The sequence below is a fragment of the Mercenaria mercenaria genome, chromosome 16 (genome assembly GCF_021730395.1).
Source record: "Mercenaria mercenaria strain notata chromosome 16, MADL_Memer_1, whole genome shotgun sequence".
NCBI classification, from domain to species: domain Eukaryota; kingdom Metazoa; phylum Mollusca; class Bivalvia; order Venerida; family Veneridae; genus Mercenaria; species Mercenaria mercenaria.
The window spans coordinates 41,464,951-41,537,039 of NC_069376.1; the positions used below are offsets into that span (position 1 = coordinate 41,464,951).

The 72,089-nt window shown below is 33.1% G+C and overlaps 3 protein-coding genes and 1 long non-coding RNA gene across 9 annotated transcripts; 2 read left to right on the forward strand and 2 right to left on the reverse strand.

Moving 5' to 3' along the window:
- Window positions 1–10,722: 10,722 nt before the first annotated feature.
- Window positions 10,723–30,716, forward strand: LOC128549656 (uncharacterized). Of its 6 annotated transcripts, none has more exons than XM_053526805.1 (9): window positions 10,723–10,888; window positions 15,278–15,934; window positions 16,381–16,449; window positions 16,536–16,931; window positions 17,522–17,779; window positions 18,681–18,725; window positions 19,289–19,348; window positions 20,027–20,071; window positions 27,543–30,716. In XM_053526805.1, the coding sequence occupies exons 2-9, from the start codon at window positions 15,292–15,294 to the stop codon at window positions 28,103–28,105; spliced, it is 2,079 nt and encodes a 692-aa protein (XP_053382780.1). In that variant the 5' UTR covers window positions 10,723–10,888; window positions 15,278–15,291; the 3' UTR covers window positions 28,106–30,716. The 6 variants fall into 6 exon arrangements, with proteins under 6 accessions (XP_053382780.1, XP_053382782.1, XP_053382781.1 ...); XM_053526807.1 differs by having other exon boundaries at window positions 19,289–19,333; XM_053526806.1 differs by having other exon boundaries at window positions 17,525–17,779.
- A 9,818-nt stretch (window positions 30,717–40,534) lies between these two features.
- LOC123539955 (fibrinogen-like protein A) lies at window positions 40,535–41,627 on the reverse strand. The gene is made up of 2 exons (XM_053527542.1): window positions 41,485–41,627; window positions 40,535–41,218 (listed from the first exon to the last, which is right to left on the reverse strand). Exons 1-2 carry the CDS (start codon window positions 41,512–41,514, stop codon window positions 40,700–40,702), a joined length of 549 nt encoding a protein of 182 aa, XP_053383517.1. The 5' UTR covers window positions 41,515–41,627; the 3' UTR covers window positions 40,535–40,699.
- A 3,438-nt stretch (window positions 41,628–45,065) lies between these two features.
- Window positions 45,066–59,775, forward strand: LOC128549657 (uncharacterized). The gene is made up of 7 exons (XM_053526811.1): window positions 45,066–45,236; window positions 47,950–48,604; window positions 49,447–49,515; window positions 49,608–50,002; window positions 50,589–50,849; window positions 53,409–53,453; window positions 54,294–59,775. Exons 4-7 carry the CDS (start codon window positions 49,804–49,806, stop codon window positions 54,350–54,352), a joined length of 564 nt encoding a protein of 187 aa, XP_053382786.1. The 5' UTR covers window positions 45,066–45,236; window positions 47,950–48,604; window positions 49,447–49,515; window positions 49,608–49,803; the 3' UTR covers window positions 54,353–59,775.
- Window positions 59,776–66,996: 7,221 nt separating this feature from the next.
- Window positions 66,997–70,117, reverse strand: LOC128549749 (uncharacterized). The gene is made up of 3 exons (XR_008367909.1): window positions 70,073–70,117; window positions 68,169–68,446; window positions 66,997–67,105 (listed from the first exon to the last, which is right to left on the reverse strand). It is a non-coding gene; the product is annotated as an uncharacterized LOC128549749 (long non-coding RNA).
- Between the last annotated feature and the right edge of the window lie 1,972 nt (window positions 70,118–72,089).

The following is a 72,089-nucleotide window of genomic DNA, read 5'->3' on the forward strand; positions in this document are numbered from 1 at the left end:
CTCTTGACCTGTTCATGTGTTCTGCACATTGTCTCATTGCCACCTACCTACATGCCGAGCTTGCATGCTTACTCAGTTATGGTCCGGACACAAAATATGGTCGACAGTTTTGATATTTTAGCTCAACTTTGACTACAGATACGCTTTAAGCGCTCTGCATATTATCTCATCGCTCTCTACCTATATGCAAAATTTAAAGTCAATACCTCTAATGGTTATAAAGTTATGCTCCGAACTCGAATGATAACGGACGTACGGACGTCCGGTCGGACGATATGACAGACGAACAGATGCACGTGCCATCAAAAATTACGTCACGTTTTTTCTGAAACGGGCGTATAAACATGAAATAAACAACGAAAGACAAATATCATACATTAACGCTTTTGTATTTAATTGCACAATTTACGCATATTTTTACGGACCGAAAATCGATAGGTTCTTTAAGTGATCAAATTTCCATGTGTATTATGAATCACTATCTTAATTGCTCTATTCAACAAATCACGACATTTACACGTTCGGTTTTTACATTTACATGTTATGGTTTAATAAATCTTTGGAGGCGATATTGACGGCTGTTTATATCATGGCGCCACGACCTTAAAAAGTGGAATAATGGAAGAAATCAGTGTGCAAATTTAACAAACGGATATTCGTGCAAAGATGGCTGTGGTGAGATACGCAGTTGACATTGTTTTCGGCTGACAAGAAAGTAACTAAATATGTTTCCGTCCTAGATAAATATATAGCTTGATAGTGACTTTTTGATATCGATTTTCATAATACCACATAATAGGTCTATTAGACACCTACCAATTAACATTATGATTATGTATAGTGTTTGTCCAAATATTATGAACCATCACAGGTATATTATTCAGCGTGTGAAGTTGTGTACCTGACTTTTGTTAAGAGATATCACTCATGCAGACCAGAATAATGGGCTTTGACTTAGTAAAAATATGCATAAAATACATAAAAGATATGTCGCACATACCTCAAAAGTATTTAACTTAGAATCATAAAACATCATAGGAATATAATTCAACATGTGAAGTTGTGCACCTGGGATTTTGTTCCGTATTTCTGTCAAACCAGAGTTATGGCCCTTGATTGTCAATAATTTGGATAAATGGGATATAAGTTTGTGTCGCATTAATTTTAAAAAAGTTTTTTACTTAGAGTTATATAAACTTTTATATAGCATGTGAAGTTGTGCAGGTATGGTGTTTGTGTGTGTATGTGTGTGTGTGTGTGTGTGTGTGTGTGTTCGGGTTTAACGTCTTTTCAACAATTTTTCAATCATATAAACGACGGTGTCTACTTGTAGCAGTGAGCACACTGCCCAACTTTATAGTGTGCCTCACTGGAATATCACGCCGTAGACACGTGGCATGATACCCCACCTAGTCACATTATACTGACACCGGGCTGACCAGTCCTAGCACTATCCTCTTAATGCTTACGTCTTTGGTATGACGCGGCCTGGTATCGAACCCACGACCTCCCTCACTCGAAGCGGACGCTCTACCACTAGGCTACCGAGGCGGTGATACAAGTAAGTAAATAAGTAATTAAGTAATAAGTAAATTTTATTATAGTGACATTGTGTATAAATGTTGCAGCCAGTTGTCATTATAAATTTAATTTAAATCATACTTCTTACATTCCTTAGTCATTACAAAGAAATATTTTTATGATACTTCACTAGAAATTATAAACTGTTACCATGTAGGTCTTGTCAAAAGGCAAAACATTTTTGTACAAGATACAATAGCATTGTACGACAATGGTACCTATTGAAGATCTTATAGTATTTACGTAGCAATTAGTCATTTAAAAAGAACTATTGCATTCAAACATTATGCAGTCAGTAGTCATTATAAACTATTTCATACTATTTGCACTCCATAATCATTACACAGAACTATATCTTATCATACTATTGGCATTGCCAGCTGTTATAAGTCGTAACCATGTAAATCTCGTCAGAAAGTAATGCACGCTTTCTTTTTCGAGTTCATTAAGTTCTAGCAGGGTTGCCACTTAGTTGAGAAATGAATTTCCCTGACCTTTTCCTGACTTTCCTGACTAAACTATACTTTCACTAACCAATACCATCATATTGTTTGGTCTCCTCCTCCTCTACAGCTGTTCAATCCACCATTTAAAATTTATTTTGTCTCAGTTATAACAAACTTTCATTAACAAAATTGATTCAAACACATTTAAACTCTGTTTAAACACAATTACACAAAACGTGTTTGGAAATACCTATACTGGTTCGAGTCGTAAATTCGGCCAGGTCGTAAATATTCGGCCGCCCACATTAAAGCTTTTTTTCGAGCCAGATGCTTGAGAACGCATCTGTGTCATTACAAGCACTTGCGTTAGTGACAAAGACGGCAATAAACAACAAGCTGAGGTGAGTAGAAAAAAGTTGTAATTCCCTAAAGTTGTTTACTCTAAATAGCAAATATTTTGTCTCGCGGGTCGCGTGACGTCATTGCACGCGCTCCTTTATTCTGAGGCCCGGCTAGGGTTAATTCAAATCTAAACTTTATAACACAAAAAGAAAATGCGCTAACTAGCATAAAACGCGTTAAAACCAAGAAAATGAATATACTGTCCCTCAACGTCATTGAATTTCAATGTCTACGTTGTTTTTTTCCCGTTGACGATATTTCCTTTTTAATTATCCGTTTTGGGGCCGTTATACGTAAATGCTTTACCACGGAGCGCGCATATATAAAAAGGTGTTATAATAGCACGTGAGCGAGAGATTCTCTTTACTCTCCTATTGAAACACCACCGAAAAGTGATAAGAACAGCAGTTTTATGCTAGAATGTGTGAGAAACAGTGACGTAAAAATTAAACTACGTCATGCTGGTGTGAGAAGGATGACAGGCGCTTTTAAATCTCTGTTGGCAAATATTTCCAACGAGGTATGCTATTGAAAACTGATTGCAGTTTGTTGAAAAAAGAACAATTTGGGCTGTAGCATCGATTTATTTCCAAGAAAATGTTGAAAATACATCCAACTTTATGTTTAAAAAAGTGGCCGAATATTACAACCTCTAGAAGGTAAAATGCGGAGGCTAACCCTTTCTGTTATTTTAAGCGCGGTTGTATTGTTTACCATACTGTAAACGGCCATTAATGACAACAATCAATGTTGCTTGTATCAAAGCACATATTGTAAAAATTTTTGTACAAATCAATTGTAAAACGAAAGAAATATTTATGAAAAACCGCAAAAAGTGGCCGAATTTACGACTCGAACCAGTACATACTGCCTGCTTGAAAACTGCCATGGTCACTGACCATTTTAAAAATCGACCCAGAATTACTTTTCCTCTGATTTTTCACTAACCATTATCAAGATTTCCCTGGCAATTCACAGCCCTTGAAAAAAATCATTTCCCCTGACTTTTCAAGGTAAGTGGCAACATTGTTTATTTCAAACATGTTACAACAAAACTATTTCTGTAACAGTTTAAAAAATTTCAAATTACTATTATAAAAAGGGATTGTAGCTGTTAATAGAACTAGGTAATAATGTAAAATACAAGAACTTTTCATGGTTTGTAAATATTTTAAGTTTATTGTAATGACATGAGATATTATGTGAGTATTAAGATACCTGTACATCTTCAAAGCAAATTACACTTTGTACCACAGTTCAAATGTATAAACATACGCTATTTTTAATCCACGTCAGTACTCTCTTCCGTTTCCTTAGTATCTGGTTGAGGCAGAGGTTCCATAACAGTCTGTCTAGCCGATAATCCTTTGTAATAATCATAAAATTCAGTAGGAATTACACCTTGCTTAGTCCTTTTTCTTTGCACTTGATATTGGGCGCTTCCCTTTGTATAAAGGTTGAATATGCTCCTTCCAAGAATCCTTTCCTTTCTAAAATTCTTCTGCCTCATCAAAATTGTACTTAAAATAGCACATCTTTGTCTTAAGACTTTACAAAACGCATATACTTCATTTGTTTCCATTTTGGCTTTAAGTCACATTCAGTCTTGGAAATTGCTTTTGTTCTTGCTGATTTGAAGTCATAGAGTTTGATGCACAGAAACACTGCAAACACTGGAATCAGGTACGCCAGTGCTTGCAGTTGGCAACGGTGAGGTTACAAACTGTACACTGCAAACTACTGCGAGTCACAACATTAATACATGCTTCATAATGGTCCAGAATATTTGGGATAATTGAAATATATGCTAATCCTTTTTCATTATCATTGTCATTTACCTTTAAAGTTGGCCCAACAATAATCTTTTGTTGATCCGGTTTGCTGGTGTATATCATATATGAACAGGTAGCATTGTTCGCAAGTACCAATGGCAAGATCCGCTACTTTGCTTGGCGAGTATCCATCATTCTTAATATTTTCAATTTCAAACAAATATTCAGCAACAATATTTTCTTCTTTTTTCGGGACCATACTTGTCTATAAGAAACCCCATATATTCCACTGTATTTTCTTCCAAGTGGGTACACAATTATTTTCTTAGCTGATTTTGATATAAGATTTGAATAGCATGCTGCTTGGAAAAAAAATTCTATGGACAGGAGCATTATCCCATTTAAGTCCTTCACCATTTAAGAATCGGCCTAAAATCCTTCGGTTGCAGCTATAAATGTTTGTCTCATTATTTCTTTATTATAGCTCAACGTTTTCAAGTGCTCTACGTCTGCCTCTCTGTAACACTGATGCTGAATACTTGATACTTCTTTGCGCTGTTTCCTGGTTGTGTGCGATAATTTCTTCGACGTTAATTTCCTTCCATGTTTTCTTTACCAGCTTTTCCTTTTATAACGCTTTTTATTGAATCTGGCAACTGGAAATAATATTCTGTGTCTTTAGAATATAAATCTTTCGGTTTCGGCATATAAGTCTTGTCTCTGTCGCTGTTATCGTGTTGAAAGTATCTGCCCGCATACACATACTTAGTGGAATGTTTTCGTGGCTCCCCTTTGTTTTTGCTGCCGGAATCCTAAGATAGTACACGATCTGTTTTTTTTCCTACTTGTGTGGGTGCGTTTATGTGCTTGTGAGTCTAAAACGGTGCCCTACTGTTTTCTTTGTGTTGCTTGTTCGTTTTTCTATGTTATTTAGTTGTGTGTTGTTGTGTGTTAAATCTTTGGTACATGAGTGTTTGTGCTATTGTGGTTTACGTTGTAGTAATGACTGTTATTAAGGAACGTGACTTTCCCTTTGCTTATGCGTCCTTGTTCAACTTTCACCTTCGTGTTCCTTTCCCCCGCCCACCCCAATTTTGCCCCATACCATTTCCTTCCCCTTCTTCTAAATTTAGCATTGATTAATATGTACTTGTTGGATGTTTGAAGCAAACCGCCTGAAATATTTTTCTATTACAGCTTCTTTTTGTTTTGGGCCTACTTTGCAAATGCATGGCTCTGGGGCTGTGTTTTTAATACTCTGTGCTTCTGAGAAATCTACCCTTACATATTATCTTTTTTTCAGAACTGGTTATAAACTTTTTTCTTGTTAGTTTACGCTTTCGAATATTTCGTTTCCTACCGGCCATTTCCCTAATAGTTTAAATTCATGTTTGACTTATTGTCATTACACATGAAATACGCTGTGTGTTCAGGTTTCTTTGTTAAAATCCTTAATTATATATTCACTTCAAATATCTTGTGTTTCACTGTAACATTAATTTTTTCAACATTCAAAATGTCGTTCTCTGTTACATTTTCTATGATTGCCACCTGCTCAAAATATCTGGCGTTTCACTGCTACAGACTTTTTCTTGTATTAATACTTCAAGATGTGTTGCATAGCTGAAGAATTCATTATCATCGTCTGTCCACATCAGATAATATAAAGCATAAAACATTTTAGTTTTTTTTTAAAATATTATATGACATTTTAAGGTTACTTTTTTTATTAATAACTGTCAAAGTACTACAAAAACAACTCATTTACAGAGCGGCAAATGCATTAAGTGAATGTCTTTTAAAATCTAATTGTATAGTACATTTTTGTAAATAAAATTTACCATCTCTTCATCTACAAATTGTGCTATTTATTAAAATGGATTTCATTTATTTTAGTATTTCGTCTACAATATGTATGTAATTTTATATTTGTAATATAAATATATGAAATATAAAACATACCTTTTCTTTTCCCTGGTATATTTTACAACATTTTGCACCCTTATTAACCACAAAATGACCAGATATATCATTTTTGAAAACAAAACACACACCCCTAAAATTTGACATACCATGTTATCAACACCAATTTGCACCTTCTGAGTTCAAAAGACAGCTTTTAAAATGTATCATTGGTAATTGAGACAATCTGGTATTTAAAAATTGCAGATATTGTCCTTTATCTCACAAAACCAAAAACAATTAGCCCTAGATATCACAGTTTGGCAGATGAAACGTGGCAATATTTTACTAGTAAACATTTTGCATCTCCAGATGCTAGGTTCTGGCATATTGAGGAAATAAATATTGTCCTTTCACGTGAATGCCATAGGATATTACTACCAAATGATATGTTCTGATTTAAATGCATATACAATATACTAAAATGTTAGTTGTATGGGTAAATGATACAGTCTGGCATGATATTTTGCCACATAAACTGAGAAAATTCATAGTATCTTTATCTGCTTGGTTCTGGTCGAAAAAAAAGAGCTATAGTTTGAGATACGGCATTTGATCTCTGATCAATAACTTAAAAAATAATAAAGATCTAGCGCTCAATTTTGACACAGTACGTATTTCAGATGTCAAACACAGAAAATACGAAAACCCAAATTTCAGAAAATTTAGTAGATACCACCTTCTGGTTTTCAACAGACGAGGTATGTACTGGTACAGAATCCAGGAACACTGGTCAGGTTAACTGCCCGCCGTTACATGACTGAAATACTGTTCAGAAACGACGTTGTTAAACCTAAAACAAACAAACAAAAACCACTTAATGTTCAGTCTTTGCGAACCAAATCAAATTAACGTTTTTAACTCTGAAATTCAAATTGTAAACAGATTATGAGAAAACGTAATGTTTGTTAAGGTATTAGATCACTAATAGTGAACCTCCTTTTTGAAGAGTATTCATTTCCTACTATAAACCTACTTTTACTGCAGTTCTCAGGGAGCGTAGGTTGAAGCCCTACTGGGACCAATTTCCGCCCCCCCCCTTATTTTCCTTTTCTTCTAGTAAGTTTTTACTTCTTTCAAGACTTATTATTGATTTCTTGTACAAAAATGGAAAATGATGAATCTTATAAACGATTTCTTGGTGTTCAAAGTGAATTTACTACTTAAACAGAAAGGGTAGAGTTACACATCTTTAAAACTGTTGAGTAACACGCGGTGAAAGTTCTCTTTTTTGCTTTCACTCTTAGATTATATATTCTGGAAGAAATTTAGGTAGGTTTTACGTCTGCCCTAAGGTTACTTTTAAATGGAGAAAGCAAAATTCAAAACAGAAACACAGCATTCGACCTTATTGTTTCAATGTTGAAGTATGAATTCTGTCTCATTAAATCCGTTTACTTGAGGCACCACCGAAAAAATGATATTGAAATTTTTATTTTGTGTTTTATAATTGTTTACCAATAGTTCGTTTCTTTTATTAAAATTAATGGTAAAATGAGTTCTCTGCAAACGTTTTGGATAGTGGCTATCACTTTGAAATTTGTCTCTACTTGAGCTTGAGGAGATACCATAAGTTACACAAAATTTATAAAAAAACAGTACGGTAAAAGTTGTTTAAAAATTATAAATAGTGCAAAACACGGTTACCTTTCAGAATATACCAAGCAAAGGCCATTTTGTAAACACTACTATTAGTGATCTAATACCTTAGTGGGTCCTATATATCTTGTGAAAGTGACAATGTGTCGGAATATAATACACATACACACATACAATATTACTACATAACTAAAACATGCATGCACAACAAACTGCAAATAATTATACTTAATAAAAAAATATCCCTAATGCTTAAATTCATGATGCAGATTTTACAGTTTTTGCTTATCGAATAATAGTACATTGTTAAATTGATTAATGCCAGTCTTGTTGAAATTGTTCCAAATCAATTGTTCAGCGTTGTTGGAATTTTAAAAGTACGTTCTAATTAAAAGATAGAACAATAGCGATATAATTCGTCAAAATATATACAAAACTGCAATAATAGCTCGGGTTTCTGTTACGCATACTCACGTTTGTATATACATAAGGAGACACCAACTGCGAAAAATACTCACAAATGGCAAAATTCGTTTTAAAAGATTCTGGCTTTAACATGACACGCAGAACATATATGCAGAATCCAATAATCAAACAAATTTTAATTGTTGATGCCTGTCTAAAAGTTTTAAGGACACTGCATCATATATTCATATAACCTTTAAAATGAAGTGTTGATCAAAGAATTAAACCTGTTATTGTTATTTGTTTTGAGAAAAAGGCTTCAATTACAGAAATGTTAATTCGTTATGCAAAAAAAAAAAAATATTCTTTTATATCAAACACATAAAATGTATAGACAGTCAACCCATATGAATGAAGTATTTCGACATTTCTAACTGCCGTATAAATTCAACACATGTGAACAGAAAATGCTGGCATAACTATCTTTATCTGTGAAATGAAAAGTGCTTTTTAGTCTGGCAGTTTTAAGAAAATGTTTTTTTTCAGCATTATTACCTACCACATAGCATTGAATTCACCCAAGATCAAAAACATGATTCTCTATTTATTTACTTCAAAATTAAACATTAGAAATTGTACGTAATAGATCTAAACTTACCGCTAAACCGATTCGACAGTGAAGAATGTTTTGACAATATTTCACAGGCCCTGTATAGTAACTTCATTTGTTGTCCAAATTCTGAACGTCACCGGCCTTAACCACTGAACCCATCTGGCAGCGATGCACCTCTCATGGTCATAAGCTTAATACACAGATATTTTTTATTGCAATACAAAAACAAACATTTTAGTCACAGTGGCTCATTATTACTAAGGCCTATAAGATCATGTCTTGTTCTCATTTTGTCCTGTGATTAATTTCGAGTGCATAAATCCGTATAAGCAACAGAGTATGTGTATGTGCGTTCGGCTTTAGCGTCTTTTTCACCAACCTTTCATTCATATTATCGACGGTGCCTACATACAGCAGTGAGCAGAATGCCCAACTTTATAATTATAATGCTGTCCTTTTGGAATATACTGCCTTAAACACATTACATGATACCCCATCCAGTCATATTATACTTGTATTGTCTTGAATTTTATATACGGACCTGGCATTCATGAATATTTCGTATATTTCCATAAATTAGTTTTCGGTCTGCGAACCTCTGTAGCGATTTAGACAATTCAAGCAACTGACGTCAGTACATAATAAAAATTAAATCATAAAATAAATACTACAAAAACATGAAATAATATAATTATGTTACATAGAACAATGTTAGAATAAAAACAATAGCGATGAAATTACATTCCATTGAAAAAAAGATAGTCTGAACCGAAATCGTGCGTAGAAGTCGGAGAGCTTACCACTACGCGAGCGTGCCGTTGGTTAGCTATATTTAATGTTATTCTAGTTGCTGTAGATATTTTCAACGTAAATACACCGTAAAATGAAGAAATAAAAGCCCAAGCATATTTGCTTGATTAAGGAGTATGTCAATACTTACGGACAGCAAGTGATCGCATATCCATGTGTTTTGTTTGTTTATAACGCCATTTTTCAGCAGTATTTCAGGCGGACAGTTAACCTAACCAGTGTTCCTGGATTATGTACCAGTCCAAACATGTTTCTGCAAGTATCTGCAAACTTCCCCACATGAATCAAAAGTGGAGGACAGATGATACCAGACACAATGCCTTTTATCGAATCGTCACGGAGAACATACGTCCCGCCCGGGGATCGAACTCACAGCCCAGCGATCCGTAAATATGTACTCTCCCTATTGAGCTAAGCGGGCGGGCTAATTTCCATGTGTATCATGAATCACTATTTTAATTGTCCTGTTCAGCCAACTAAAACATTTACATTTTTAATCAATACTTCATGGTTAATATATTTTCGGTGGCCATATTGGCGACCGTTTTGATTTCCTGGTTAGCCCATGGCATCAAACGGATCCGAAGATCCTCATCAACAAATTCGTTTACATGTATGACTAAGCAAGCTCTAGTCAATCCGTCTTTACAAAAAATACATGAATATCTGAACACATGAATATCTGAATAAATGTTAGCTGCTTAGAGACAGCCGAGCTTAAAAGTACGGCCTGCCATGAGACATAAACCACCAACTTTAATGTCTAGGCTCATACTATTAGTCTGTATAATTTCGATTTTTGTCCTGTCATTTGCAGATATTACATTACATGTTCCTTTGGGTTGGCAATATGAGTAATTTGTCCTTTAAAAACAGATATTTAACCTGTATTATCGTGAAAAAACAAGTGAATCGGCAGGCGGGAAAGGTCATGTGAAGAAGTGTGTAATACATTCGCTCTACTCTTTTGTGACAATTTCTAAAACTGTCTTTTCAAAAAGTACTTCTCGCACTGGTATCAAAACAATTGACGGAACATTGTAATTTACTATCCCCTATACAACCGTTTGCGGAGGTTAACCAGGTATCCGCATAATAAACTTTCTACTTTCGTTGTAAAAGAAAATGGCGGACAAGTACACAGCGATTGTTGAGTTTACACTGTTTGTTTTCAAATGTAAACCGATTCACAAATATCGCGCCACCGCGACCTTATAATGACGGAAGAAATTAGTGAACTTATTAAACAAAAAGACTTTGGTGCAAAAATGGCTTTGACGAGATACATAAGCTGACGTGTAAGTATATTTTTTTTGTCATAGATAAATATAGCTCGACAGTGATCTTTTTACTACTTTGTTTTTATTTGAAATTACTCGAAGTGAAAAATAAACACACAGAGCCTCCTCTATATGTTTGATAATCACCTTCCAAACAATTCTAGCATAACAACAAATATAACAAAATAAAGTGATCATAAGTTAAATAATTAATACCTATTTCCATGTCAAAAAATAAGTAACCTCCTCAACGGGACCGGGTACGCACAGAGGCTCCTGTCCAGCTGGTTTGAAGGTTAAAGAACTTAACTGTCTTGCCAACAATTCTCAACAACAAAGAAATAAATATGACAAAATAAAGTTATCGGTTAAATAATTAAAACCTATTTCAATCTTAATACGCAGTAACCTCTTCAACAAGACAGGGTAGGCACAGAGGCTCCTGTCAAGTTGGTTTGAAGGTTCAGTTCCACTTACATATAATATTAGAACAAAATTGGTTGTAATGGCCGCTCTAATTAAACTTGATAGGGTAAGCGCGAGGGCTCCTACCAAGTTGATGAAAAGTTCACTCGACGGGAAGGAGACGAAGCCTGACATGCCAGTCAGTCCGAATAGTCAAAAATCATACCTTAACGGAAAATATGAAACTACAACGCAAAAATTCAACAACTTAAACTAACTAATGCAGTTCAGGTCTTATGACGACGCGTGAGCTGGATAAATCGGGCTTAAAATAAAGTTAAGTCAAAAAACGTTTGAACTGATATCGTGGCAATGAAATTCCAATACCCTACTTTTATTATAATAACATTAAATCATTTAAAAACTTATTAAAACCGCAATAATCTACAGTTCATTTTAGAACTACATATTCTGTACACGACCGATAAATAGGTCACGCCACACCTATCCTATTTATGTAAACTACACGCCGCCTCGTTGAATATGCCATGTCAATAAAGTTCTAAGTACAGTGAACTCGCCTATTCGGAATGACTCATTTCCAAGCTTTTAAGCAGCCGTCGCGCATACGTCAAGAAAAACCGTAAACTATGTTCTAGTTTTATATCTAATGCATTAAACTAATAACTTATAGCTTGTAAATGTTCAAATTATTCTTACATAATCCATATTTGCAACATTGTCCAAGTGCTATATTTTTTCTTATGTGGAAATCTGATGAATGTAAGCAAAATGTAAGCAAAAAAGGAAGATTCAAGAAGCGCTTACGTTTCAGTTTTTAAACGAAAAGAAACCAAAGGGAGATTAATAAGAAAGAAATTTACGTTCTTTCTAGTCGTATATGCCGCATTAAAAACAACTTGACCATTAAGATGCCTAAAGAGGAAATATAGAAGGCATACATTGTACGTATTCCGAATCATGTTGTTAAAAGACTGCAGAAAAAATGTCGATTTAATTTGTCCAAAATATTAATTTATGTTATTATTTTTACCCATGGCCGGATGTTCAAGAAAAAGGCGGACGTATTATTATACCATGTGACTACTTTATTCACACGAAGGACAAGACCGCCCACATGACTGCTTTAAAACAGCATATTTCAATATTGCCAGAGAAGGATGTCATGCCTATCGTTTCAGTCATTTAATTGGCCTTAAGGTAGTTCTGCACGTTTGGATCGGAACTTTTTTAACAATGTAGAATTTGATTAAACTCCAATTTTTCAAAACTTCAGAATATACCTAGAAAATTCAGCAAATAAAAAAGATAGGGTCGTGTGCTTGATTTTTTGCTATACTGATTTGAAAAATTTAGACCTCAGGCAATATTTTATATTGGGAGTCTATGGGAAAATCATAAGTTTCATAACATTTTCGCAAATAGAAATTTTTCTACAATGTAGATTTAAATGAAACTTCTCACAGTTGTTAATAGACACATGGCCTATAATTTGTTGAAATAAAATGTATAGGTCCGTATGCTTATTTTTGAGATATTTGACCATGATTAAAGGGAATCGGACACGTTGATTTTAAGACACTACTAACGTACTATATGTTTTAATATCATATTTTGACGCTAGAAATATAGCAACAGTGTCATTGTAATAAATTTACGCACAGGTTTCGATTTATTCATAAACTGATTTTCATTTCCGTACGCTGAACCAAGGGTTTATTCTACGTTTTCCGGATAAATGACGTTACGCCATCACTTCCAGTTTTTCAAACGTGCGGAACTACCTTAAATGCGATTATTTCTATTCCTAACATAAAATAATTTCAGTTTTCAATTCACGATGGTAGTTTTATGTTGTTGTGGGTAGTAATAAGAAAACCATTTCAGTTCATAATATTATGTTGTGACTCGGAATAGGCGAGTATGACCCGGATTACGCGCAATTCCAGTCTGATCAAATAGAGAAATGTGTTACACACAATGTTTTGTTTCGGATTGCATCGGAAGTAGGAAATTGATTGATTAGAAGGCAATAAAGCAATTGTATTTGATACGCTTTAGGTTTCTGCAGCTGGTAGAAGTTACTAAAATTTGACAATGAAAGAACAAAAGATATTGTAAATAAAAATGAAACTCCGTATTAATAGCCCTATCACGTAATCTGAAACAGGTAAGCCTTACAATGGGTTTACAACCATGTCAGATTTATAACTACAGGTAATCTATTTCTTATTCCTTGCTAATAAATAAACAATGAAACCCTCAACTTAAACAGAATCCTAATTTAATCCCAGTCTTTACATCATTCTACAGATAATTTCAGAAATGGCCTCTAGTAGTTCTTTTAATTAGAGTAAAAATTATATGGAATTCTAAAATATTGCTGATTACATTAAAGAAAGAGGAAATAAAACAGAGTTTTTGAAAAAGGATACAATTATTTTTATCAAAAGATATGTACACGATTCGCTTTTTTGTAAAACAGACAATAAATTCCTTCTTAAAGCAAAAAGTTGTCGAAGTCTGAAGAGAAAATAAATTATCACATACACTGTCTAAAAATTTTTTGACGTTCTTGACGGACAATGCAGCTGTATTGCTGGGAAAATGAAAGAAATGTGTACTTTCATTTAAACAATTGAAACTTAATTAAATTTGTGTGTTATTTATTCCAGATAGTGCTAGTACATGTGGTATGTAAACACACTGGCTGGGAAACTCTCTGTTTATCTGTTTCAGATCACGTGATAAATTTTGTCGATATAATGTATATGCATATCATCAAATTACGTGTTTAAATTTAGTTCTCCGGCGAGCTGATGCTGTGCATGTTCTACCATGTGATGTTAAACGTACACAAGCATTGACTGCACACTGTTTACCTGGGTTAAACCTGAACGTGCGAATTGATAAAAGCGTTTATTTAATTGTAATATCTAAATTCGAATCTTTGTAAAAAATACAGTTGAAAGAAGTCTGAGTGCCAGTAATTAAAATATTATGCAATTAATAGGAAAACACTTCATTCTTTTGTAAATACTACTACCGCATGATAATATAAACAACAGAATATGTTTATATTATTGTTTGACTGTTTTGGTTCTCATTCATCGTTGAACTCAAATAGTTTGTCATGATAGAAGTTAAGTGCATTCAAAAATGCATTTTCAATATTGAAAAGTTTTAATGAAGAAAAATCATAATTATCAAACATGTTCTCTTTTGAGTTATCGTGCGGAATATATACATAGGCCTTTAACCATTCTTTAATAAAATAACAATACCACCTGGGTATGGTTGATTCTGTACATAAGGCTTTCTGTCATATGCAACACCTCTCACACACCATAGCACCGGCTTAAGCTAATTCTTATTATCAAAATCAAGGGGTAGTGTCAATGATCCTATTAAGGACCAGAAATATATTAAAGTTCATGTACGTAGTGTCTTTAAAAGGACGTAAAAGATACTGGCAAAAAGTAAGAGCTGCGTTAGAAGATTTGTCAAGTGTCTGTAATATGCAACACCCCTCACACATCGTAACACCGGCTTAAGCGGATATCCATTATCAAAATCAAGGGGTAGTGTCAATGATCCTAAGGACCAGAAATATACTAACATTTAAGTACGTAGGGACTTTAAAAAATATTGGCAAAAAAATAAGAGTCGCGTTTAGAAGTGTATATGGAGATTTTTAAAGTGAACTTGTACATGTAAGATATTTCTTATCAGAATTAGACATACATATGACATGAATTTTGTCAATGAAACAAGACTGTATGCAGAGACATGTGCAAATAATACTGTTATATTATCATAAATAACTGTTATAAATAATACAACATGTTTATAATAACAATCTTTTCTTATACAAATATAATCAAAGCCTTTAACGGACTGAATGTAATGTGAAAAGTTTTGCGCAGTAACACTCATCACTTTAGTTGTAATTGTATGTTTTTCTATTTGTTTATTTTTCAGAAAAGTCTTTTAAAATGGCTACCACAGAAAATGAATATTATCTCAGAACCATACTGTTGCTTGCTGAAGGTGGATCCTATATTTCAAAACAAATATTATACAAAGAACTTCCTGGTGACCTAAACAAACTACTCAAACATTTTGAACATAAGTTAAAGCACGAGTTGCACGATAAACAAATAGAGAAATTATTTCCACGAAATGGAAACACTTTTGTTGACACATGGGACCTTCAAATGCTAATTATAGTAGTATTAAGACTGTTTCATAAATCCCTTAAGTATGAAGATAAAAGAAATTTACAATATATAAAAATGTTGCGGAATGAAGTTCAAGCACACAGTTCTTCAGTAACACTGGACGATGTTCAGTATGAGAATATTAAGGACCATCTTACTGATGCTTTGACCAGTTTAGCTTCGGGCTTTGGAGAAAATGTGCAACAGGAATGCAGATCATTTATCAACAAGTACACGTCTGGGCCTCTCGATGTAATGTCCGCTAGAGAGTGTCTGAAGCAATTACAGAATAATGACGTATTGTTTAAACAAGTGTTGGAGAAGATCGAAAGTTCTAACAATGACATATGTACGCACTTAAATGCCTCACAGAAGAGTCTGTCGGACGATGTTAAGAATGTCAGTCAACAGATGAAAGGTAAAGACACTCTAATATGCAAGTTATTTCTGTAAAAATTATCTGGCAATTTATTTACTTGTGCTCGCTGTTAATCACCAGTGTTATGCGGTACGGTTAAGTTTTTGATAACTAATTAAAGACGCATGTACGATAACAATTTGTAAAATAAATACACATGGTAGATGTGAAAATAAATTAGAAGTATATTAACCCTAATAACATTAATATTCCCCGCCGACGTGGGTTCAAACCTTACTCGGGGCTTTGAATTATTCATGTAAGAAAGCCACCCAGCTGGATGGTTCGACTCGGGTGTCCTTTCTTGACGACATAATGCACGGAGGGGCACCTGGTGTCTTCCTCCATTATCAAAAACCTATGACCCTAATTGTGTCGATGTGACATTAACATCCCCTACCCAAAAATAAAATAAATAAATTGATATGATACTTTCTCATTTTCAGATCTTGAAAATACTTTGATTGAGAAACTGCAAAGACTTGATGCAGGAATTTACAGGAAGAAAGTCAAAGGTAATTAATTATATTTTGTGTAACACGTAAAACAGCTTCATTCACATAATAATACAATTTATTAACATTTAAAATTTGCGTTTCAGTTGGTATGCATGTGGAGTTATCGCTAGGTGGCCCAACAGAAGAGTGGATCCTTCTGATGGAGAGAACATTGAATGATGTCTTTAATGAAGCATATAAAACGTCTGGAGGAAAATTTGAAGATATCAAGAAAATAGTAGATGAATTACTCGAAGATATCAAACAAAACACAACAATCAATTTCAAAGGCTCAAAAATGATGTGCATCATTCTTATGTTTGAATGCTTTACATACTCTGGGCTATTGGATTTGCTCCAGTATCTAACAAGTCAGAAATACCAACGTCGGCTTAGTGCTTTAACAGAAACATTGTCGACGCATTTCAAGGTTGATATTCCAGTAACGGCTACTTCTACAATCTCACCTGAATGCTTGCAACATGCGTACGACGATTTAGGTAAGTAGATGTTAGGTTAAAGTTTGCCTGTATATCAAATTCATTTTAATTATTTAGTAACACAAAAATAATTCAATTAAATTGTAATTAAAACAATTGTATATACCCGGTAGTTTATGCTTTCAATTTATTTATTCAATTTTTTATTTCTTTGATATTGTCTTCATTTTGTCTTTTAATAGTTTCGAGAACTGACTTTTCTTTTTGTCTTATTGTCAGATTAAGTTAGTTTGTATACATACAGAAAATATTTGGTTTTAATGCCAAAACTACCCTTAAAACTATCATTTAAAGCTACATTTTAGATATATATTCTTGAGGAGATGGTTGTATTTAGCTTTCTTGAAATTTTGAATTTGTTTTCAAAAATTAATATTTGATATAAGATATCTCGTGCGGCATTTAGTAGGTTTTGATGGTGTAAATAAACACATAAGAAGTAACGCGATTTTATCTGAAAACTACGTTTTATTATGTGTAATTTTGATATCTTTACCGTAAATCAAATTTAATCTGAAAAAATGTATTGATTAGACTTCCCTTTCAAAAAGACTTTAGAGAATGTTTACAAAATGACCCAAATTCTACAGCAGAGCACGAAAGGGAACAACAGGAGACTGAAAATTGTCACAGTCATCCGAGTGATGAATCCAAGAAGTCGTTAAAGCTGTCGATGGAATGTTCATCTGTAGAAGACTTGGTATATCTCTGGGAAATGTTTCAACAGGGTGGTGCTTCACATTATCTTGACAGAATAGCTGATAAGCTTTCTGCATATTCTGGAAAGAAAATAACGTTGTCATCATCTTTGAATCTGGAAGAATTCAAAGAAGCACTGGAAGATACACGTGAGTTTAGACGTGATAACATTTCTAAGTCAAGAATAAATTATCAGATTTCGAACAATCCTTGAGTGTCATATTTAATATAACTTTGATTTTATAAATGTCATTGAGGGCGAGAAGTTCCTGTTACATTTGATGTGCCCCAAGGATCTGTCTTGGGGTCTCTCCTCTTTCTTTTATATATTAATGACTTACCTGATATGTAAAATCCCAGATCCGACTTTTTGCTGATGACATCTGAGTCAGGTGGGGGTAAAAAACTAGGTCACTTTGTCAAATCAAAGGAAAAGCTAGTTAACACTCTAGAGGCCACATTTATGACTGTATCGTCATGAAACTTGGATAAAATGTTAATCTTGAAGATTTTTAGGTCATGTTCAAATCTAGGTCGAGTGGAGTCAGAAACTAGGTTACCAGGTCAAATCAAAGGAAAAGCTTGTTAACACTCTAGAGGCCACATTTATGACTATATCTTAATGAAACTTGGTCAAAATGTTAACATTGATGCTCTTTAAGACAAGTTAAAATCTGGGTCAGTTGGGGTCAAAATTTGCACACCGATCTTAAAACTGACTTCAGTATCCATGATTGTGACTTACTGACCTAATTTCTTCAGGTGAGCGGTATAGGGTCTTCAGGGCCCTCTTGTTTATATCGTAAAGTAGGACGGTGAAACAGTCAGTTCACCATTATAGGTCAAATACAATATTCTATAGCCATCATCAAACAGCATATAATTCATGTCCATTTGTGAGCTTGACTGGTTACATCCCTACTGTCTTTCTTTTATACTCTTTAATATTTACATGCTATCAACGTATAAACGTATGTAGTCTGCGTTGTCTGTTCATCTACTTAATTGTCTGTTACGTTTGCTTTACATTGAATATATTTATCTTTGTAGTTGGGAGTGCTGTTGATGCTGAAGGTGGAAGGAGCAAAATCACTGGTAAATAAATAATATTTAAGTACATGTCGACATTTGACTTTATTAACCGGAGTCGTGTTGAAATGTAACTTCGTCGCTCTAAACATTTAGTGAGCATTAATATAGAATAATGCAATTTCCTAACATATAAATCTTCTAAGCGACTAATACACACGTGAAAATCAGTTTCAGATATATGTACATATATATGTGCAATATCCTACCGGGGCCATTAAAAGAAAAAAAATATATTGTTATATAAATACAATTATTAAAGACACTTGATTTGCTTCTCCTGTCATAATGTATTTTAAAGTAATTTTCATGAAAGTGACAAGCGTAAGTAGATTCAATGTACTCACCAGAGTCCTTTAGATCATAAGTCTGTACAACGGAATAGTTTATCATTACATATTGATTACAGTTCTGGTGCCACCGTCGAGGAGATAATTATTCTCGTATTCTCAACCATTTATGAAGATGACTATTTACGTCACTAATGTCTTTATTATATTGTTTTTGCTTTACATGGTGTGAGCGTATAAACTAACGCTGTCATTATGTTTGTCTATCTTTTTTGCCAGTTGAAAGTCTTAAAGGTGCTGATGTTAGAAAACGCCAAATAACAGGTAAACAAGTTACATGTAAGTGCATATCGACATTTGAATCACGTTCAGCCTTTCAGTATTTATAGGCAGAGGCTCAGGACCTTTTGTGACCCATAAAATACATGGAGAAAACGTTGTTACACATGACTCTTTGGCGTTCCTATTGAATGATTACTGTTACTTTATGAAGCTATAAATATAGTTTATTAAGGATGTACGAGCGTTTACTTTAGGATATCAGCCAATTTGAAAAAAATGTTTTAAAATATTTCTTCTTGACAAAATTCATGTCGAAAATAAATGCTAAATCATCAAAATATGGCTAAAATTGTACAATTTAACCAAACTGATTTCCTTGGGGTAAATCTATTATATATTAAAGTTGATCTGGTTTGTTTCTGATATTTTTCTGACCAATATATAAAATCATAAGCTGCAACTCAAGTACAAGTTTTCATCATAGCTCTTTATATTATCTAGTACGTACACATTGAAACAAAAAGAGCTGAAAATTGTAGAAATTCACCAGTTTTTATAGGTTTCTTCTAAATATATCTCTTAGATGCACGGTGATCCAAACTGTCTTTCTTATACCGTTATGCGCTTTAATATTTACATGCTATCAACGTATAAACTAATGCAGTCTGCGTTTCCTTTTTATCAACTTAATTGTCCGTAACGTTTGCCTTACGATGAGTATATTTCTCTTTGTAGTTGGGAGTGCGGCTGATGCTAAAGGTGGAAGAAGCAAAACCATTGGTAAACAAATCACATTTAAGTACATGTCGACATTTGTCTTTATTACCAGACGTCGTGATGAAATGTATTTAACTTCGTCGCTCTAAACGTTAAGTGAGCAATGATATAGGATAATGTAATTACTTAACATAAAAATCTTCAAATGAGACTAATACATACATGAAAATCAGGTTCAAATATATTTACATATAGATCTACATAGGCAAATGTACCAAATTATCAAATCTTTTTTGGAGGTAGGGTGACCACAAATATTGTTTTGCTGCCAAATATTAACTTTGAGTGAGGAAAAAGCGCAATAGAAATATAGGTGACTGGTAACACTGCTGTGTTACTTATATACTCTTTGATATTTACATGTTATCAACGTATAAACTGATGCAGTCTGTGTTGTCTGTTTATCTATTTAAGTGTCTGTAATGTTTACCTTTCATTAAATATATTTCTGTACTGCGTGTTAGCAGGGCGAAAACACGACGCATTCTACGCGAAAACGTCGTTTAGAGGGCGTCGACACGTTAAAATTATATGTCGAGTTTTCTTGTTGGCAGGTATTAATATGTCGTGTTGGCTCCCTTTATTTGCTGTTCTTTCGTGTTGTCGTAACTTCGCCCCGCCGACACGAAAACATTATTTATCGAATTTTCGTGTTTTCACCCCACCAACACGAAAACACGACAGATTATGATTTATCGGGTGTTCGTGTTTTCGTGTGTTTGCCCCGCCGACACGAAAACACGACATTTCTTATTTGTTGAGTTTTCGTTTTGGCAACTTCTGTTAGACATGCGCACAACAATTACCGAACTGAACACAACAGTATGCAACAATATGTCAAAACAACTAGTATAAGTTATGGAACAAGGATTGACCTATATTATTTGTATATTTCGGCCGAATACCATTTTGTTACAAAACAAAATATCAAGACGAACGTCGAATATCAAACTGATTACTTATGTCTTTTTACTCCTCACCTACAATTTATGTAGTTTTGACAGCTTCTTTTTTGTTTTGATAACTCTGCACAGTATTACAATTTTTGTTTTGTTTTGATAACTCTGCACAGTATTACAGCGGAGATGAAAGTGGCGGGTTAGCTGTTAGCTAATATTATATAAACATATGGAGGATATAAACATTATTATGATATTGCAGCATATATATTCGATATACCTGATATAAATCCCATAATGACAATGTAGATTTGCAATCGTCATATTACATGTGTAATCAGCGAAGAAGTATTGTGCTCTGCTGCATGTCTAGTGTTTTATAAGAACAATATCATGTTAAAAAAATCAAAGCCCTTATATAACGGATAAGTCCATCTTCACCGAGACCCTCGCGTTTACGTAATTACTTTTCTGATTATACTGGCTCGGTTCCAGGGCCGGGCCCCGAGGGATTCGGGCGTGAGTACCCCCACGCTCACCGAACCCAGTCGGCCGGCTGAGAAGTGACCTGTACTCATCAAAATTGCAACCATCCATTTTGGGGAAAAAATAATATTTTCTCTATTTAGACCCGAAATTGCATTAGAGGCCACCATTTTATAACTATATTTAAAACAAATTCGATACCATCTGAACCCAAAAGAGGAGGGCATTACCCTATTCCGTACATCACATTTTAGACTCAAAACATGCAGCAGGGGCCACAATGTCATACCTTTATTTTAAAAATTACAAGGGAGATACCCTGTGAGGAGGGGGTTAACTCCTCCCTTACCTCAAACTTTGGACTAAAAATGCAGCAGGGGCCACCATTTTATACCTATATTTCAAACATTTCCAGGCGGATACGTCCTGACCCACCTAAGAGGAGGGGTTACCCTCTTCTGTACCTACCCCACTCGGCTCTCAGATGCCGCCTTTATCCTTTACTGGTGCCCTCCTCACGATCCCCAGCCCCAAATGAAATATTTCAAGATCCGGCCTGTTAAATTTACACATCGTATTCTTAAAACGATACATGAACATCTGACATATCATTGTCCTGTTTTATAATCTCAGATCTCCTAATGCAGCTTTAGTGAATACAAATAAATTCTGAATTAAGGGTTCAATCAAGAAGAAAGAAAAATGCTTCTCAAACCCTCTTCCACTGGCTTCAGAATAAGTATGTATACATTGTATAAGAGATGATTGGAAAGTATTTGTCGTGTTTGTGTCGGCTGGATGAAAACACGAGAACTCGAAAAATAAGGTATTTATCTTTTTTGTGCTGGCGGGGCGAAAACACGAGAACTCGACAAGTAGGCGGGGCAAAAAAAAAAATAATCTGCATACAGAAAGCTCAATAATTATTCTTAAAGGTGATTACATTTCTTCTCCTGTCATAATGGTATTTAAGTATGTTTCATAAATGTTTTGTTGAGATAATGTTCATGAAATTGAAAAGTAAACGTGGAATCCATGAAAGCGTTCATACTCATCCAGGTTTTTAATATACTAGTATGGAACATTCAGTTCACCAAGACATCTTGAATTCCATGATTTATAGACACCATAAAACAGCATATAATATAAATCCATTTGTAAAGATGACTTGTCTTTTTTTCATGATCTTTGATATTAACATGGTGTCAAATTATGACTAACGTGTTCTGCTTTGTCTGTTTATCTATTTAATTGTCTGTTAATTGCCTTATTTGCGATAGAGCATGTGACTGCTACATCATACATGTGAACATCCCCCCGTCAGACAATATATCTTTGGGGGAAAAGTTATTGCCGTTAGATCAGCCTAATCAAAGTTTCATTTGCACGTTCCTGTAATATTCTGTTTTTGTCAAATTAAAGCAAATTGTCATAACAATAGTTGTATAGTTTAATTTCATTAGCATATACTAGTAACGTACAGTCACTAAGTTAGAAGCAAAATCAATCAGTCCTACCAAGAAAAGTGCTCTAATATCTAATGCTGGGCATTTTGCTGAAATAAAACAAATATGATAGACAAGGCCATATTGAATGTCAGTACTTAAACTACAGTTTTCAGACCATGAACATTATTTATTTACCATTTGTAAGGCTATGTCACTACCAATTAAGCAATCCAATGTAAGAATGACGCTGTCCTGTCAAACAAAACTAGCCAGTACAACTTGTGAATACCGGTGAATCAAGCTTTTAAATACAAACAATTAAAAACTGTTAATGTAATAATAGTCGAGCTGCGGTTACCGATTGCCTACCTGCTTGGTGCCTGGCATTCAAACATTAATCGGGAAGTAATGATGTTCAATATATGTAGGTGTTTCATAAGCCAACTTGGCTGGCCCTTTCAATAGGGTTAACACTATAATAAACAAACGCTTTACATTTAGGTTACTTTTATTTCTGTGGTATTGATGAAATGGGACAATGAACTGTGATACATTGATCCATATCACGGAATGTAGCGCGCACGGCCTAGCTCAGTATATAAAATATAGTATAAATTTTCCTATGGGCTTCCTTGCCGACTGATTGAAACAAATGATTTTAAACATGATTGATGAAATATAAAATAATTACCGCTAATCAATCTATCTCAATTTAACTGATGACGAGCACTCAAAATTCGTGGATGGGATCTTGTAGTATGGTGATTCACAACAAACAATGCCTGAGGTGAATACCATACATAAGATTTTACCTAAATACAATCAGATATCAAGTTCCTATCGTCTTGGCCCTTAAACAAAACGCAATGTTTCGAGTAAAGACTCAGACTCTGATAGGAGGTCAAGAACCCTAATAGTATTTGGTAATATATTTTCCTATTTGTCTTATTTGTTTTCTCTAGGCAGCTGTGCAGATTCTTTAATACATTTACTTTGACGTTGTTGACTCTTCGGTAGCCAGGCAGGTTCTGATCTCTTCTTGGCGCTGTCCTGGTATTTATAAGCTTTTATCCAACTGTAATTAATGAGCGCCCAATGATTATGACAAAATTAAGCTCCTTAGTACAATGATCATGGAAGTGCGTAATTTGTCCTTAATTTATGTATTTTCCGTAATTATAGCCTTAAACTATCGTAATTAACGTGTCAGTAGATAGAACTTTCTTTTCTAGGAATTCATGAAAGATTAATGCTTATTTCATTTAGTCTATCATCTAAAATATTGAATTACAACGGCTCATCGGTGGGTGCGAATATGATTGGGTTTAACTATTTTAGGTACGAATTATCAGGTATGCGACAACTAGATCATATCAACACATATCATGGAGTGCTTTAATTTTTGAAATATAACTGAACGTCGTTGTTTTCTGGCGTCTGATCTGCGAGCAGCCTAGCAATTTATTTACCTCTTATACCACTGATAAATGTTGTTTTCTTTAGGTTATTATCCCTAATAAAACCTTACACATAAAACATGTGTCTCTTCACATTTCAAATAATGTTTTGGCGAATGCAGTATAGGAAATGACGTCACATGACATTGCCATGGGGACTGACAATCATTTTTTGTCCAAAAATAAATACTATTTTTACATATCAACACATCAACTAAGTTGCCATTTCTTCATGTTATAAAAGTTTCATCCATTTTTTGGTGAAATGTGAAGAAATGAGAGCAGTTTTCCGGGTATTTATCGAATTTTATAATTTTTTTATGAGATGCTCTTTCATGTAACAATTTCGGATTTAGCACAGTATTGTACATGAACATACAGAATTCAGGCGCCTTATGTTGACAGGGCCTTTGATGCACACCAAGCGACAGCTTGTTGTCTGATTGTATTAATGAAACATGCATTTGTTGTCAAGGATTGTACACTTTTAAATTTGTGGCAGTCACGGATAGAAGTAATTTCCCTAAGTTTCTGTTTTAATCTGTCACTCTTAGATTTGAAGTCAATATTTTGGTTTTCATGTAAGCTTAGAGTGAGGCTTTGTCTTCACAGGTTGACATGGGCTTTCTGTGCACGATGCAAAATAATTGTTCGAGAAACTTTGACCAGCTTCTTTGATTTCACAGCATCATTCTCAGTTCTTGATTTTTTTTCTTCTTAACTTGAGCATAACCTTGATCAAATACATGCGAAAGAGCCCTTCGGTACTCTTCTTTAAAACAAAACATGTCAAGTAGCCGATGTCAATGAGGCTCACAAGCATCTGTTCATGCAAAGAGTAGATCTATAGCATGCATTCCTACATCGTATACTACACCTCTTGAATATTCTTAAAAGGTTGGGCACATAAGGGGCCAGGTTTAATATCTAATTCGTAGGATTTTAAGTCAAGATAAATGAGGCTGACCAGAGGTATCTTTGGTAAATTGGAACCCTTCTGGAAGTTCTTGCCTCAAGCACCAGTCTCCTGCCAATAGCTCCTCAAGAGCACGTACAACCTAGAAAAAGCTGTCGATGACGATTTTATTTGTCAAATGTGGTGAAATGCTCTGAACTGCCTTATACAAGTTAAATGATATTATCTACCATCTCGTGCTTGTGACATGTACCTTATTTCAGATACTAGCTCACTTGGTTAAGTGATATATATCACTAAATAGTTAATATATGTTGTCCATGAAAGCAAATTTAGTATTTTCAAACTTACTCTTCTTTTTTACACGGTTAGTGTTGCATAATCAATAATTATCAGATGTACATTTGTATTATGCAGATATTGTAACGGTGGGTGCAGTTATGAATGTTGTTTCATTTGATCCTAATAGCCTGTTGCTGTTTTAGATATATTCTTGCATTTCTAAGTCCATAACCGAAATGGGCATTGTCGTACTGGTGTCATAGGAACCACAATGCTATATCGAAAATAAGTTAAAGGAGCTTCATATTCTCCAAATAGCGTACCATCTGTAAAAAAGGTTTCATGAAGAAGTCTTTGAAATTTGTACTTTTGAAGTTATTGAAGAATTCACCATTTGTGAATGATGGACGGACAAACAGACGGATGAACAGATGTACAAACGGAGAAAATAAAATAACAGGCATGTTCTCATTTTTTCCTTCTGTCTATGTACGATATACCAAGATTCAGTCTCTTAGTTTCGAAGAAATCAAAGGATGACACGAATTGTCATATTCTTGGACTGTTGCCTTAGCAACAATATTTTTTTGCCAAATAATAATTTAAATATCGTTGGCATTCTTCACATTTCCATCTATCCATGCATCACGTTTCATGAAAAAATCTGGTGTACTGATAAAGTTACCGCAGTATCTCACTTTGAATGGCTGACGGGCTGACAGGCATAAGGGGCAACCCATAAGTCCCCTCCGGCTAAACACTGGTTGGGATTAACAACAATTTTTAATATTCTGTCATGGAGGGAATACAAGTAATATAATACAATACAAACTACACATAGCAAAAAAACCCCAAAGACTTTAAATATGTAAAAAATGACAACGTTTTCGCTGTGATAAGATTAAACTGAGTTTTAAAGGCTATATTTTAGCCGTTACCATGGAAACAAAAAGAATGTAACATCATTTGATTTGTTATTTTGTACTTTTGATTCAAATTTAAGATTTTCTTATCACATGCATTTAAATTGTGGGGCATTTTGTGGATGATGTAAATATAATGACCCTTCATTAGAATTTTGTACGGTAGATATTGAGGTTTTGCTACTTTTAAAACTTGAAAGATATTATCTGGGTCCCATGAAAAAAATGTTTCATTGCTTTGATAAAAATCTGTGCCAAATTTGGTGCTTTTCCTATTTTCTGATGTATTTTGGTATTCCCTGTTGCAAATTAATCAGAATATAAAAGGGAGTGCATTTGTAAAGAACAGTAACTCTAGCATACCCAGTTTTTTTAATTATCTTCCTTTATTTATGAAATATTTGTCCGTTGTATTACTTGAAAAGTATATGCATGGTTGATTCAATACTTCACACATTTAGTGAAAGGAAGTGCATAACTAAGAACCATAACACTAGCTGCCTCATATTTTATTTTTCTCCTTTTGTATTAATAGCTTTGTCCAGAGCATCTCTCCTGAACTACTTTCTTCAAACTTTAATTTTTTATAGAACACATTGAGGGGGAGTGCAGTAACGAAGAACCTATACCAAAACGCTATATAACCCTGTTTTTCAGCTGACCCCTTTTTTGATATTTGCTTCGGGGAGCATCCATCGGTGTTACCGATTGCCTTGTTTAAAACATGCTGAAATTATGATACAACATTTCATATGATCGCCACATATGATCACTTCGTGTTAAAAGGCTGAATATATTGACTTACTGTTGACAGAGCTAAAGAGAGGTAGGCCCTGATCCCAAGCGCCTGCGTTATTCATAATACTAGTATAATGGAATTTCTGAATACCTGTATCCCCTTATGAATTCACTGGTCTTTTATAACCATTTAGACGAAAATAAATCAACAAAGATAGTATTCCATCGTCTGCCATTCACAGCCTAGCATCTCAGTTTGAATTTAAACACGAGCAAAATTGTAACTTTCTTTAAAGGAAATTTGACGGATTTCCATCTTTTTCAGAAATGCGAGGTGAAAAGGATGCGCTACACAAACCACGTAAAATGTATTTCTGCTTTTACGGAAACCACTTTCCATTGTCAGAGGGCTACATATCGTCTGGTGAAGTTATCGGAAATTTAAATCTATTAGAGGCTGGTGAACGTGCCATTGAAAAGGTGTATGTTTACAAATATCCTCTTACACCACTTTCGTTTTTAGACTTCTTGTTGTACCATATCTTAATCGTTCTTAAAACAGAGACACGATTTTGGTCAATAGAGAGATCTGTAAATGGAATAACAATTCAAACGAGTACAGACATTGGAGATCTACTAAGACTGTACAGGGCTACGAAAAGGAGCTTTGGCGAAACATTAGAGACAGATGCAAGAGGATATAGAAGTGTGAGTGAACTGATAACTTGGCTGAAATTTACTGGTGAACTGGACAAAAACTTCAATCCTCTGACAAGAAATTGTACAACCTTTGCAAATGCTGTATTTGAGTATGTTAGTGGCGGTCTGTTATTACCACAAAATTTGCGCCCGTTTGTGAGCAGTTTTGCAGCTCGGTCGACTGAATAAATACGATCTTGTTTCGTTTCCAAAAGACAGTCCATTTTTTTGCCTTTTGACATTTGGTACCTAGCAGAGACTATGACGATATAATGGCACTCTACGGACACCTTTGATTTTCTCTCTCTTAATTTATATGTTACTCGTAAACATTAAAGGGGAAGAGTGTCATGGTATAACTTTTGAGAATGTGTTTAAACGACTAACTCCGGCTGGTCAATTATTCTAAAACTCTTTACTTTAACATTAGACTATCAGGTTGAATACTTAATATTTGAGGGTGGCACAAAATTACTTAAAAAAACTTGTTATTGGCGAATGTCGTTGGGCAGGCGTGCGGGCGGGCGGGCCGCGTCAAATTTTGCTTTCCGCTCAATTACTTGATTCTGGAGTCGCCAATTTACCTGAAATGTGGTATGTAGGTATCTTGCATAAAGACGAAAATTTAAATTGCATTTAAGGTCACTAGGGAAAAGGTCAAGGTCACTGCTGCTAGAAATAGAAAAATCGGTTTCAACTCAGTAACTTTAGCTTATATTGATGTAATGAAATAAAACTTGGCCTATATGTAGCATAAAGAAAAAACCAGGTTGGAGTCGTTAATGTGGTCAGTGGGTCAAGTTCAAGGTCATTATATCTTAATTAGTCTTTAGACTTGTCTCCTTTAGAGATTCTATTTTTGTGATAAAAAGGTCATTTTAATGCAATTTTGGTAAAGGTCAATGTCACAGTTACTAAAAATAGATTTTTTTTCACCGTGTGATCACCAAAGAGGTGGTTTCAGGTTTATAATTTTAATTTGGACTGACTTACTGTCACCAAACTTCGCGTACAACAAGCTTATCTGAAGAATTAGCCGTGGAAGATATTCGGGGTCACTGATACTAAAAATAGAAGAATAGCTTCTACTAAATATCTTTAGTTTGTATACATCTATTGTCTGTAGTTTTTATCAAACAAAAATTTGGAATGAATCTGGGAGTCACTTTGGTCAAGGTCATTGTAAATGAAAATAGAAAAATGGTTTCTGTTCAATACCTCTGGTTTAGAATGAGATAACTTAATTAGTCTCCTGAGTCTGAAAGCTCCTCTGTTGCACGGTGGTCTAGAATATTTGGCTGAAGAGATCCTTTGTGCTGTTGAGTTCAAATCCCTCTGACCGCCTTTTCTTATTTAAAATGTCACTGTTATGCCATTTGGTCAAGATCAAGATCATATTTAAAATAAAAAGTAGATTTGTTTTGACTTTGATCGTCGAAAAGCTGGTTTCCAGTTTCTAGAACTTTAGTTAGGATTGACTGATTGTTGACAAACTTAATGCATGGCAAGTTTATATTAAAAACTAGTTTTGAATTGTATATTGGGTCACTATTACCAGAAATAAAAAGCTATTTATGCTCAATATCTTTAGTTACACCTATTGTAAGAAAACTTTGTGTTTTTGTGTTTAGGTATCAAAGAATCATGAATTACATATTGCAATGAAACATCTACTTTTCTCATATCTGTACTTTTGAATTTTTTAAACAGCACCTGTTGATGTGTTCTATGGTATTAATGCATAAAGTGTTTCCGTCTTTTATGTCCTCAATGCAAAAAATGCGTTTCGTCTGCAAAACCTTAGATTCAAAGCAATGTAGTGTAAAAACCACAGACGTGTAGTGTCTTTGCATGTCCTGATAATAATTACTTGCTTACATGTTGTCGAGTAGGAATATTACATTTTAATGTCCTTGTTAATGAAAGGTCCAAATATTGTTTAATGAATAATACAAGCAAATATTTATTTTTTCGAAGGTATAGTCCCATTTTTCTAAAAGTGACCAATCCTCGATTCAGTAAACAACTCTACCTTCAGCTTTTCGGAGATTGTAAAGTAGTGAATAAATAGATAAAGTCTAAACTCGGTATCACCAATTCCAATGGATCGAGCAGTTTACTTCGAGATAACCGAAATTTGACTTAAAATTATATTGCATGCACGTGATTTTGAAACGGAACTTGAAAATGTCTTCGAGATAGCCGGAACTATCATGATATTGAGTTTCAATTGTAATTGATATAAATGCAATTTTATTTTCCTTTAGTTAATGTATAGGTAAAGTAATAATAGTATTATTATTATCATTATTATTAATAAAAATGATTACTATAAATTCATGTTTTGTATAAAATACACTGGATTATAGGTGAATGGAAGTCAAATGTTCTATAGAATGGTCAGTATGAATCCTGACTCCTAAGCATTTCAATCAACTATTAGTAAATCGTAAATAAAATTCAGTCTGATAAAATCTTGAAAAAATATTTACAATATTTCTAAAGTCGCTGAAAAGTTGATCTTACAAGAATTACAGAATATAAAATAGTTTCTTTAATATAAAGATGTATACTCAGATGTGTAGAATATTCCTGAACTTATTTGCAAGTATGAAAAAAATTAAGATAACTTTTGTAATCACAAAATATTTATATTGTTTTATTGTTATTTTGTTTATTGTTCTTTTGATGTATGCTTTCTTATGAGCTTTTACTTTACTAATGTTATTTATAGATATGAGAAAAATCTTTTTTGCAACGATAATTTATATTTTAGTGTGAATAAAAAGCTTAAAATGTGTTTACAAAGTTTTATTTTATATCCAGTTAACAATCGCTTTAATGCAATTTCGAAGCTGCTCGACTTTCTTTTTAATTCTTGATCTTTTCCTTTTGACTGACTGGTCACTATACTATACAAACGATGTAAGAATTCTGAGACCCGCTGCTAAGATCTAGGCTTATAATTTATTTCTTACCGCGTCTCATATTGTGATAATATTTACAAGGGAGTGAAGTTTCCATTCAGTACGACACTAGCTGGTATACTGATGGTAGCGTGGCTCAGTCATTTACTGCGTTCGCTAGTTGATAATAAATCAATAAATCAAAATCGTTAGGGTTACATGTCGAACAAACAGAATAAGGTCTCCTGAAACATCAGTACGGAACAATATGGCAGCCATGTTTTATTCATCTTGGAAAACTTTCTTTCTGATATACTTATAAATAATATTGAAATACACTCCTACCAGGGTAATATAAAAATCATCCTCTTGAATAAATCAGAACAGGTTTCCACATTTTTAAACATTTGGCTCAGATAACTACATGTCCAAATCACTGAAAATTGCATTTCTAGAGTCAGTCAGTCAAAGAGACTATAATCTCTGAATTTACACTTTTCAAAGTCACTTTCATCGTAGAAATAAATCACATGCAATTGTAAGTTGAATACAATGAAAAGACTTAGGTCGGGACCAACAGGCAATGTTTCATGTAAAATAGCTTGCCTATATTTACCTTGTACCTTTAGAGAGAAGACTTGTAACAAAAGTCTGATCCGGCTTGTGCACATTTGAAAATGGAACATTATTCAGTTGTTCAGGTAAGAGATTCATCTCTGATAAACAGAATCAATCATGCCACTATCATTTTGCATTCATTGCATCGAATGATTCTGCTTAAGGATAATGCATTTTCTTTATTTAATTCTATAAAAATGTCCTTTGAAATAATAGAACACTAACATGCAAAAAGGTTTGAGTCATGAGAGGTTATATAATCTTATTAGAACTGTATTTAGATAAAAAGATAAATGTGCTCCAAAACCTCGCTTTGGTGTAGATTTTTTCATGCAAATTTGAGAAAGCCATCCTGCTGGCTGAGAAAGTTTGGTTTTTCTGCGAAGGTATCCGCCTATGCCTCAATATTGTCCGAGAAAGAACTTCCGCCACCATCAAAAACTGGAAAGGCCGCAATATTATACCTCAGTTGAGTTGGCGTGACTCTACTCCCAGCAGAAGCTATAGCGGTCAAGGATCATGTAGCAACTTAACCATTTTCAGACATTTTCTGATTTTAGCTCTTGCGTTACCTACAATGGAAATAATATTACAAAATTTTGTAAAAGTAGTGCAAGCGGTCCAGTAGCTCTGTAAGTAGAGCGTCTTAATAAATTTAGCCGCTAAGTGTTCCGGTCTTGCTGCTGATTATTTCAGCTGACGAGATCATTTAAAAAATAGCGCTTTTGGTAGCCCGCTAGAATGGTGTTTTGGGGCCCGCAGTACATGTTACAGTCTTTTATCTTTCATCTGACGTATGTAATTTATAATAAAAATCCAAATTGCTATATCTTATGGCGAAAATGAGGAAATGTAAGCATACGTTTTGGTTCGGTATTGCATGATGGTATTATTAGGTGATGCAAATTCCCGAGACGGTAACGTGCGTATATAGTTATTCGTTTATGTTGTCTGCATATAACGAGGCAATTTTGTATGTCTTCCGGTTCCGTTTTATGTACAGTCCGCAGACTGGTTGTCTGCATGAGTAACAGAGCACCCCAAATCAGCAACAGAAACTCGTAATCCGTGCCAACATGTTTCTTATTTGAAAATGTATATGCAACTGAAAAAAAAACAGTAAGGAAGTGTAAAAGGCCGTCAAGTTTCTGCGCGCAGTGCAAAAAATGGAAAATCCGAAAGCCAGTCCGAGAACTCGGCGAATGACGTGAACATGACACCGGCTTCCCTAAGTTTTGCAAAGCATGATATTCGCTGTAACAGATATGATGACACTAAACGAAAACTTGCTATTTCAAATGAATAGGTTCTCGCGAATTTTTACTTTTCTTTTGAGTAGTGAATAGTTTCTTTGTAATAGGATATATAAACGATAAATCCTCATTCTAGCTTTCGAGGAAAAGCAAAGCTGGTGTCAGTGTATAAAAGTCTGTAGATCAATCGAAACAAATAGCATGACCTTTGCATATACGGTGCATATATTCTCCACTTCCACTGTTTTTCTAAATATTGATTACTAATATTTCTATTTCAGAAACCCTTACTTTGGTTAAACAAGATATCCATCATAAGTCCTTACCTGACCTTGACTGTCTGACATTAAATTTATATATGAAACACTGTATTATGAATAGTAACATTTGCCCTTAGTATGAGAAACATTAATGCGGAAATGCGCAAAGATATGACCAAGAAATCACGACATACAATCTCTGTGACCTTAAAGATATCACCTGAAATATGTCAAGACACACTGATATCAATTACATGCAGTACAATGTTAAAACAATCCAGCAAAACAAAACTCTCACCTGGAATAGACAAGATATACCAGCAAGTACTCAGTCAGAGTGTAAAATGAAAATTACAGTATTAAAGATAAGAATGGCATCTGTCATTAAAATATTTAAAAATACATCGCTGTACCATATTGTTCTTTAATAAACTCCACTCCAGTCCAGTCAAATCCAATTCAGTTTTAGTTTATAACGCTCTGAAACCAACCTCTGACCTGTTCAGCAACAGTTACAAGAACTATTTGTAAGTCTGACATTACCTTTAAGTCCAGTCAAATATATATCAAGAGTTTACATCTATTTATTCTTCCAATATGTAAAGCACTGCGAATAGTCATACAGTCATAAACAAAATTCATGAGATAGGATTTATATTGTTTTTATAAAGCCTATTCGAACTAACTTTTGAGAGGTTCATTCAAGATAAATTCTAAGCAAGTCAACGATTTTGTATTTTAAGCTCTAGCAAGACAGACCAACAGAAAACCAACTGAAAATTGTTGAAAACAGTACATGCAATAAAATCTACAAGAAGATCCTTTGGCAGCATAGGACGCAACCAAGCGAAATGCTTCTGTTCAAGTCTGGCGGACATCCACCATGTGTTTTATGAAAAGAAGTGGTAGTTTTTGCAAGTATTGCCTTTGGAAATAGCCAAATGGACCATGTATGCAACATTGAGAAAAGAGAATATAAGGATGCTACATAACAATTTGGTGATGATCCATCAAGCTAAGAAAAGATCAGATAAGAATTATTTTGAGTCGGCAAGACAATTACAAGTAATGCTGTGATGAGCCTTTTTAACCGACTATATAACAAGTGTAGGTTAACAAAAATAAATAAGCTACAAATAAGAAAGGACAATTTACACCAAAAAATCTATGAGAAACATGCTAATCCTACCAACTTTGGTTTAAAACCGCTTAAATGAAGAATTGGTTACAAGCTGACCAGGAATATAAGGCAAAGGTGCCATATTAAAAACTTATCTTAAAAAATCAGAATATCACTCAAATCAGATTTGAAATGACCTGATTAGCATCTTTTTCATAAAGTAATTCAAAGGGCAAATAAAAAGTTACAAAATTTATATATTATGGTTAAATGTATTTAAGCTTAGTGAGTGAGTGAGTTGGGTTTTATGGCGAATCGACACAAAATGGTCATATATCGCCTAGTATTTAAGCTTAAGAATAAGAATTAGACAAATAAACACACTGGCGCCAGACCAGAAAGAAAATGCCTATGTACATGTTATGCTCTACCCCTAGGTATTCTATAAGAACCATGGTCATGAGGGGGAAAGTATACTAACCCGTTTTTTCAATCGCGCATTTCATACCTAAAACACGCAGTTCGGTAAATGTGTACTATGGATATCAAACAAGTGGTAATTATCTTCTATTGTGTACCGGTCACATTTCTTCAATACATCTTATCTTAGAAAAACAACGCGTAGTTTATTGTTATTTCAACGTTACACAAAAACTTGCTTAAACTTCCCTGGTGAAGTTCCGTTCTAGATTACAAAACCATTCTGATTGGCTGTTGTGAAAATGTATGTCAATCGTCATTTTACTACACGTGTTCGCTAAAATGTGAAAATGCAGCATAAATGTGCAAAATGAATAAAATAAACAGAACAGATGCAGACCAATGTACGAGTTCAAATTGAACATCATAAACAAGATGAATTTCATTCATCATTTCGAGTTTTAGTGTAAAATTGTGACTTTTTTATAATTCTGTTTTTGTTTGTTTACATTTTGCCAAACATGTGCACACTGCCGTGACCTCTAGACCGGATGTTCATTACGGAAGTTCACGCAAGCTTTTTCTGTAACGTTGACGAAAGCATAAAATATGTTGATAATCTCAGCAATATGGAATATTGAGACAATGTGACTGGTGCACGATGGAAGATAAATTATCGCTTGTACAATATACTATGTACCCACATTCACCGAACTGCGCGTTTAAGTTGAGAAATGTACGATTGAAACGGGTTAGTATATTTTCCCCTTCATGACCATGGTTCTTATAGAATACCTAGGGGTATGGTATAACATGTACAGAGGCATTTTCTTTGTGTAAGTGTATAAACACAATCATATAAGCTCTATGATTAGACTTTTCAACAGATAGGCAGGGTTGCTAGCATAAAGGAACTTCACACCTGGGGCAAATAGGACACTGTTACATGTTAGACTGGTTCTATCAAAGGTATATGATTATAATAAAGATAAGATTAAGTTCAACATGAACTAACGCAAGGTATAACATCTAAATGCAAATGAGCATGAGTAAATTAGACTCAAACATTTAGCTAAAGCAAATTCTGGAAGACAAAATTAAACTGCATACAGCAAACACAACAGCAGTAAACAGACTTACAAAAGCAAAATCAAAATCAAAGCTTGTATGTAAGTCATCAGAACAAAGAACAAAAGCAAACTTCAGCTTGAGAATACACTATGCAAAACATGCACTTAACTTTATGCTGTGCCTGTGTTATCAACCCTCCCCCCCACCCCCCTACCCCCCAGGAACAGGAGGAACATTTACAAACTGAGCCATTCCATGACTGTATAAGATGTTTAAACTGCCCAAAGTTTGTACAGGATCTATAATCATCCGGGAGACATTTCCATAACATAAGAGCAGCATACATGTATCTGTAAGAGTGCTTACCGTAAGTTGTAGAGTTAACTCTAGGTACCTGTAAAACATTAGAATATCTAAAGTTTATTGAAAAAATCCTTTTCACAACTAATTCAGAGAGAACCACGGGAGCAAGACCATGTAGGATTTTGAATGTTTCAATAGGTATTATACGCATTCTTCTTATATGTAAGGAAGGCAATTTTACTTTATGCTATAAATCAGAATAGGAGGATAAATAGTTATCGTAAACAAATCTCAGTGCCCTTTCTTGCAGGTTTTCCATTTTCGTAGTACTGTTTTCAGAGCAAAAATGCCAAGCCATTGGGCAAAAATTAAAATTCGATTAAATAAAAGTGTAGAAATTGGTCAATTTGTTGAGCTTATTTAAATTTTTACCTATTCTTTTAAGGATGTTTAATTGTTTACCAGCTTTCTTGCAAATGTTACCAATTTAGTTTATAGTCAATAATTATACCTAGGAGCTTAACTGTATCTTCACAGGTTATGTTGCTATTGCAAATTTGGAAAACAGGATTTTTAAGGAAGGATTTCTTGCCAACTGCTATAGCTTGGAATTTGTCTGGTTTAGCTTGCATTTTGTTTCACTCTGAACCAGGCAATAAGGACATTACTTTCTTTTGTATGACTTGAATAACTTCACTGAAATTTGGAAAACGAAATGACAGAGTATTGTCATCAGCATAATTATACAGAGTGCTGTTATGAATAAAAAATATCATTTATAAAAACATTAGATAAAAGGGGCCAAGGATGGAGCCTCGTGGAACCCCTTTGCTTATACTTGCCCATGAACAAACACTATTTCTAACTTTAATTTGTTGTTTACGATTTGAAAGGTAAGACTGAAGAAGGTTTGAGGCGGGCTCTGATAATCCATATTCAGTTATTGAAAGATCATTTCAAAGGAAATTATCAAAAATATGTTCAAAATGGACAGTGAACTGTTTAGATAATACTGTTTCAAAAATCTTTGATGGGATAGATGAAATACTTACTGGTCTATAGTTATTATTGTGTAGAGCATCATTTTTCTTATACCTGTTTTAATTTGTCTGGGAAGGAACTAGTGGAAATAAAAAAAATTACCGAGTTTGTGATAGATTCAGTAAGAGCTTATTTGCCAAATTTTAAAAATTTATAGAAATTTTGTCAGCTCCAGTAGCTTTTTTATTGTTAAATTTGTCTTTGGTTTCACTGGTATGCTAAAAATTAAAGCTATCTGGTTTATATTTTCTTTCTTTGATTTTGTTTAGACGTGAATGGTTTTTCGGGTCAAATATAAAATCCTTACCAATATCTTCAGTCATATTTGTGAAAAAAAATCATTAAAAAGTTCTGAAACTTCCAAATGATCTGAAAGCATTTTTTCATTTTCATTCAATATTATTTTAGGCTTTTCAGACAAGCATTTTTAGACATATAAAGTTTAACTGTGCTCCAAAAATCAGCAGATTTTCTACCACCTATTCATCTCTCTACTGAAAATATTTATTAACAGATTTAACAGATTGTTATTTTTAGTTTGTTTACAGGGTTCCTATATTTGCTATACTTTTCCCAATTTCTGGAAGTTCTAAATTTTAAATACTTATTATAATACATTTTTTATCATAAATAGCTTTTCTAAGCTCTCTATTCATATATGGTAACTGATTTGATTTACGGTACATCTGTTTGGTGGGGACATGCATATCAATTTATTCAGAAACTAGATTCAAAATCATTATATATAATATCTATGTTATCATTAGATTCCAGTATATATGATGGCTCTGGTCCGATAATAGTTGAAAGGTCATTGTTGAAAGATTCAATATCAAAATTTCTAAAGCTTCTATACTAAATTTTCTGTTTCTCATTCTTTAGGAGTAGAGTTAGTAATGACAGTGCAAAAAAAAATGTGGCAATTTCTTATTCCAGTTGCAAAATTTAAGGTATTCATACAAAGCTTTTTGTTGTTAGTGATAATAACATCAAGTAATGATGGAGTACTATTTTTCATACAACATGTAGCAGATGTAATCAGGTTTCTAAAGTCAAAGAGTTCAGTAAAATCTACTAAAGGTTTTGCTTTAACACTATTTTAAAGATCATAGTTTAAATCTCCAATCAATATAAAATTATCAAATTTGGATATTAAAATATTGTCTACTTTAGCACTAGGATGTCAAAGAACATGTTCCACTTTAAAGTTTGGTGGTCTGTAAACACAAGTTAATAATCCATTTAGTTTTGTTTAGAATTACCTCTTAGCAGATGTTTTCTAAATGTTCTATTTCTAAGTTGTTTTTCCGGAAGGCTGGAATCTCAGACTTGGTGAAAGCAGCTATTCCTCCACAATAAAAGTAGATCAACCAGTTTGTCTGATGGCAGTTCATGAATGTCAAAAAATATTTCTTAAACTGTTTATATTTAAATAAGCTGTTATAAATTTATTTGGATGTTTGTTTCTCACAGAACGGATTTCTTCAAATGTGGAGAAGGATATATTTAGAGATAACTGTTCATCAGTGTCAGTGTTGTTGCTAAATACATAAAAAAGAACTTGTAAACTGGAAAGGTGAGCAAGTTTGGCATATCCCTGGTTGTCGCTGTTTCCAAGTTGGATACAATCGGCAGGAGTAATGTTAGCACATTTTATGTGCCCTGGGTTTAGCTTTATATAAGAAGCTGTTTAAAGGATCTAAAAGAAACAAAGCATATCCGGTTCAATAAATCTGAGAGAAAACCATCTAAGGATGCTATATACCAAGTTTGCCTGAAATTCATCAATTGGTTCTTGAAAAGAAGTTGTTAAAACTTTTCTAGTTATAGCTTTTGTTGGCCCAAAAGAAGCAAAGCACAACTTTTGACAAAAAGAAACTGAGATAGGACCATTTAAAATGCTATAGTTTATAATTATGTCTTCATGAAAAACAGTTTTGAAAACGATTTTCTCTTTCTAGCTTTTGCGTACCCTACAATGGTCAAGCAGAACCATTCGAAAAACATTAAGGGAGGTCCGTCCAAGTATGCCACAGACTAAGATTGGTGAAGATTTATCAAAGGAGTTTCCATTTTACCTATACAGCCCCCTAAATCGTTTTAACAAATTTCAGGCAGGTCAATACAAGGACGCTACAGTAGACCTATCAAGTTAGCCATGAGAAGAAGTATTTGAAGGTTTTCTATCTTTAGCTCTGACTGCTCCATAAAGGTAGAAGATAAAAAACAAATTGTTTGAACATTTTCCGCCTATAAACCGTTGGTCTGATTTTAAACCTTTCTAGAACCAACCGTAACCAAGATTATTGAAATAATACAATGTGTAAAACTTGACCACCATATTTACAAATGTTCTCTTCTCAAAAACTACTTCCGGTTTCTAAAGAATCGCAGACGTATTGCTTGGGTTAGGAACGCCAGACACGACTTTGTTTGTTAATTGTCATACAGCTGACAGTGGTAAGTTTTCGTTCGGCAATGCTTACTTGTCATTTGGCAGCTCTAACTTGCCATACGGGAGTGCTAACTTTTCATTGAGATGTTGACACTTAACGTTCGGCTACGATTACTTCTCATTCAGCTGTGATTACTTCTCCTTCGGCAGTGCTAACTTGTCATTACGCAGTATTGTCATTCGGAAATGGTGACTTGTCATTTATTAGTGGTAACTCGTCATTTAGCAGTGCTAATTTGTCATTTTGCGATGCTAATAAAGCATTCGGCTGTGCTAATTTGTCATTCGGCTGTGGTAACTTGTCATTCGTCCTATTATGATGCCAATATGCGCATGTACAGCTTGATTTTATACCTCTGATAAAGATAAAGTGATCCCCTACCCGAATAACCTCATCTTGTAATGTTTGTCCATTATAGCTATATACATCAGCTTGCTTGATATTTAACATTGGTAGCTATTTTGTGTTTAGTTTTTTTTTCACAAGTGACATGGCGGTCGTTTGAGCATGAGAAACAAATTGTATCTTCTTTATACTTAATTCACTGTACATTTGTATTCCTAACATGAAACACAACAGGCTAAGTTATGTTAGATAAGGTAAACGAATTTGAATTCTCCAAGAGAGGTATCTGAAAATTTTAAGATTGATGTTGAGCAAACATTTGTCGATTTTGCATTATAACTGAAAAAATGGACGCCTCATTTTATATATCTTGATTGCCCATGGCTAGCTTAGCTAATATTTATATTTTGCGATAAGTTGTTATAATGACATGGTGTGAATACCTAAAGTTTCCATTGTTCAATTATAGACGTTTAAGACAGAAAACACGTGGTATTCATTCCATCGTCTTCCATTCTAATACATTAATTGTTGCTTAACTCCTTGAGGCCGATATCGTAATATACCTGCTGCGGCGGGATAAGAATTACCACCTTACGTCGAAGAACATTATCTAACCATAATCATAATCACACTCGCATACAATCAGTTGAAATCATGCGAGAAACATTAACTTGGGTGTAAATTAAATATACTTACAAAATATTCGAAGTTTGAACAAATATTTTTTATATTCAATTTCGTCTGTAGCTTTTATCCAATTAGAACAAAATTTTCACTTCGAAATATTCACAATTTTAACACAACTACTGCGTTTAATAAGAAACTTCTTTACTGACATGTTGGACTTCATATAATTTCTTAATGAAATAAAAACAGATATTTTTCATTGAAAATTTTAGTGTTAAAATTTCATAATACACGACTTCAATATCATGAGTTCTTCGTTAAAAGCTTTGTAATTGTAAAGTAAATGAGAAAATGGCATTGCTACTTCTGAGTTAAACATTGACCATTTATGTTTTTCAGCTTAATTGTAACCTTTTTTATCAGTATATTCTTTGTGGTCCTGTAGCCAATACCACCTTGTGAGGTTTTACCAAATACCCCATTCATGTTTCCCAACTTGTAACATTCTTTGTACCACCATCCCCCACCGTCTGACTCCTCGACACAGCAATTGCTTGGCCAAATATCGTTGTCCCTGTCATAAGTCGAGAATTTCATATTGTTATGGTAACTCAGTAGTTCGCATATGCTACCCTCATAATTAAAGGCATCTACGTTCAATGTGTATGCAGTTGCCGCTCCTTGAACGGTAAACACTTGGTATTGCTCATAATCCTTTGTACCATCATAATTCTCTATATTAAAATGTATCTGACTGCCATCTCGAGTCAGACGGTGAATTTTCTCCAAGCCTAACCAGTGAGAGCCATCGATATCACCAAACCCACTAACGTAATCATTCCATGGCCGATAAAAGTTTACTTTACCGTCAATCCGATTCTGCAATTGAAACAAACAATGTCACATTATGTGTTTGCATACCTAAGTATTCTAAATGTAGCAATTGTAAAGAGACAGATGTCAAGTATTAATGGCATATTTAGGTCCCCTCGTCGCTATTGCTGAACTGACCATTTAAATCCACTTAGTTACAGTATTACCAGGATTGCGTTATGGTAACACAGTAGAAAGTGCTTGTCTTTAAATATCATAGTAGCGATAAACGGTTTTGTAAATTGTCTAGAACGTGAATAGAAAAATATTACCTGGATCAAAGTCCAACCCCCGTTCGTCATGTCGCAATACACAAAGAAAGGACATCTTCCATCTGGTGAGATGGAATAAACTCCGTCTGTTCTTGTGCCATTTTTAAATAGCTCCAAACAGTCTATAAATAAGAAATAATGTCTAAACAAAGAAGTTGTTATAAAATTTCACTTGCGTTTGTTTTGCAAAAAAACATAGTTGCATGCATTTCCTGTCTTGGAACTAAATACCATGATATAATGTGTTGAAAGGTAAGCGGAACATTAATTTTTTTCGATACACCAGACTTAAACAAACTAAACAGGGGACCACCAGGCAATGATTCATGTAAAATGACTTGCCTATTTACATATTGTAGTTCTAGACTTCCTCATGTTATGAAATGAAACAACATGGGACTTTGTGACTAATCCAGCTTATGCACATTTGAATAGTTCACATAAACAGATTCATTTCTCATCAACAGACTCAATCAGTCTGAATCTATATACCATTAGTTAGCTTTCTATGCTTCCAATGATATTTTCCCAGTTAGAAGACCATTTCTTTATTTAGTTCTATAAAAAGATCTTTTCAAATTATAGAACACAAGCATGCAAAACAATAGTAGACTCGGTTTGAGTCTGTGCATGAGAACTTAGGACTAGTTTCAACTGTATGTAGTTAAAATGAGAAATGTGCATCGAAACCTCACTTTTGAGTAGAATGTTTCATGCGGACGTTAGGAAACTATCCTGATGGCTTAGGAAAACCGGTGGTTCTACCAAGGTGTCCGTTTTTTTTTTTGCCTACAAAAATGTGGGGATGAGAACTTGTGATCTTTCTTCAACCACCAAAGTCTGGAAAGGTCGCCATATGGCAACCCAATTCTGAAAGAAGCTGTAGCGGCCCAAAATATTGTCGCAACCAAACCATTCAGTATCTTTTGTTAGGCGATTAAACCACACTTAGTAGAAATATTCACAATATTTTATTTACAGTCAATATATCGTATATAGTGCCGACTATAAATCATATGTCGATGGATCTTGTTTCTGTTTTTATCACCTGAGTATCAGATATAGAAAAGGTGGTTACGTCATACAGAAGTCACCTGTCAATGAAGTTAATGCTGATTTATGCACTCACTGTATATCACTATAGTACTGGAATTTGAGTTATTAAAGTGAATTATTTCTATAACTCCTGTAATATTTAATACATTAACACTCATAAGAAAACGTCAACTGCATTAAACTACATTATTCAAAAGGAGTTGAGAGGATTTTCGTCAGTGTCCCGGTATGTGTAACTACACAACCAATTTAAAGTGATCTATTTATTAAATAAGCTGAAGCTAGAATCTTTCGCGCTTTTGTTAGATCAGAGTTTTTCGCGGCTATTTAATTTCACGGAAATATACTACCCGCGAAAGGCGCTAATTTAAAAAGCGCGAAAACAATTCTAGGTTTACAGTATATCAATGTATGTTTGCGTGTGTGTGTGTGTTTCTTTTTAGATATACTATCCCTTAATGCCTCTGTCCACGAAAAACGTGCAGGAGTACAAAGTATCCGTAATGAAATAGTCATTAGAGAGTTTGAGATTTCAACCTTCGCCTTCCCCTTCAACGTCTCTCATATATATTTGGGGTAAAACGTCACCGATATGCGTGTATTTTATTTATATCAGACGTTGCTACTAAAGTTTTCCATGTAATATCAAGTAAGCCTAAGACTTCGCTTCATTACTATGTGAAATAAAAAGCTTAGTTTCAGGATTTCTGCTTATTAAGTTATTCGATTATCCATATGTATAATTGGACTAAGTTTGATGCGAAACACTATCAATAAGTATAAGAATAATGACGTTTTGTTTGGCTAATGATTTTAACTAAATACATTGAATTGAACCTGGAAGTATGAAGTTATCAACTCATTTTGTGAAACTTTGAGATTTTGTTCAGACTTTAACTTCTACGTAATATTTGTGTCCTCAGGCGGTATTGATTATACCAGAACGGTCTTTTTGTCGTAAGAAGTGAAGTTTTGAACGTCCGAAGATGTGATATCACGAAAGTCAAAACTTCAGTCTTTGTACATCTACTCTGTCCATATACTCGGCATCAAAGACTGAAATCTGGATGGAGGCACATGGCATGATAGTCATTTTACTTGAAAAAAATTAATGATAACGCGCGATTATCATTTGGTGGAACATTTTATTTTAACTTCCAAAAACATCAATCCGTTTCTGTCGGAAACAATTGCAATTTAATTATAAACATAAAATGGTACTACAAGTAAGACGGAAAAAAAATTCTGAAGTATCAGGCAATTTCAGATCTATGATATCATGATGTGAGAAGATTCCTGTTAGCCGTATGTGATAACTCCATTCTTTACATGCACGGACCCAGAGCCTGGCAGAAGGGCATTGTGGGTCAATTCCCCTTTGATTCTTACATTTTACAAAGAAAATCGGTCTTGAAACTTGGTGTGACTAAGACCCCCCGCCCCCCACCCATGGATGGGTGACCCCTCTTTAAAGTTGGTGTCCCTCTAATCAAAATTCCTTGATCCTCACATGCTTTACTTATGAAATAGTATATTCAAACAAATACGTGTATATGCCCACATGTTATTTCGTGCGACAATTTTCGTCTCCACCTAGCAGTTCTTGACTGTTTCGCTAAACACATGGTGACTTGGCACGATTATATTGTGCTGTCTGAGAGTTTGGCATTATACAGAGTCAAACTGAGTGCCACGATGCCAAAACGTATGATATCACGAGAGTATCTTACATTTGTTTCAAATCGCTTGTTAAATGTATCCATAAATTGTGTATATTGGTTCATGTTATCAACATATTTTTTAAAAGGTTATATTTTCAACAGGTACAGTCTACAAGTAAAACGCGTATTTTAAGGAATTCGATGTACAAAGTACCAATTCAAAGTAAAAAAAACTTTAAGAAAAACTATGAAATACTAATCAACAGCCTTTTGTGTTTTATCTCATATATTTAACTTAACTTCAAAGTATATCGAGAAATGCATTTGTAGTAGTTGGTTTTTGTTTAAAAATATTAACTGTAATATCTTTCAAGAACACCATTAACAATAGAATACGTTGATATGATTATCATTTTTATTTCCTCTCATATATAATTTTCAATCGTGCATTGTATACTGACATCATTTTATATAAAATGTTGTTTTTTTTGTAATCGCACTAATATCCATGCGATGATTATGTTAATTGAAATATTTTTTATTTAATTTTCATTTTTTAAAACCTCTTGTAAAAGTCATGCACTTTCGGACAATTGATATTAAAATGCACGAGAAAAACGATCATAATTACAGATAAATTGAATGGGCGGATTAAAAGAAGTAGGGTTCATTGTAAAGTTTGAAATCTCAAGGAATTTTAATCGAAATTAAACTTCATACGTTAACTTCGCAAGAGACGTTGAAGGGGAAGGCGAAGGTTGAAATGTCAAACTCTCTAATGACACTAACTCGACCGCAGCTCAACCAACGGTCCGCATAATAAACTTACTACATGTACTTCCGTTTGGTTTAAAAAAATGGCGACCAAGTACACAGCAATTATTGAGTTGACGCTTTTACAGATAATGTATATAATTAATCCACGACTCTATAAAGGGTTATTATGAAAGAAATTTGTGTACATATTAAATTAAGGGACATTCGTGCAAAGAGAGCTGTTATGATACATATAACTGACATTTTTGCTGCTGATGAGTAAGTGTTTCGTCTTAGATAAATATAGCTTGATAGTGACTTTTATTATAATAGATTTTCGTAATAGAACACGAATCAAACAATATTTTAATTTAACAGTATGTTTTTGTATTGCGACTTTTTTCAAATCGAAAATGGGAAAGTACATTGAATCAATGATTTATTTGTCACACCTTTACCCAAAATTAACGCCGGTAAGATAAATAATCAATTAATACTTTTAATACAGGAAATGTACAATCTGTTGTATTAACTGATCGTTCTTCCAATTACAGCTTACATATTACCATTATTTACACTTTGACATTGATGCATAACACAAGAAGGACGTAGTTAATGGTAAAATTACGTAAAAAGTCAAGGATAATTCTTTTTTGTTCAATATCTAAGGAGTTATTACGTATTTGTAATGGTTAATCTGCCTTACATGTAAAAGTTTGCAAAGTTTAGACATCTGTCTGTAACTTTTTTATAAATAAGGTTGAGGCCGTATAATAAATAGAATATAAATGTTACGTGTACTTTGAACTTATGTTCAAGTACAAACACTTAGATTTTCACAATTGTTTAACGCTACCGGAAATTTATTTTTAAATGTGGGATAAGTTGATAAAATATGGATGGTGAATGTTATACAGAAATTTTGATAAAACCAATCGAAACCATTTTATAATTCTATGTATTTTATTACTTCCACCCTTTTTAAGGTAAAAAAAATCATAAAGGTATTGCACTTTTAAAGCAAGTATATTTTGTGAACCCTGGCATACGTTTAAACAAATATAGTTAGAATATGATAAAGAAATTTCAATAAAACCAATCGAACTATTATTGTCTTATTATTTTACTCATGTTTTTATCAACTTAATTTTGAAAGTCACAAAATCGTTAAAGGATTGCATTTTTAAACAATTACAGTTGATTTTAACAAAACAAAACAAAAAAAAAAAAAAACAACAAAAAAAAAAAAAAAAAAAATGGTATAAAACACCATCATAAAGAAAATGTTACATTTCCAACATTTTTATTTTGTAAAGTAAGTATCTATCTCCATTTGAAAAAGATTCGCACAGTTTCGGTTGCTTTGTGAAAACTTTGTACACTGATAGCTGTATGTAAAAAGAAGAAAATTTACAAATTCGTCAATTTGAAAAAAAAAAATTCTTCGAATATTTCTTTCAGATAATATTTATTCAAACATCAATGCTTAATTATCAAAATATGGCTAACAATGTACTATTTAACCAAAAATTTTTACTTGTTGCGAACAAACATTTCACCCTTATGTTTGGCTTGCATTTGCCTAAAATCGATTGAAGATGAACAATGGGGTAGTGGCCGGTAATTTCAAATATCTATGAATTCAAAGCAGATCAGGTATGGTTCTGATATTTTTTTAACTGATATATATATTTGTTGATCAGTTAAAACGGGAGAAAAAGTTTTCCATATGAGCACTTAATCTTATCTAGAAAGTAAAAAATAAAACTAAAAGAACTAAAAGTAAATTCACCAGTTTTAATGTCTCTTCCAAATTTACATCTAAGATGCAAGGTGACCAAAACATTTTTATTATCATTTTAAAGTTTCTTTTGTGCTTCATTAAAGCACAAAATATAATCTCAAAATCTTAACGGCATAATTGTTTTTTGTAGATTTGAATTCGTTTCTCGTTTTCCATATTAATATAGTGGATGGGGTAATCATGTCAACATGTGGCATTTCTGCTTATATAATACCCTGTATTCATAGGCACTTGTAAGACCTGAAACCCCTATAGCATTAAATGGGTAATTATATGTATTATAAAGTCCACCCCAACCCTGAGTTTTTTATATTTTACTTGATTTCTGAAATGCTTCAAGCGGTGCTTTTTCTGCTCTTATTTATCTCAGAAACTAGTGTGCTTCAAGCTCACAGAGTATGAAAAAGTTTTACCGGTAGAAAAAAATACTTAAGCGAATGCAATTTGTTTGTATTTTGCGACTTCAGTCACTAAAATGGTATAATTATATGTATCAATTTTTCTTTAATTTTAATATTCCATGACCAATAGATTTATTCCAAATGTGAGTAAAATATCAGTAATGTAAATTTATAAAATAGATCTATATATTAAAAAAATCTTCTGGAAGGATAGAACGCAAATTCGCAGAATATTAGCAGTCTCAGTTTAACTGAGTTTGTAATGAGACATTATGTAATTAACAACACCTGTTTCTCACTTATATTCAGTGGCTTAAGCTGATTTCTATAATAAAAATCCATGTGATCACAAGCAGCATGAATAAAACAAAACAGGGTTCAAGTCCGTGGATTATCTCGACAGCAACCAAATGGTAATTTAAAAGATGAATAAAAGATAATAAAATTGTTGCGTTAAAAGGTTCGTTAAGGGTATGCCAAGATTGTACAAGTGAACTTAAACACATGTATTGACTGTCCTGTTATAATAATACATACATTCCTGCATCTGTGGGAAACTAATTCTTACTCTCACAACACATCAAGACTATATGTAGTCTCTTGGGTAAAAAGTACTCGTAACAATGCAACATTTTAAAAACGGTATTCATGCACATGCATGTTAATACAAATATAATCAAATCCCTAAATGGACTGAATGTAGCATGCAAACTAATTGTTAGTAGCACCCATCATTTAATTGCTGTAACTGTGTAACTGTATCTAATTTCTGTTGATTTTATTTCAGAAAAGTCTTAAAATGGCTACCACAGAAAATGAATATTATCTAAGAGCCATATTGCTGCTTGCTGAAGGTGGTTCCTATATTTCAAAAGAAGTATTATACAGAGAACATTCTGGTGACTTAAACAAACTTCTCAAACATTTTGAACATAAGTTAAAGTATGAGTTGCACGAAAAACAAATAGAGAAATTATTTCCACGAAATGGAAACACTTCTGTGGACACATGGGACCTTCAAATGCTAATAATAGTAGTATTAAGACTGTTTCATAACTCCCTCAAGCACGAAGATAAAAGAAATTTACAATACATAAAAATGTTGCGTCATGAAATTCAAGCACACAGTCCTTCAGTAACACTAGATGATGTTCAGTATGAGAATATCAAAGACCAGCTAACAGATGCATTGACCAACTTAGCTTCCGGCTTTGGAGAGAATGTGCAGAAAGAATGTAAATCAATTATCAACAAGTACACATCTGGACCTCTCGATGTAATGTCCGCTAGAGAGTGTCTGAAGCAATTACAGAATAATGATGTACTGTTTAAACAAGTGTTGGAGAAGATCGAATGTTCTAAAAATGACATATGTACGCGCTTAAATGCCACAGAGAAGAGTCTATCGGACGATGTCAAGAATATCAGTCAACAGGTGACAGGTAAAGACACTTATATACATAACAAAATATTTGTGCAGAACATATCTGACAAAATGCTGGTAATGTGATGACAGGTGCTCACTGTAAAGGACAGGTGTCCTGATAACTCATAAGAATTAAACTCGCATGCACGAGACTATTTATAAGATAAATACACATAATAGCATTTTTGTAAGACTAATTTTTAAGATTCATATGACAACTGTCTTGAAAATCTACCAAACTTATTTGTCACAGTATGTTAATTCCAAATGAGCAATATTACTTAAGGTTGAATTGTAAATATACTTGTCAGTATATTGGAACATACAATCACAATCATACTTTATATATACAAAAGGATATAATTTCGTATTATTTTCGCTTAAAGATGCAGGCCTCTGGATTTATGAAAAATAGTTCAAAATTTAGAAAATGCTTTCAGTGTGTTAGTAATTACAGTGACAAGAAGATATAAAGTGATTCTGTGCATTTTAAAACTTTCAGTCTTTAAAAACACTCTTCAAAGCTATTCAGCAAACATCAACCTCCCAAAAGCGTATGTCACGAAATTTGATGAAAAATAGAAGGATTTCAGTTGTATTTTGTTATAACCATTAAAATATTTCTTTAAACAATCTTGGTTTATTATTATTTTCGATATTGATATCTGTTTTAAAATATATCGTTATTCTAATATTCATCTGGAACAAAGTCCTTTTAACATTCCACCCGTACTACTGGATTAAGCGAGTACACAAGAAATGAAAACTGCTAAACAACTGGCATAACATTCTGAAAAAGAAATGTTTCAATCGGTATTTAACAGCACAAGAATTTTTATGATACTGTCTTATTTTCAGATCTTGAAAAGAGTTTGATGGAGCAGCTGCAAAGACTTGATGCAGGAACATGCAGAAAGAAAATCAAAGGTAAATCATTATATGCTGTGTTATATGTAAAAAAAGTTTTATTTATGTAATTAAACATAACAGCTCACTGATGTTCAAAATTTGCGTTTCAGTTGGTATGCATGTGGAGTTATCGCTCGGTGGACCAACACAAGAGTGGATCCTTCTGATGGAGAGAACATTGAATGATGTCTTTAATGAAGCTTATAAAACGTCTGGAGGAAAATTTGAAAATATCAAGAAAAGGGTAGAGGAATTACTCGACGATATCAAACAAACACAACAATCAATTACAGAGGCTCAAAAACGATGTGCATCATTCTAATGTTTGAATGCTTCACATACTCTGGCCTATTGGATTTACTTCAGTATCTAACGAGCCAGAAATATCGAGGTCGGCTTGGTGCTCTATCAGAAACATTGTCGAAGCATTTCAAGGTTGATATTCCAGTAACGGCTACGTCTACAATCTCACCTGCATGCTTGCAAAATGCGTTAGACAGTTTAGGTACGTATATATCAGATTAAAGTTTGCTTGTGCACCAAATATATCTTAATTATTTAGTGTCATAAAAAGTCATTCAATTAACACGCAACTTTAAATAATAGTAGTAATGTATAAAGTTAATGCTTTCAATCTATTTAATAACTTTTTACTTCTTGATAGTTTCTTATTTTTTCTTATAGTATATTCGTGAACGGACGTTTCTATTTGCCTTATTGTCAGATTATGTTAGTTTGTATACAGAAAATGTTTGGTTTCTGTACCAAAGCTACCCTTTACCCTATCAGTTAAAGCTATCAATTTAGATACATGTATATATTTTTGAGGAGATTGTCATATTTCGCACTTTTGAAATTGTTAATTTCTTACCAAAATAATATTTGATATGAGATTTGTGATGCGCGACATTTAAATAGGTTTTGATGTTATAAATAAGCACAAAAGAAGTAACTTGATTTATTTAGGTAACTATGTTTTGTTTTATATAAATGTAATATCTTTACTGTTAATCAAGTAATACATTAATTAGCCTTTCCTCAGACTTTAAAAATACATTAGAGAATGTTATTTGACACAAATTGTACAACAGAACGCGAACAGGAAAACCAGGAGGCTGATAATGAAAAAAGTCACAGTCATCCGACTGATGAATATAAAAAGTCGTTAAAGCTGGCCATGGAATGTTCATCTGTAGAAGACTTGGTATACCTCTGGGAAATGTTTCAACAGGGCGGTGCTGCACATCATCTTGATAGAATAGCTAATATGCTTTCTGAATTATCTGGGAAGAGAATAACGTTGTCATCGTCTATAGATCTGCAAGAATTCAAAGAAGCGCTGGAAGATACAGGTGAGTCTAAACGTGTTAAAGATTCTTAGTTTAAAAAAATTATCATATTCCTAACAATCATTGAGTGTCAAATCAAAATATAATGTTGCAAAGGCTATTTCTCTTTTACATGTATACGGATACAACACAGAAACACAGGAAAAGTTTTTTTTATAAAAGGGTCTGTATCGTGTCCTGTCCAGAAATCTGCTGCCCACTGAGAGATTACAGTACTATTTGTCACAAATGTTTCCCATGAACAGACGACATAGTAACACGCAAACGCATAGCTCAAAGGTCACACTTGGAGTCAGTGGTCAATAGGATTTATTTTCTTGTCTGGACTATATCTTTCGTAATCCATTAAATGTTTTGTTACATGGTACAAATGTTCCCCATATGAGAAAATGTGCCTCGAGCAACATTCAGACTTATAGCTCAAATGGTCAAAGTCACACTCTGTTGTAAAAGGTTAACATGTTTTTTTTTCATTTTTGTTTCGTTTCTGTAGTCCAGACAATAACTTTGTCGTCCATTGAGGGATAAGTAATCCACTGAGGGATTATAAATACTTGGCACAAATGCTCCCAATAAACAGACGGCATATCATGTGCAACTCCAAGACCCTTAAAGATCCATAATTTTGTATTTCATCAAAAAGTTTAATTATTACAAAAATGTACCACATTATGAGAAAATGTACTTTACATAGCACCTATACCTCTAGTTCAAAAGTCAAAATCACACTCCTTGGTCAACCGTCACTAGGATTATTTTTCTGCTCAGTCGAAAACTGTCGTTCATACCATCAAAGAATTTCTATATAATTGAAACAAATTTCCCCATAATGAGATGATATGTCATATGCAACCCTCAGATCCTTAACACAGAGGTCAAGGACATTACTAGAAGTCAAAATTTAGAAGTTTTTTTCCCTGTCCTGTCTTAAACTTTATCTTTGTATATTCTATTATTTGCACAAATGTTTCCCATAATGAGACAACATTAAGACCCCTAGCTGAAAGGTCAAATCACACTTGGAGATCGATCAAAGGTCAATAGGTATGCTTTCATGTCCGGTTAGTAAGTTCGTCATCCATCAGTGGGTTTTAATGTTACTTGGTACTGATGTTCCCCATAATGAGAGGACTTGTCAGCAACACAACAAGCTTATGTGCCATATGGGCCCGATAAGAAAATGCTGGTATACTTTTTTAGAATACGTCCCTTTAGTATGATATTTTTTTCTTATAATTTCTCATCAATTTTAAAGTAAAATATCATTAAGATGATTTTTCATATCACAAGCAACGGTATATACACCATTGATATATAGCAGATTGCTAGTTAAGATAACTGTAGTCATTCTCAACTAGAGAACTTGTATTGCATGACAATACTTCATTCAATAGTTAATTTCTGTATATCTAAAATTAAACATTATTTATTCAGGGTACTTAATCAGCTGTCATATGTATTTAATTACAAGTACAAGATAAAATTGTTGTTCATTGATTAGAAAATATGATTTGACATCCTATATCCGGAAAAACTGTCGTATAATTGATGTATCAAGCAGTTTAAGCAGCGCATATTACAAAATTGTCCGCCCTCAGAATATCTAAACTCAAGACGTATATATATATATGGAACAAAATGTTAAAATCATCATTAATGACTATGAAGTGTATCTAATCAAATCAAGTTAATGAACGGACAATTCAAATGAAATATCCTATCAGGGATATAAAAAGGAAAAAATGATATTTTTAATCAAATAAAAGTATAGTTTATTTTAAAACATTGTTTATTTTCAAATAAATACCTTTGTGACAGCACGACAAAACTGTAGGAATTATCCGGAATTGGGACGGCTAACTTAGCTATTGTAACATGATTCACTAATTTATGCTAAACTAAAATTGTCGTTACTTACGAGATGCTTAATCTGTTATCACATGTAACCACATGACAATCTTGTTGTTCATCGAATAGAAGATATATGATTTGACTTTATCCAGAAGAAATACCGTAAAATTATTGTACCAAGCAGTTCAAGCAGCACACATTACAAAATTGTCCGCCATTAGAATATCTAAACCCTAGACATAGTATTAGGAAAAACTATTAAAAACATAATTAATGAAGTGTTTCTAATCAAGAACAATTGTGATTAACGAACGAACGGACAATGCAAGTGCAATATTCTAGCAGGGGCATAAAAAGAAAAAGATATTATAACTCAAGTGCAATTATGAAGGCCATTTAAATTGTTCCTTCTGTCCTAATGTATTTTCAAAGTAATTTTCATGTAAGTGACAAGTGTAAGTAGATTCCTTTGAAAAGTTCTTACTTAACGAGAGCCTTTTTGATAGTAAGGATGGACAATGGAACATGAAGTTTATGATATTAACATGTTGATTACAAGGTACTAGTGCATTCTCAAGCAGATAATCATTCTCAATCATTTGTGAAGATGACTATTAACATCACTGATGTCTTTGTTATTTTTTTTTATATTTACATGATACAACCGTACAAACTAACTACGTTTGCCTGTTTGTCTATCTTTTTTGCCAGTTGAAAGTGCTAATGATCCTGATGTTGGACCAAGCAAAATAACAGGTAAACAAATTATATGCAAGTTGATATCGGTATATGACTACAATAAACAGAGCCTGCAACATTTTCGTTTTTTTCTCGTGTTGGGCGACCTATGGTTTTCTACCGTCTTATTTCATTAACCGACGTAACGTTCAATTTTACAATATTTATAGACCTGTGCTGTATACGTTTGGTGAGTCATGAATTACATATAGAAAATCCTTCTACATATGTCTTGTTGACTTCCTGTTGAATGATTAAGTACTGCAACTTTATGAATCTATAAATATAGATTATTTAACTGAATAAATAAAAATGTGAATGTTAATGTAGACTGCTTGTATTAGATATCTGTTCTATAATTGTCTCATCTCATCGGATTAAGACATATTCGACAGATAGAGAAAGCATTAAATTTTAAAAGCATTCAATGATGTCGGTAACTAACGCTGTTGTCTCTATACTTAAAAGAAATAATGAGCACATTGTCTTTTATGCATTCCTTTCTCATCAAAAAAGAAAATTAAGTGGTATGAAAAAGTCGTTGGATGTAAATTGAGATGTTAAAATTTATCATGTACAGGTACATACAGAACTTTTATAATGCATATATATTATATTAAGCGTAACTAACGTAAGAACATAAAAATATAGGTAATTGCTGTTCAAACTAATGTTCTTTTAAGTATGCGGGGAGAATGATAAAATCAAAGGTAAGTTATTTTAGCATACTCATATTGTCATAGTTAACGATATCCTATACGTATGATCTATTGTATACCTCATTACAGTATTAATTAAGCTGAAAATAGTTTCTCAACTAGATTTTTGTCAATTATGATTTCATGTTCTTTATTGAAGACTTGATGAAAGATGTTTGTAAAGGTCAAGAAAAGTATCTCCCACTACCTGGTAAGTAAATATACAAGTGCTTAGGATGTCCAGACCATGACTTTACATTTCTACCAACTAATAATTCTGCACAATAAAAGTTCATTTAACCATATTTAAAACTTTGATCAATCAATATAAATTAACCTTTAGCGGTGTATAAGTAATTGGGAAATTTTAAGATTGCAATTAAGTTATTTATGGTACTCTTCATTGACTTCCATTAGGTCTGAAATGTAGCCAACATTATTTGCTATCAAATTTAACCAGTTAATAATCTCTTGTTCATACATCAGATGATATTTTTTACCATATCATCCAAAACAAATTTGAATTTTGTGTAAAATTGTTATATCAAGTAGTCCAATTTAGCATCGTATATAACAAACCTGTTTGCTAAAATGCTATTTAACCTCTAGTCGTAAATATTAGTGATTATTTTCGAATGAAAATAAATCCGAAGTTATTTATGCCAGGAATTATCTGGTTTTTTCTCGCTGGTATTTTTAGATAAATGCTATTTTTAGACAACTTGTCATTACATATGTATGCCATTTGGAATGCTTCGGTTTCAACAGCAAAACTATCTCTGACGTCACATTATCAATTGCAAACATGGCAGATGAAACAGACACAAAATTCTTTAATTTAAATCTGATTTCATCTTGTATAATTAAACTATCGGGCCATGTTAAAAGCTTTTGCAGGAAGGCTGGACATCCTGTTAATCTAGAGGAGCAACGTATTGACGTGTCGAATGTTCCTGATTCGGAAAAAATTACAGGTAATATAACATGCAATGGACGAAAAATAATGTCGTCTCTGTTGCTTTCTATCACTGGTTTGAAGAAATAATCCAGGCTTACAAATATAGAGATAATGGAATGAACGTGTAGGGTGTGGTGTGTATGTTATTATTTCTCAGCTGGATATATTACGCGATACCGCGGTCATGAATTTGATTTTGAAACAGAAATATTTGTAAGGGAAAACATGTTAATATGTGGTTTAATACTGGTCCGACTTACATGGTAAATAATGAAGCAAACATATAAGATACACGTAGAATTTTAAATGGGTTGAATTTACACGTAATTTAACCAAAAGACTTTAATGTTCGATATGAAAAGTGAGTAGAGATATTTACCCTGACACCGGCTAGATATTTTACCCCGACACCGGTTTCAATATGGCAGGTCTGCATTGAAGTTTTCTATAGGCAGTATGCTGAGCGTATATAAAGGTATTATGTAACATTACTGCCACAAATAACATTAATACTGCCTTTAGTTTTAATTGCATTACAGTGGATTACAGTTGCAGGAAAGAAAATAGTAAACAAACATAAATATACATAACAAAAAGTTGAGTAATGCACTTTTTTATGCTTTGTCATTAAAATACTCATTAATATAGATGTATCAGAGAAGTCATTGTTACAAAGACATTTGAACTAGGACAGCCTGTTAGGGGAGGCTACTTTGCGGACTGTCTGGGGTCTTTTTGTTAGGTACATTTGTACCAGGATTTATAGAAGTAATATAGACCAAGCATCAATTGATATTTTTTGTTTTACATGAGAACCTACTTTAATTTCAATCGGAAGATACAGTGGTACGTTTAAATCCCTTTACTTTCGGTTTGAATTACATTTTTCAGATCTGCATTTTAGCAAAGGCATGCATAGGCCATAAAGATAATTTAGGAAAATAAAATCGAATATAAATTTGGTTCTGTTGTTTAATATAAATTGGAAAAGAAATTTTGAATTCACATGTCTCGGGTGATGCTATAGTACAAAACTTTCAAGTTTCATTGGAATAAAATGTATTTAATGGTTTGATTGTAACTATAGTTTGAGATTTTACAAAATGCGTCCAAGTGAGTAAAATGCAATCGTTACCTAAATCAAATGAATAATTTTTGACAATGTTTCGGGCATGAGAAAATTATGAATGGTAATTTTAATTCTGTTTGACACAGGTTTGTATTCTTTTTGTTACATGTACATTAATTGTGTTAAGCAGTATTTATGTACAGGAGTATGGACCTATCTGCTAATTGTCTGATAACCATCAAAAATAGTATTCATTTAAGTTCTTGACAAATATAGAAGACTCTCATTTAGTCCCCTTTTGATAGGTGGTGGCTTCAATTTTTGTTGTATATATAAAGTATATTACTATATATCTTAGTAAGTCTACGATTTTGTTTTCCCGCAGTATCTACCAAGGGTTAGAATGTTGAGGAACATATTGGAAACTTTATTTCGCCAGGTTTAATATCGATTAACGACTTCTTATAATTTTCTTGTTAAAACCCAAGTGCTTAGAGTATATAGTGGTAACTTCACATGTCGCTTATTACCGTACGAATATGTAGGTCATTTATTGCAAAGTAAATTTGCGTTATATCTATACTGAGAGCGTGTTAATATGCTGTTAACAGAAAAATTTGAAGACTGATGAAAAACTTCAAAGTACAAATTTACAATGTATATTGAATTCTTGTTTACATAAATAATTTGTTGACAAATGCTTACACATGGATCGTTTATTAGTTGTAGTCTGTTTATATATAAATATTAAATATACATGTTCTGCTAGAAACTGAAGTCAAACTGAATCATTAGTTTTCCCATGAGAAAGGGTCATACAAATTTTCTTCGTTGATTGCACTAATTCTTTAGTGTTATAAGACGGAACGTAAGCAGTTTTTAGCAAAACGGTTATAGAATTCTTATTAACAGCAAACACTGTGTATATTCAGGTTTGTGTTTGGGACTTTTTAGGACCCCATTTCCCATCTGTTTAAAATGCTTCTATAATCATTAATGTCATTTCAGTTGATAAAATAATTGAAATCTGCTACTTTTTACTGGAAATCTGCTCATAGCAGCCATTGTATTAGTCTGTAAATTTGTTCAACATGGGGATGGTTATAATGCAGCTTGAGCTTAATAGACTCATTCAGTATTTAAATGTTACAATTTAATTGCATATTAAATTGAGGACAATGTAAAAAATGTCGAAATGAAATCATTATTAAAATCGATAAGTGCCATCAAACATTTAAAAGGTTACAGTGTGAAAATAATGAGAAGTTTTGGTGACTGTATGCGTAATCATTCATATAACCTTTCTGTGACTGAAAATAAAGGGCTCGTTATTATACAATGTATTGTGAGTAAAAATGATTAATATACAGATGCCAGTTTTGATATATGCATGTTCTTTAAGTTATTTGGTAATATTGGATCACATTTGTTTTCTAACTGGTAGTACAACTTAATTGGTAACGATGCTGTTGCTTATAGAAGTTTGTGGTTTTATAATTATATTTTCATATTCATAAACATCATAATTTTATAAATCCAATACATAATATGATAATGAGTTAACATGTTATTATCTTTCTTGAGTAAAGTATCTGTCTGGCTGTAAATCCAATAATTCAGAAATATTTTATGTATATAAAGGTTAAACGTTGATAGTTTATATAACAAATTATCAGTTTTTAAACCAACATGGATTTGAAAAACTCACTTCTGGATAGCGACTATTACAATATGAACCTTTCATCAGGTCATTATAAGTTTGAAATTTATAACATATGGAGCATCTAGATAAACTACTGGTTATGAATAGGCTAATTAGTTAGCACTCAGATTGTTTTACTGTTGAGTGTGTTACCTTGACAGAGATAAATGGAATGCCTATCAGATTTACATCACGAAGGGTCCATTTGGTCTAGGGGAACTATTTTGTTCATTGTAATTAGTATACTACTTCCCCTGGAATTTTTAATACAGATGTTATTGAGATATTCGGGATTTGGACTGAGTAATTTTGATATACATTTAGTATAAATTTACATTCAGTAAATATAGATATACTATTATCCCGGCTTTGAATTTTGGGGGATAAATTTATAAAGTAAATTTATTGTGGCGGAAAATTCTGACAGCCGGGGATCATTTTGTTAAATAAATATCCTAGCAATTACTTGGCCGGGTCGTAGGTCTTACTTAGGTGGAATATTCTTCGATTGGTGAAGTTGCTGGAGTACATTTCAAAATTTAGTTTTTTCTGTGAGCACTGGGTTTTGCCCACAAGCTGTTGCTAGGCTTGGTATCTCCTATGTGTCTCTTTGGCATTGTAAATTTCCTTTCGATAGGACCGAATATTGATATAGTGTTCGCAGAAAAATGCTAGTGTCGTATTGTATGGCAGAAATATTGGTAAATTATTGTACGTGTATTGTACACAGCTGAAATATTGCTAAATTATTTACGTGTATTGTACACGGCAAACATATTGCTAGTCCGTATTGTGCACAGCTGAAATATTGCTAAATTATTTACGTGTATTGTACACGGCAAAAATATTGCTAGTCCGTATGGTGCACAGCTGAAATATTGCTAAATTATTTACGTGTATTGTACACGGCAGATATATTGCTAGTCCCTAGTGTGCACGGCAGAAGTATTGCTAATTTATTATACGTGTATTGTGCCCGGCATAAATATTGCTAATTTATTATACGTGTATTGTACACGGCAGAAATATTGCTAGTCCGTATTGTGCACGGCAGAAGTATTGCTAATTTATTATACGTGTATTGTACACGGCAGACATATTGCTAGTCCATATTTTGCAAGGTAGAAATGTTGCTAAATCAGTGTACTTTTGCTGTATTGCTAGTCCATATTGTATGGCTGAAATGGGTGTGAAATTATGGTACGTATATTGTACATGACAAAGTGCAGTGTACACGGCAGAAATATAGCTATTGTCCGGATAGATATATATATATAGCGCTGCAGAAATTTTGCGTAAAGTTTATTCAAGAGTGCAGGCATGACTGGTCCTCGGTTGTTAGAATTTTCATTACATTGTCTTTCCTGGGTCATTTTATGTGACAAAATTCAGGCTTACATTTAGACAGAAAGATGCGGCCACAAATTATCCAAACTTATTAAACTCCAAACTTATTAAACTGTCAATGAATAAGTTGCATAACTTGAAGTGATTGCATAACTTGAAGCGATATTGAATCACCAATTTGTAAATGAAATATGAATAAGTTGCATAACTTGAAGTGATATTGAATCACCAATTCGTAAATGAAATATTTGTCAGTGTTTGAGAAATTAAAAGGAAGTGTATTTCAGAATTTGTGTTTATTATTATTCTTATGATTCATAATTCTGGTCCTTAAATAATAGTGATTATTTTCGAATGAAAATAAATCCGAAGTTATTTAGGCCAGGAATTATCTGGTTTTTTCTCGCTGGTATTTTTAGATAAATGCTATTTTTAGACAACTTGTCATTACATATGTATGCCATTTGGAATGCTTCGGTTTCAACAGCAAAACTATCTCTGACGTCACATTATCAATTGCAAACATGGCAGATGAAACAGACACAAAATTCCCACCCACCACACCCTTCACATATGTTTAATGTTGTATTATGGTTACAGATCTAATGGTACTACTCTTGCACGTTATTTGTAACAATAACATATTAATGTTAATATTGAGAAAAGGGGAATCGGGTAGTGAAACCATTATCCGTGACAAAATAGTAGTAATATTTCTGAATTGTATTGACTATGGAAAAAACCATGAATTACCAATAAAGACATAACCGACTTTTCCGATAATGTTTTTGTTATCGTTCTCTATTTATACATGCGGCTTTGTTGATTTTACAAAGATACTGCTGTCAGTTGTTTATTTTCAGGCAACCAAGAGGTGATGTCAAAAACAGGTTCAGTGATGCGCAGGTTGTGGTTCTTTTCAATGTGCTTTGGACATCAATATCATATGTCAGTGACTTGATCTAACGACATCCAACTGTCTATTGTGGTACTCACTGAGCGCTTCAATTTGAACTATTACTGAATCAGTTCTAGACATTATCGATCTAACACGGAGTTTAGACTCGCATAACATTGCAAAATCTTCAAGGCAGTTTTGAACTGCCAGTCTTGCTACACCAGATGGTAGTTATACCTTCATCAGGAGAGCTATTTAAATCAGATGTATGGAAATTAAACTTAGGGACAACTCATGCCAGCGACTATGCCTATTTACATACAGATGATACCTCGTCTATTTGAACTACCGGTACTATTGACTGATTTCCAGATATTATTGGTCTACTACAGATTTAGATTCACTTTTAAAACATTTCAAGATCTTGCGGGAAGGCAGCTGTGAACTGTCAGACTGGCTACATCAGATTGTAGTTATACCTTCATCAGGAGAACAATTTACAGCAGATGTATCGAAATGAACTTTAGGTGGAAATGAAGGTTTTAGTTATTGCATCTATAAGCGATGGACGACACATGCTAGTGACTATGCCTTTTTACATATAGATGGTCCATATTTCAACTAATTGAACTACTGCTGATACAGTTGACATTATCGGTCAAATACAGATTTTAGATTCGCTTAACATAGAATGGGAAGGCAGTTTTGATCTGTCAGACTTGCTTTATGATGTACTACAGATTGTAACATAAATATACTTTCTTTTTTACGAGCTATCAGGAGAACAATTGACACCAAATGTATGGAGGTGAAACTCCAGTGGAAATGAAAGTTTTGTGGAAGTTTTAACTATTGAATCTATAATTTGTCATTCAGTGTGTTAACAACGGACAACACAGGCGGTGATTTCCATGTATATATATAGATTTAGATATATATATATATATATATATATATATATATATATATATATATATATATATATATATATATATATATCATAAAGAAAACAAACAGAAGTGTTATTGTGAAACATTGACATAGTCAGGTGTACTCATTATCAATTAAACAAACTTGATTGTAAACACTGACGGTTTTAACTGAAAGGAATCCATGCTAGAAATAATGACAAAATACAATACATTACACATATTAGTAGCCCAGACCAACCTATAAACTGGGTCAGTTTAGCCTATTTTCCAAGTACAACGACACTGTTGACCCATTTAAATTTTAAATGAGAAGTCACTGATTATTGTTTATAAAAACTAGTTTTGTTATTTAATTTGCTACATCTTTGCATTCCATTTCTGTTATTGTATTATTATATCAGCTGACCTAATAACAGTATTATTTCCTTTAATGTAATCCAACGCTTTCCCTTACTTTTCTCATTAAATGAGTTTTTTAGGGTTTTGGTGCGCGGATTTCAAATTGCATTTATTCTTTTAACATTTGTACTTATAAATTACTTAAAAGAACATCAACACGAAGGTGTTTGTTAACTTTTGTATTGCATAATAATGCTAGTTTAATCATAATTTATTCCAAGTAAAAATTCTTGTCGCATCTTTATTAGGGATTCTGACTGCTGGGGATTGGCCATGCATTTGCACATTGATCAACATCTTCTTTTATGGTCTGTAAATGCTGTATGGAATATTCATGAAAGAGGATGTTCGAATATGTAAACATTCTTTTTTGTTAGGTAAATATTCTAGCAATTACTTGGCCGGGTCGTAGGTCTTACTTAGGTGGAATATTCTTCGATCTGGTGAAGTTGCTGGAGTACATTTCAAAATTTAGTTTTTTCTGTGAGCACTGGGTTTTGCCCACAAGCTGTTGCTAGGCTTGATATCTCCTATGTGTCTCTTTGGCATTGTAAATTTCCTTTCGATAGGACCGAATATTGATATAGTGTTCGCAGAAAAATGCTAGTGTCGTATTGTATGGCAGAAATATTGGTAAATTATTGTACGTGTATTGTACACAGCTGAAATATTGCTAAATTATTTACGTGTATTGTACACGGCAAACATATTACTAGTCCGTATTGTGCACAGCTGAAATATTGCTAAATTATTTACGTGTATTGTACACGGCAAAAATATTGCTAGTCCGTATGGTGCACAGCTGAAATATTGCTAAATTATTTACGTGTATTGTACACGGCAGATATATTGCTAGTCCCTAGTGTGCACGGCAGAAGTATTGCTAATTTATTATACGTGTATTGTGCCCGGCATAAATATTGCTAATTTATTATACGTGTATTGTACACGGCAGAAATATTGCTAGTCCGTATTGTGCACGGCAGAAGTATTGCTAATTTATTATACGTGTATTGTACACGGCAGACATATTGCTAGTCCATATTTTGCAAGGTAGAAATGTTGCTAAATCAGTGTACTTTTGTTGTATTGCTAGTCCATATTGTATGGCTGAAATGGGTGTGAAATTATGGTACGTATATTGTACATGACAAAGTGCAGTGTACACGGCAGAAATATAGCTATTGTCCGGATAGATATATATATATAGCGCTGCAGAAATTTTGCGTAAAGTTTATTCAAGAGTGCAGGCATGACTGGTCCTCGGTTGTTAGAATTTTCATTACATTGTCTTTCCTGGGTCATTTTATGTGACAAAATTCAGGCTTACATTTAGACAGAAAGATGCGGCCACAAATTATCCAAACTTATTAAACTCCAAACTTATTAAACTGTCAATGAATAAGTTGCATAACTTGAAGTGATTGCATAACTTGAAGCGATATTGAATCACCAATTTGTAAATGAAATATGAATAAGTTGCATAACTTGAAGTGATATTGAATCACCAATTTGTAAATGAAATATTTGTCAGTGTTTGAGAAATTAAAAGGAAGTGTATTTCAGAATTTGTGTTTATTATTATTCTTATGATTCATAATTCTGGTCCTTAAATAACTATAAAAAATATACTTAAAGCACCTTCAATGAATCTGATTTGTATATCATCAAAACAAACCATTGGTTCTACATGAAACTCACAATAATATCATCCCCCCTTGTATCAGAGTGTACCAAAGTTCTAATAATTGGATTAAAACCATAGGAATTGCCGAGTACAAAATTTTTATGATGTATTTATAGTGATTTTAAATTCATGCCAAAAATCTAAATGTCCGGTATTAATATGTCCGATAATATGCGAATTTTTCCTAAATGTTGATGTTCAATACCAAGTTTGATTTTTAATGTATTTATGCAATAGGTAAAAACCTACGGATTAGGCCAGGTGTATGTTATTCATTAATCTATTTGTCCATCTGTCAAACATAGATCGCCCCACTGCCAAACTTACGCTATAAGAAAACTGACATCTCTTTGCAGATGGCTGTTCCTTTTTTGTCTGACCACCCAGTTTTGACATTTTTAGAAAAAAGAGATTAGCTTAAGACTTTAATCATCTTCAGTAACTACAATAACGACGTTTGCAGTTCAAAACTAGATTGTTTTACTTACATTCTTTGATAGTTGAGATTAAGATATAAAGCATTTTAGCATATTCTTATATGTATATTTAAAGCAGAACATATCTATTTTATAATTAAAACGTAAAATATCGTGCTCTTTTTAAGACATTCCACCATATGGAGGTGAAAAATATGAAAGACAATATCCAGTTATACGTCTAGGGAAAAGTTATCCAGATACTCCGGAAGGATATGCCAAGGGTAGGTTAAAACACAACTGATAAGGATGTCCAGGGTAGGATTTTAAAGCTTTAGCAGTAGATATTTTCTCAATTTATCGAATTTTAAAATTTTAGAATAAAACATGAAATTCACAACATAATGTATAGAAGGAACACATTAATTTGCTACAACTCGATAATCTTTTTGTTCCACATTTTAATTTACAGTCCAAATGGTTTCATTCTATCAATTCAAATATTTCTTTATTTCATATAAACAATGAAATCTTCAGACCTCATTTTCAGTACATAAGAGCATTTCAATGATATAAAAACCATATATTGTCATTCAGTATGACATGCCTCCTTATCAAAAATAGAAAATTATTGACATGTTATGTTACATATAAGACATATAATTTGTTCTGAAAGCATCACCCTTTGAACATGCTCCTATGAAAATAGCCGTTTAGCAATTACGCGTAGATATTTTTGCAATAATGAAACTAAAACATGTAAATTCACAGTGACAACGGTCTAGATTTTTTTTTCAGTACAGTAAGCAAACAAGTAAGCCAAACATATAACTTTCACTGCAAGTTTGGAGTAATCAGTCCTCTAGCGTTAGTTTACCAAATCAGTTCTTTCTCTATTTCATATAAAAATGAAATCTTGAGACCTCATTTGCAGTACTTCTGAGCATTTCAATGCCATATAAACCATAAATGGTTATTTAGTATGGCATGTCTTCTTATCAGAAATAGAAAAATATTGACATGATGTAAATTTTATAAAGTCAAATATTCTAACCTGGTTTTATCACGATTGAAAATAAATTATGGCTTCTAGTGTGTTTACGATGTTTTTCCAAACCTTAATTATTCTAGTTTCAAACTTAATGTTGATTTTATAGAGATAAAGACAAATATTCCGACCAGGTTTTATACAGTTTCGGTTAAAAAAGTCTAGAGTTTAAAGACTTTTTTGTAACATGACATAGTCACATAATGCCCAAGTGTAACTCTTTGTCAACAATTTCTCAACATAACATTTTTACTAATTATTCATTACGATTTGACTAAAATTACAACCTCTAGATTGTAAACAGTGGAATTATGAACGACGGACGACGACGGAGGCAACCAGAATAGCTCAATTTGTGCTCAAATATACATGTACTATAGTCTTTTTTTAATTAAGAAATGACAAATCTGTTCCTATATTTTATCAAGAGTAAGGATGCGTAATAACTAAATTACGAGTGATTTGATTATTCGCATCCGAACGACTGCTCATATTTTATTAACTGATAAAATTGCTGGAACATATTTATTATTTCGATTCTAACAACTCAAATTATTTTACAATAATACATTTTTAGCGTAATACGTCATTCGGGTCATATGCTGTTACATTTACACCGATGGTTAAAACGTGCTGCATAGCCAATCGAACGTATAGATATTAGTTCTTTTTTATCAGGCTTTTGAGAAGTATTTATGAATTAGTAACCTTAGACTAATAGCTCGCAAACTATTTATGGACAGAATCATCAAATTAGGTTAGTTGACCCTTTCATACGAGTTACGAGCTTAACTTTTGTATTACGTAACATCATTATGACGTCAACATATATGTCATAAATTTATCACGTCACCGCTGAATCATAATTGAGCAAATTGAATTCGCTCGCAGAGATCAAAACGTGTTTTACGGCCCTACAATAAGTCAGTTAGACTTTTTATCATAATGATAATTTTTAAATAAAGTTTTCAACCGTTTGGACCTGAAATAAATCTTAGTTAATAGAACAGAAATAGAATGTCTTAAGTTACAATCGTATGGGGCAAAATTTAACAGCCAATCATATTTTATCGAAGATTCATGTATAGGCGATTTTGCTATATATTTATATAGCAATTGGAGCGGATCGTGTTAAAATGATATTTCATAGTCATATAATGACCTAGTGTCAAACTTAGTCGAAATTTCCCCAACATAACATTCTGACTAATTGTCTTTACGATCCAAAACGTTTTTGTCTTTGTATGTCTGTGTTATCAGAGAAATATCGAAAAAAGTAAATCATTGCTAAAAATACCTGTCATGTCTTTACATACAATATTGCAACAACATGTATTTATCTTTGCGTGTTTTATTTCTGTCACGTTGACGTTAGCGTCCTACCGGACGAAACTTCTTTTGAATTGTACATTGTTATTTCAGATGAAGACACAAAAGACTAAATTAGTAAAGCAGTATCTTCTATCAATCGTCTCATTTATCGTTTCGTAATTGGTTTATATTGTCAAATATGTTTCATGTACGTTTCAGTCATGTACACAATATTACACTGTTGCCGATATTGCTGTGTTTTTGGTCCTTTTTGGTCATTGTTAGAAAAAAGTTTATGTTTTCTTGCGTATTTTTCAGTATTTATTTTTGTTTTATCACTATTTGTTTACGCTGAGCTCTGTTACTTTGTTTCTAGCTACTGTTTATAAATCTGTATCCAATTATGAGGACTTATGCATAGTTTTACAGTTCACCTTTCAAACATTTGACACTTCTTCTTTAATAGTAGCTTGATTTAAGATCCAATATAATACCCAGGTTTTACGAAAGTATTTGCTTACAAAAATAACCATACAGCTATGTATGTAACAAAGGAGAACAGAAAAGGACAACGTCATGATAAAATAAAGGAAAACAACGGATCATTGCATGGTCCCGGTCAGTCGCAAAAACACCTTTGGATAGTTTAAATTGATTACAACGTGCACGAAACCTCACTTTGCACCTGATGCCGTCAACCATGCAGAAAAAGGAAGGTATTACAATTATTATTCTATAAAAGTTTCGATAATAATAATAACGAAAGAGACATTTCCTGTGCAATTCACCAATTCATCAACATGTAAAGATCTTACTGTAATAAATGGCCGTAAAATGTTTTTAGAAACACAATTAAACATTTGTTACAAATGAATGAATGTTATATACCTTGACGTCTGACATCTAGACCGCAAACAATGGTTATATGATATTATCAAATGTTTGACGTCGCGGGAGTGTAATAAAGCCATTACTTAACAATGATAATACACTAATGTAATAACGCTTTGACGTCGACGTCGTTTATAGTAAAGGAGGCGTTATTCAAAATGGCTTGTTTATATAGTAAAAGAAAGTAGATTTTTTGACGCTTCAACAGCCCCCATTGGTCATGTCGCAATATACAAAAAACGGACATCTTCCATCTGGTGAGATAGAGTAAACTCCGTCTGTTCTTGTACCGTTCCTATATATCTCTGAGCAGTCTGTAAGACAGAAATTCTGATTTGAATATAAAAATTATGTCCATTTGATATTTTCGTCCTGTCGCTTTATGCATCCCTTGCCAAAAAGGAACATTTTTCATTCTTTTCCTTGATTGTGTTCTTTTATTCTATCATCCCTGCCAAATAGACACTTTCAGCTACTGCCAATGTTTGGATCTGTCGTTCTGTCGGTCCACCTCAAGACAGAACGAAAACTGCAGCACAAAGTAACGAAATTACGACTCTCATGTACACGCCGGTAATGTAGCCCTGAAACTTGTCTTCTCGTCCTATCCTGACGGAACGACAAAACATTAATTGGTGTAAGATAGTGTCGCTCTACCGTAATGGCTTGGGCGATAGAACGCCAAAAACTACACAATGGCAACTGAACTAAGAGCACAAAAGACAGAAATGAGCCACAATGCTCACTCTTGTATAACTGAATTGACAGTATCACAAAACTATACACAATTTTTTTTATTGTTCTTTTGTAAAATATTTGTATGGCTGTCATTATATATAATTCCTGAAATTTTCTACTATTAACATTCCTCGCAGTACAAACACTTTCTCATTCTTTCTTTAACGATTTCTGTTCCTACGCATAGATTTCTTATACTTTAAGCTTCAAGGTTCGAAATCGAAACTTTTCCTGCCTTTGGCCATAAAAAACGTAATGTGAAAAATGGAAATAACATATGTAATATAAGCAGTCATATAAAGTGACTACACATTTCTGTACAATTACAAATTAGGAAACAACTGTCGACATAATGGATGGGAAAGTGTTTAAAGATGGCCACAAAGTTGGCCTAAAATATCTGTAATGCACATCAGTGTATCTATTACAGCACAAGATTAAGTGATGTTTGATGTTTTGACTACAGTTCGTTGCCTTCACAGTTATTAAAAATAAAGTATATACAATATAAAGAGAAATAAGACATATATTGCATGAACCAGAAGTATTGGCTAATACACTTAAAGAATGCAACAACCATACTTTGCCGTTTTAATTACAAACTGTTACATGTATATGGTATCTATTAAGGAGTTATACCTTTTGGGAAGCCTTCTATTGTTGTAAACGAAGAAGCATTTTGTTCTTGAACAAGTCTCTGCAGTTGTTGTACCTGAAATTCTAATGAACGAATTTTCTCTTCAATTTCTTTTGAGCAAAAGTTTGTCATTACCATATCCGTGTTTGTTGTGCACATCCAGGTATTATGCCCATGACATATATAAACGACGCCAAGAATAGAGTAAATGTATATGATAATAGGATTGACCATCATATCTGTTCGAATCTTTGTTTTAAGTACCAGGAAATAATTCACCCTAAAATGAAATAAAATCTAAAGCTAAATTTCATTGATATAGATAATATGTCACTGCTTTACTAAGACGAATTATAAATTTATACACAATTTACTCATTTACTGGCATAATGTTGAATATTCATGACACTAACACTGCATTTTGTTCCAAAATACCAGGACATTGTGTTTTATCACCAAGCTACCAATAAATCTTTCTAATTTGAGACAAAATCCGTTTGGATATTCTTGAAGACAGGTCCCTTACAGCAAATGAAAAGTACTTTCATGTACAAAAATGTTATAAAGGTATGTTTAATAATTAAATCGGTCATAATAAATCGACACATTACTCATTTTTATCGATATACAGAAAAATAGTTCTAAACACGAATGTGACTTATGTGTTTGTTAATGTTTCGTTGTTTAATTGATTTGCATTCTTTAGATATATGTTTTTATACGAATCCGTTATCTATATAAATTTACAGGTCTGCTTAAAGGAACTCTATTTACTTCAGATGCGGCTGAATATTTTGCAATTTTGTTAGAGGATTTTTGTATGTAAATGTACTTATCTTTGTATTCGTTTATTACATGTTACATCTGTTAACTCCTCGTAGCGTTTATATGGCTTTTTCAAGACATTACTATGTTAGCATACAAGTAATTTGTTTCGACTTGTATAGTTTTACTGCTGCATACGACATCTTTAAAAATATGCATTTGTTCTTATCAAGTAGGTTCTTTCTTGTACGAGTATTGAAGTACATTTGATTTTAGACAGTGACAATGGATTTTTTATGAATTTACAAACTAATAAATAGCAAATAATTTCTCCCGTTTTCACTACAGTATAACTGGCAAAATGTTGCAGTACTTTTTCATAAGCTTTTACATTAAAACAATAGTAAGTCTATTAGACTTTACATAAATAATCGTGATCATAAACATAGATATCCATTTTCATACTATTCAGCAATTCTAGAATATATATATTAACAAAGACAAGTGCACCTGTCACACACATGATACTGTTTCGAGCTTCGATAGAAACAGTGCATTCCTATCAAGAGAAACACTACAGCAATGTATGTAATGGAGAAAAGTACACATACAAAATTGTGATCGTTTTAAAGAGATACAATGATACTGACAGTAACAACCACGTGACCGGAGTGTGTAAACCGGTTCAAATGTGCACAAAACGTCATATTAAATATGCAAATTTTGCCTATGATATCACCAATCCTGTTAAATAGATTATATTACAATCATAGTTATGTTACAGTTCCAAAATCTTTCTTTGTTGATAAATTGTTATTCAAAGTCAAGAAAAATAGTACATATGATTTGACAAATTTTCAAAATCCAGATATAGCTAAAGCCCATGGGTTGTAGTAAGTTTGATCTTTTATGAAAGAATTTTTTCGTCCGAGTGTTTAAAAATTTAAAAAAAAGGAATCGAACAATGTTTCGAAACTACAAACATGTTGCTTTTACACTGACTATTATATCCTGATTTTTTTATCAATACATCTGCAATTTTGCAATATCTTTTTTTTACCAAACAATGACTAAATTTTAACAATGGAAAAACCTATTAAAATCGCTTTTGACGATAAATCTATATAAATTCAAAACTTACCAAACTCTTTTGATAATGTTCAAACAGTTCCTTTTACCAGTTAATACCAGTTAATATATATATATTATATAGATGGAATTGATTTATATCTCTTAGATAACCTTATTTGTATTCATATGCCTCTTAGACAACAGTTATTTATAAGCAATCAAACATGAAATTTAAAGTCCCCATAAATTAGAATCATTTTATTTATCTAGTAGAAGTAGGAGTTACTAGTATCACATAAGATTTTCGCAATGTCATTGTTTGTGCTTATTTCATTTATGACAGTTTAACCCTCATGCTGGACACGATTGATATGCCTTTGAGACCAGTGTAGATCATGATCAGCCTGCACATCCGTTCTTTTCGCCTTTCAGTCAGTATCTTTTTGATAAGCACCCATTTTAACATTAATGGTACGGTCCAAAATGAAAGCTGGACAAGTTCATGATAGAAATTCAGCGGGGTAAGGGTTAAATCATAAAAAAAATCCCCTCTGATGTCTTAGGCTTTTCTGTTATATATTCTGAACTGTAAATGTGTCCTACATATAACTCAAAAATTTAGACCTGTATGTTCACAAACATGTAGCAGTCTTTGGACAACCACTGTTTATCATAAGCCAACACTTTTTGTTTAATAATAATGAAAATCCTAAAATCATGGTCTTAATTTTTCATTTTGATCATCAATAACAAAAATATTTAACGTGCATATTACACTTGATTATATCACCTTGTTATTGTGCTATTGGATCTCCGCACCGAAATATACGTTTACATAATAAAACCAAAAGAATCGATTTAAGTCTAATGTACAGATATTGAAACCTAAAACTGAGGTAAATTATCAAGATAAATACAAACATTTTAGTTTGTGAAGAATATATGCAAGGTATCCATCTTGCTAAGTTATAATAGTCATCTCAAAAATATCTTTTAAAATGTCTGTAAAAATTATATATTCTTAATGTGCGACTCGATTTCAAAAATAAGATGCATTGCTCAATGTTGTAATAATCGAATATTGTAAGTACGGGCATTGCTGCTAGTATATAGAATGAATGTCAAAATCAAACTGCACTGAAATGAAACTTAAACACACTTAATACTTTATGTCCGTTTCTGTGGCAACATATTTTTTCTTTTATTCTTTTAATCAAAATTCGTTTCAATGTTCTCATTCCTTCTTCTTTGTTCTTCCTAGAGTAACTATTGTTTTCAAGATGTTGCTAGAGAATAATGTTTAGCTTAACTGACACTTTTTAAATATTGAGTATTGATATTTCTGAATACTATATAGCAAGAACGTCTTTGTTAATGCATGTGTCGTTTTAAAATGATCAAGTTTCTTTTCAATGTTCAATGTGCTTTATCTGAAAAAGGGCCACGATTGATCTCCCTTTAAGATAAAACCATTGAATGACACTGTGAAAGGAGCCCATAGATTATATTGTTTATAAATGAGCAATCTAGATGAATTCTAAAGCCGCTACTAGCATCGTAATGGGATTTTTTTAATGTTTTTAACAGTTTTATAAGCAGATCTGCCTGATTCTAACTTAATTTTCTATAAAGTAAAGCCGAATTTAAAATGTGTTAGCTGACAGCAGATTAACCCGGTAAAGAAATTATTAATTCGACTTTTATATACGATTTCAATACGTAGTGAATAATTTGGATTCAAATGCATTCGTTTTAATATGCGCTATGTACTGATAACTCTGTTTTTTGAAATTAGTTATTGCCTTTGCGACCAGTGCTAACTAAGATCAGCCTGCACATCTGCACTGTTCGCTGTTCAGTCAGTAAAATTTCAGTGAACACCCTTCTGGTAAACAAGTGGTAGTGTTCAAATTCAGAGATGGACCAGTCCATTTTAGAAATTTAGCAGGGTGAAAGTTAATAAACAGAAAGAATAAAACAGATGAAGGATGACGGCATGTTTGCTTTTAGTTTCTGTTTAAGTTTTTTTTTAAGAAGTGAAATACATGTAGTGTGTGAAATGCAAGTCATTTTTTGAACACCTAATT

What these genes read in the sequence shown, in the direction of transcription:
- LOC128549656 (XM_053526805.1), top strand. Translation starts at nt 15,292, where the DNA reads ATGGCTACCACAGAAAATGAATATTATCTCAGAACCATACTGTTGCTT. An exon ending in TTACAGGAAGAAAGTCAAAG is followed by an intron (nt 16,450 to 16,535) that starts GTAATTAATTAT and finishes TTTGCGTTTCAG; the next exon opens with TTGGTATGCATGTGGAGTTA. An exon ending in ACATGCGTACGACGATTTAG is followed by an intron (nt 16,932 to 17,521) that starts GTAAGTAGATGT and finishes CAAATTCTACAG; the next exon opens with CAGAGCACGAAAGGGAACAA.
- LOC123539955 (XM_053527542.1), bottom strand. Translation starts at nt 41,514, where the DNA reads ATGACGAACGGGGGTTGGACTTTGATCCAG. An exon ending in GGGGTTGGACTTTGATCCAG is followed by an intron (nt 41,219 to 41,484) that starts GTAATATTTTTC and finishes TTTCAATTGCAG; the next exon opens with AATCGGATTGACGGTAAAGT.
- LOC128549657 (XM_053526811.1), top strand. Translation starts at nt 49,804, where the DNA reads ATGTGCATCATTCTAATGTTTGAATGCTTCACATACTCTGGCCTATTG. An exon ending in AAATGCGTTAGACAGTTTAG is followed by an intron (nt 50,003 to 50,588) that starts GTACGTATATAT and finishes ATTGTACAACAG; the next exon opens with AACGCGAACAGGAAAACCAG. An exon ending in TGGACCAAGCAAAATAACAG is followed by an intron (nt 53,454 to 54,293) that starts GTAAACAAATTA and finishes TCTTTATTGAAG; the next exon opens with ACTTGATGAAAGATGTTTGT.